The sequence below is a fragment of the Lepisosteus platostomus genome, chromosome 6 (genome assembly GCF_059453375.1).
Source record: "Lepisosteus platostomus isolate fLepPlt1 chromosome 6, fLepPlt1.hap1, whole genome shotgun sequence".
In the NCBI taxonomy this organism is placed as follows: Eukaryota; Metazoa; Chordata; class Actinopteri; order Semionotiformes; family Lepisosteidae; genus Lepisosteus; species Lepisosteus platostomus.
Genome location: NC_142616.1, coordinates 47704882 through 47776970, shown reverse-complemented (window position 1 = coordinate 47776970; position 72089 = coordinate 47704882).

The following is a 72089-nucleotide window of genomic DNA, read 5'->3' as shown; positions in this document are numbered from 1 at the left end:
ATGGGGATTCAGTTGTCTGAAAAAACGTGTTTATTTCGGGATGAAAAACACATTTTGAAAAGTGTGCTGTTACTGCCCCATAACTTACATGGGGTTGACCAAACTTGCAGAAACATGTTTATTTCTGCTGAAAAACACGTTTTGACACTTTCTGCACACTGGGGTTAAGATCTGAGTGTGTCGGCTCTTCTGAGCCTTGCTGTTACATGGGGATTCAGTTGTCTGAAAAAACGCGTTTATTTCGGGCTGAAAAACACGTTTTGAAAAGTGTGCTGTTACTGCCCCATAACTTACATGGGGTTGACCAAACTTGCAGAAACATGTTTATTTCTGCTGAAAAACACGTTTTGACCCTTTCTGCACACTGGGGTTAAGAGCTGAGTGTGTGGGCTCTTCTGAGCCTTGCTGTTACATGGGGATTCAGTTGTCTGAAAAAACGTGTTTATTTCGGGCTGAAAAACACGTTTTGAAAAGTTTGCTGTTACTGCCCCATAACTTACATGGGGTTGACCAAACTTGCAGAAACATGTTTATTTCTGCTGAAAAACACGTTTTGACCCTTTCTGCACACTGGGGTTAAGAGCTGAGCGTGTGGGCTCTTCTGAGCCTTGCTGTTACATGGGGATTCAGTTGTCTGAAAAAACGCGTTTATTTCGGGCTGAAAAACACGTTTTGAAAAGTGTGCTGTTACTGCCCCATAACTTACATGGGGTTGACCAAACTTGCAGAAACATGTTTATTTCTGCTGAAAAACACGTTTTGACCCTTTCTGCACACTGGGGTTAAGAGCTGAGTGTGTGGGCTCTTCTGAGCCTTGCTGTTACATGGGGATTCAGTTGTCTGAAAAAACGTGTTTATTTCGGGCTGAAAAACACGTTTTGAAAAGTGTGCTGTTACTGCCCCATAACTTACATGGGGTTGACCAAACTTGCAGAAACATGTTTATTTCTGCTGAAAAACACGTTTTGACCCTTTCTGCACACTGGGGTTAAGAGCTGAGTGTGTGGGCTCTTCTGAGCCTTGCTGTTACATGGGGATTCAGTTGTCTGAAAAAACGCGTTTATTTCGGGCTGAAAAACACGTTTTGAAAAGTGTGCTGTTACTGCCCCATAACTTACATGGGGTTGACCAAACTTGCAGAAACATGTTTATTTCTGCTGAAAAACACGTTTTGACCCTTTCTGCACACTGGGGTTAAGAGCTGAGTGTGTGGGCTCTTCTGAGCCTTGCTGTTACATGGGGATTCAGTTGTCTGAAAAAACGCGTTTATTTCGGGCTGAAAAACACGTTTTGAAAAGTGTGCTGTTTCTGCCCCATAACTTACATGGGGTTGACCAAACTTGCAGAAACATGTTTATTTCTGCTGAAAAACACGTTTTGACACTTTCTGCACACTGGGGTTAAGAGCTGAGTGTTTGGGCTCTTCTGAGCCTTGCTGTTACATGGGGATTCAGTTGTCTGAAAAAACGCGTTTATTTCGGGCTGAAAAACACGTTTTGAAAAGTGTGCTGTTACTGCCCCATAACTTACATGGGGTTGACCAAACTTGCAGAAACATGTTTATTTCTGCTGAAAAACACGTTTTGACACTTTCTGCACGCTGGGGTTAAGAGCTGAGTGTGTGGGCTCTTCTGAGTCTTGCTGTTACATGGGGATTCAGTTGTCTGAAAAAACGCGTTTATTTCGGGCTGAAAAACAAGTTTTGAAAAGTGTGCTGTTACTGCCCCATAACTTACATGGGGTTGACCAAACTTGCAGAAACATGTTTATTTCTGCTGAAAAACACGTTTTGACACTTTCTGCACACTGGGGTTAAGAGCTGAGTGTGTGGGCTCTTCTGAGCCTTGCTGATACATGGGGATTCAGTTGTCTGAAAAAACGCGTTTATTTCGGGCTGAAAAACACGTTTTGAAAAGTGTGCTGTTACTGCCCCATAACTTACATGGGGTTGACCAAACTTGCAGAAACATGTTTATTTCTGCTGAAAAACACGTTTTGACCCTTTCTGCACACTGGGGTTAAGAGCTGAGTGTGTGGGCTCTTCTGAGCCTTGCTGTTACATGGGGATTCAGTTGTCTGAAAAAACGTGTTTATTTCGGACTGAAAAACACGTTTTGAAAAGTGTGCTGTTACTGCCCCATAACTCACATGGGGTTGACCAAACTTGCAGAAACATGTTTATTTCTGCTGAAAAATACGTTTTGACCCTTTCTGCACACTGGGGTTAAGAGCTGAGTGTGTGGGCTCTTCTGAGCCTTGCTGTTACATGGGGATTCAGTTGTCTGAAAAAACGCGTTTATTTCGTGCTGAAAAACACATTTTGAAAAGTGTGCTGTTACTGCCCCATAACTTACATGGGGTTGACCAAACTTGCAGAAACATGTTTATTTCTGCTGAAAAACACGTTTTGACACTTTCTGCACACTGGGGTTAAGAGCTGAGTGTGTGGGCTCTTCTGAGCCTTGCTGTTACATGGGGATTCAGTTGTCTGAAAAAACGTGTTTATTTCGGGTGAAAAACACGTTTTGAAAAGTGTGCTGTTACTGCCCCATAACTTACATGGGGTTGACCAAACTTGCAGAAACATGTTTATTTCTGCTGAAAAACACGTTTTGACACTTTCTGCACACTGGGGTTAAGAGCTGAGTGTGTGGGCTCTTCTGAGCCTTGCTGTTACATGGGGATTCAGTTGTCTGAAAAAACGTGTTTATTTCGGGATGAAAAACACGTTTTGAAAAGTGTGCTGTTACTGCCCCATAACTTACATGGGGTTGACCAAACTTGCAGAAACATGTTTATTTCTGCTGAAAAACACGTTTTGACACTTTCTGCACACTGGGGTTAAGATCTGAGTGTGTCGGCTCTTCTGAGCCTTGCTGTTACATGGGGATTCAGTTGTCTGAAAAAACGCGTTTATTTCGGGCTGAAAAACACGTTTTGAAAAGTGTGCTGTTACTGCCCCATAACTTACATGGGGTTGACCAAACTTGCAGAAACATGTTTATTTCTGCTGAAAAACACGTTTTGACCCTTTCTGCACACTGGGGTTAAGAGCTGAGTGTGTGGGCTCTTCTGAGCCTTGCTGTTACATGGGGATTCAGTTGTCTGAAAAAACGTGTTTATTTCGGGCTGAAAAACACGTTTTGAAAAGTTTGCTGTTACTGCCCCATAACTTACATGGGGTTGACCAAACTTGCAGAAACATGTTTATTTCTGCTGAAAAACACGTTTTGACCCTTTCTGCACACTGGGGTTAAGAGCTGAGTGTGTGGGCTCTTCTGAGCCTTGCTGTTACATGGGGATTCAGTTGTCTGAAAAAACGCGTTTATTTCGGGCTGAAAAACACGTTTTGAAAAGTGTGCTGTTACTGCCCCATAACTTACATGGGGTTGACCAAACTTGCAGAAACATGTTTATTTCTGCTGAAAAACACGTTTTGACACTTTATGCACGCTGGGGTTAAGAGCTGAGTGTGTGGGCTCTTCTGAGTCTTGCTGTTACATGGGGATTCAGTTGTCTGAAAAAACGCGTTTATTTCGGGCTGAAAAACAAGTTTTGAAAAGTGTGCTGTTACTGCCCCATAACTTACATGGGGTTGACCAAACTTGCAGAAACATGTTTATTTCTGCTGAAAAACACGTTTTGACCCTTTCTGCACACTGGGGTTAAGAGCTGAGTGTGTGGGCTCTTCTGAGCCTTGCTGTTACATGGGGATTCAGTTGTCTGAAAAAACGTGTTTATTTCGGACTGAAAAACACGTTTTGAAAAGTGTGCTGTTACTGCCCCATAACTTACATGGGGTTGACCAAACTTGCAGAAACATGTTTATTTCTGCTGAAAAATACGTTTTGACCCTTTCTGCACACTGGGGTTAAGAGCTGAGTGTGTGGGCTCTTCTGAGCCTTGCTGTTACATGGGGATTCAGTTGTCTGAAAAAACGCGTTTATTTCGTGCTGAAAAACACATTTTGAAAAGTGTGCTGTTACTGCCCCATAACTTACATGGGGTTGACCAAACTTGCAGAAACATGTTTATTTCTGCTGAAAAACACGTTTTGACACTTTCTGCACACTGGGGTTAAGAGCTGAGTGTGTGGGCTCTTCTGAGTCTTGCTGTTACATGGGGATTCAGTTGTCTGAAAAAACGTGTTTATTTCGGGTGAAAAACACGTTTTGAAAAGTGTGCTGTTACTGCCCCATAACTTACATGGGGTTGACCAAACTTGCAGAAACACGTTTATTTCTGCTGAAAAACACGTTTTGACACTTTCTGCACACTGGGGTTAAGAGCTGAGTGTGTGGGCTCTTCTGAGCCTTGCTGAAACATGGGGATTCAGTTGTCTGAAAAAACGTGTTTATTTCGGGTGAAAAACACGTTTTGAAAAGTGTGCTGTTACTGCCCCATAACTTACATGGGGTTGACCAAACTTGCAGAAACACGTTTATTTCTGCTGAAAAACACGTTTTGACACTTTCTGCACACTGGGGTTAAGAGCTGAGTGTGTGGGCTCTTCTGAGCCTTGCTGTTACATGGGGATTCAGTTGTCTGAAAAAACGCGTTTATTTCGGGCTGAAAAACACGTTTTGAAAAGTGTGCTGTTACTGCCCCATAACTTACATGGGGTTGACCAAACTTGCAGAAACATGTTTATTTCTGCTGAAAAACACGTTTTGACACTTTCTGCACACTGGGGTTAAGAGCTGAGTGTGTGGGCTCTTCTGAGCCTTGCTGTTACATGGGGATTCAGTTGTCTGAAAAAACGTGTTTATTTCGGGATGAAAAACACGTTTTGAAAAGTGTGCTGTTACTGCCCCATAACTTACATGGGGTTGACCAAACTTGCAGAAACATGTTTATTTCTGCTGAAAAACACGTTTTGACACTTTCTGCACACTGGGGTTAAGATCTGAGTGTGTCGGCTCTTCTGAGCCTTGCTGTTACATGGGGATTCAGTTGTCTGAAAAAACGCGTTTATTTCGGGCTGAAAAACACGTTTTGAAAAGTGTGCTGTTACTGCCCCATAACTTACATGGGGTTGACCAAACTTGCAGAAACATGTTTATTTCTGCTGAAAAACACGTTTTGACCCTTTCTGCACACTGGGGTTAAGAGCTGAGTGTGTGGGCTCTTCTGAGCCTTGCTGTTACATGGGGATTCAGTTGTCTGAAAAAACGTGTTTATTTCGGGCTGAAAAACACGTTTTGAAAAGTTTGCTGTTACTGCCCCATAACTTACATGGGATTGACCAAACTTGCAGAAACATGTTTATTTCTGCTGAAAAACACGTTTTGACCCTTTCTGCACACTGGGGTTAAGAGCTGAGTGTGTGGGCTCTTCTGAGCCTTGCTGTTACATGGGGATTCAGTTGTCTGAAAAAACGCGTTTATTTCGGGCTGAAAAACACGTTTTGAAAAGTGTGCTGTTACTGCCCCATAACTTACATGGGGTTGACCAAACTTGCAGAAACATGTTTATTTCTGCTGAAAAACACGTTTTGACACTTTATGCACGCTGGGGTTAAGAGCTGAGTGTGTGGGCTCTTCTGAGTCTTGCTGTTACATGGGGATTCAGTTGTCTGAAAAAACGCGTTTATTTCGGGCTGAAAAACAAGTTTTGAAAAGTGTGCTGTTACTGCCCCATAACTTACATGGGGTTGACCAAACTTGCAGAAACATGTTTATTTCTGCTGAAAAACACGTTTTGACACTTTCTGCACACTGGGGTTAAGAGCTGAGTGTGTGGGCTCTTCTGAGCCTTGCTGAAACATGGGGATTCAGTTGTCTGAAAAAACGCGTTTATTTCGGGCTGAAAAACACGTTTTGAAAAGTGTGCTGTTACTGCCCCATAACTTACATGGGGTTGACCAAACTTGCAGAAACATGTTTATTTCTGCTGAAAAACACGTTTTGACCCTTTCTGCACACTGGGGTTAAGAGCTGAGTGTGTGGGCTCTTCTGAGCCTTGCTGTTACATGGGGATTCAGTTGTCTGAAAAAACGAGTTTATTTCGGGCTGAAAAACACGTTTTGAAAAGTGTGCTGTTACTGCCCCATAACTTACATGGGGTTGACCAAACTTGCAGAAACATGTTTATTTCTGCTGAAAAACACGTTTTGACCCTTTCTGCACCCTGGGGTTAAGAGCTGAGTGTGTGGGCTCTTCTGAGCCTTTCTGTTACATGGGGATTCAGTTGTCTGAAAAAACGCGTTTATTTCGGGCTGAAAAACACGTTTTGAAAAGTGTGCTGTTACTGCCCCATAACTTACATGGGGTTGACCAAACTTGCAGAAACATGTTTATTTCTGCTGAAAAACACGTTTTGACACTTTCTGCACACTGGGGTTAAGAGCTGAGTGTGTGGGCTCTTCTGAGCCTTGCTGTTACATGGGGATTCAGTTGTCTGAAAAAACGTGTTTATTTCGGGCTGAAAAACACGTTTTGAAAAGTGTGCTGTTACTGCCCCATAACTTACATGGGGTTGACCAAACTTGCAGAAACATGTTTATTTCTGCTGAAAAACACGTTTTGACCCTTTCTGCACACTGGGGTTAAGAGCTGAGTGTGTGGGCTCTTCTGAGCCTTGCTGTTACATGGGGATTCAGTTGTCTGAAAAAACGCGTTTATTTCGGGCTGAAAAACACGTTTTGAAAAGTGTGCTGTTTCTGCCCCATAACTTACATGGGGTTGACCAAACTTGCAGAAACATGTTTATTTCTGCTGAAAAACACGTTTTGACACTTTCTGCACACTGGGGTTAAGAGCTGAGTGTTTGGGCTCTTCTGAGCCTTGCTGTTACATGGGGATTCAGTTGTCTGAAAAAACGCGTTTATTTCGGGCTGAAAAACACGTTTTGAAAAGTGTGCTGTTACTGCCCCATAACTTACATGGGGTTGACCAAACTTGCAGAAACATGTTTATTTCTGCTGAAAAACACGTTTTGACACTTTCTGCACACTGGGGTTAAGAGCTGAGTGTGTGGGCTCTTCTGAGCCTTGCTGATACATGGGGATTCAGTTGTCTGAAAAAACGCGTTTATTTCGGGCTGAAAAACACGTTTTGAAAAGTGTGCTGTTACTGCCCCATAACTTACATGGGGTTGACCAAACTTGCAGAAACATGTTTATTTCTGCTGAAAAATACGTTTTGACCCTTTCTGCACACTGGGGTTAAGAGCTGAGTGTGTGGGCTCTTCTGAGCCTTGCTGTTACATGGGGATTCAGTTGTCTGAAAAAACGTGTTTATTTCGGACTGAAAAACACGTTTTGAAAAGTGTGCTGTTACTGCCCCATAACTCACATGGGGTTGACCAAACTTGCAGAAACATGTTTATTTCTGCTGAAAAATACGTTTTGACCCTTTCTGCACACTGGGGTTAAGAGCTGAGTGTGTGGGCTCTTCTGAGCCTTGCTGTTACATGGGGATTCAGTTGTCTGAAAAAACGCGTTTATTTCGTGCTGAAAAACACATTTTGAAAAGTGTGCTGTTACTGCCCCATAACTTACATGGGGTTGACCAAACTTGCAGAAACATGTTTATTTCTGCTGAAAAACACGTTTTGACACTTTCTGCACACTGGGGTTAAGAGCTGAGTGTGTGGGCTCTTCTGAGCCTTGCTGTTACATGGGGATTCAGTTGTCTGAAAAAACGTGTTTATTTCGGGTGAAAAACACGTTTTGAAAAGTGTGCTGTTACTGCCCCATAACTTACATGGGGTTGACCAAACTTGCAGAAACACGTTTATTTCTGCTGAAAAACACGTTTTGACACTTTCTGCACACTGGGGTTAAGAGCTGAGTGTGTGGGCTCTTCTGAGCCTTGCTGTTACATGGGGATTCAGTTGTCTGAAAAAACGCGTTTATTTCGGGCTGAAAAACACGTTTTGAAAAGTGTGCTGTTACTGCCCCATAACTTACATGGGGTTGACCAAACTTGCAGAAACATGTTTATTTCTGCTGAAAAACACGTTTTGACACTTTCTGCACACTGGGGTTAAGAGCTGAGTGTGTGGGCTCTTCTGAGCCTTGCTGTTACATGGGGATTCAGTTGTCTGAAAAAACGTGTTTATTTCGGGATGAAAAACACGTTTTGAAAAGTGTGCTGTTACTGCCCCATAACTTACATGGGGTTGACCAAACTTGCAGAAACATGTTTATTTCTGCTGAAAAACACGTTTTGACACTTTCTGCACACTGGGGTTAAGATCTGAGTGTGTCGGCTCTTCTGAGCCTTGCTGTTACATGGGGATTCAGTTGTCTGAAAAAACGCGTTTATTTCGGGCTGAAAAACACGTTTTGAAAAGTGTGCTGTTACTGCCCCATAACTTACATGGGGTTGACCAAACTTGCAGAAACATGTTTATTTCTGCTGAAAAACACGTTTTGACCCTTTCTGCACACTGGGGTTAAGAGCTGAGTGTGTGGGCTCTTCTGAGCCTTGCTGTTACATGGGGATTCAGTTGTCTGAAAAAACGTGTTTATTTCGGGCTGAAAAACACGTTTTGAAAAGTTTGCTGTTACTGCCCCATAACTTACATGGGGTTGACCAAACTTGCAGAAACATGTTTATTTCTGCTGAAAAACACGTTTTGACCCTTTCTGCACACTGGGGTTAAGAGCTGAGTGTGTGGGCTCTTCTGAGCCTTGCTGTTACATGGGGATTCAGTTGTCTGAAAAAACGCGTTTATTTCGGGCTGAAAAACACGTTTTGAAAAGTGTGCTGTTACTGCCCCATAACTTACATGGGGTTGACCAAACTTGCAGAAACATGTTTATTTCTGCTGAAAAACACGTTTTGACCCTTTCTGCACACTGGGGTTAAGAGCTGAGTGTGTGGGCTCTTCTGAGCCTTGCTGTTACATGGGGATTCAGTTGTCTGAAAAAACGCGTTTATTTCGGGCTGAAAAACACGTTTTGAAAAGTGTGCTGTTTCTGCCCCATAACTTACATGGGGTTGACCAAACTTGCAGAAACATGTTTATTTCTGCTGAAAAACACGTTTTGACACTTTCTGCACACTGGGGTTAAGAGCTGAGTGTTTGGGCTCTTCTGAGCCTTGCTGTTACATGGGGATTCAGTTGTCTGAAAAAACGCGTTTATTTCGGGCTGAAAAACACGTTTTGAAAAGTGTGCTGTTACTGCCCCATAACTTACATGGGGTTGACCAAACTTGCAGAAACATGTTTATTTCTGCTGAAAAACACGTTTTGACACTTTCTGCACGCTGGGGTTAAGAGCTGAGTGTGTGGGCTCTTCTGAGTCTTGCTGTTACATGGGGATTCAGTTGTCTGAAAAAACGCGTTTATTTCGGGCTGAAAAACAAGTTTTGAAAAGTGTGCTGTTACTGCCCCATAACTTACATGGGGTTGACCAAACTTGCAGAAACATGTTTATTTCTGCTGAAAAACACGTTTTGACACTTTCTGCACACTGGGGTTAAGAGCTGAGTGTGTGGGCTCTTCTGAGCCTTGCTGATACATGGGGATTCAGTTGTCTGAAAAAACGCGTTTATTTCGGGCTGAAAAACACGTTTTGAAAAGTGTGCTGTTACTGCCCCATAACTTACATGGGGTTGACCAAACTTGCAGAAACATGTTTATTTCTGCTGAAAAACACGTTTTGACCCTTTCTGCACACTGGGGTTAAGAGCTGAGTGTGTGGGCTCTTCTGAGCCTTGCTGTTACATGGGGATTCAGTTGTCTGAAAAAACGTGTTTATTTCGGACTGAAAAACACGTTTTGAAAAGTGTGCTGTTACTGCCCCATAACTCACATGGGGTTGACCAAACTTGCAGAAACATGTTTATTTCTGCTGAAAAATACGTTTTGACCCTTTCTGCACACTGGGGTTAAGAGCTGAGTGTGTGGGCTCTTCTGAGCCTTGCTGTTACATGGGGATTCAGTTGTCTGAAAAAACGCGTTTATTTCGTGCTGAAAAACACATTTTGAAAAGTGTGCTGTTACTGCCCCATAACTTACATGGGGTTGACCAAACTTGCAGAAACATGTTTATTTCTGCTGAAAAACACGTTTTGACACTTTCTGCACACTGGGGTTAAGAGCTGAGTGTGTGGGCTCTTCTGAGCCTTGCTGTTACATGGGGATTCAGTTGTCTGAAAAAACGTGTTTATTTCGGGTGAAAAACACGTTTTGAAAAGTGTGCTGTTACTGCCCCATAACTTACATGGGGTTGACCAAACTTGCAGAAACATGTTTATTTCTGCTGAAAAACACGTTTTGACACTTTCTGCACACTGGGGTTAAGAGCTGAGTGTGTGGGCTCTTCTGAGCCTTGCTGTTACATGGGGATTCAGTTGTCTGAAAAAACGTGTTTATTTCGGGATGAAAAACACGTTTTGAAAAGTGTGCTGTTACTGCCCCATAACTTACATGGGGTTGACCAAACTTGCAGAAACATGTTTATTTCTGCTGAAAAACACGTTTTGACACTTTCTGCACACTGGGGTTAAGATCTGAGTGTGTCGGCTCTTCTGAGCCTTGCTGTTACATGGGGATTCAGTTGTCTGAAAAAACGCGTTTATTTCGGGCTGAAAAACACGTTTTGAAAAGTGTGCTGTTACTGCCCCATAACTTACATGGGGTTGACCAAACTTGCAGAAACATGTTTATTTCTGCTGAAAAACACGTTTTGACCCTTTCTGCACACTGGGGTTAAGAGCTGAGTGTGTGGGCTCTTCTGAGCCTTGCTGTTACATGGGGATTCAGTTGTCTGAAAAAACGTGTTTATTTCGGGCTGAAAAACACGTTTTGAAAAGTTTGCTGTTACTGCCCCATAACTTACATGGGGTTGACCAAACTTGCAGAAACATGTTTATTTCTGCTGAAAAACACGTTTTGACCCTTTCTGCACACTGGGGTTAAGAGCTGAGTGTGTGGGCTCTTCTGAGCCTTGCTGTTACATGGGGATTCAGTTGTCTGAAAAAACGCGTTTATTTCGGGCTGAAAAACACGTTTTGAAAAGTGTGCTGTTACTGCCCCATAACTTACATGGGGTTGACCAAACTTGCAGAAACATGTTTATTTCTGCTGAAAAACACGTTTTGACACTTTATGCACGCTGGGGTTAAGAGCTGAGTGTGTGGGCTCTTCTGAGTCTTGCTGTTACATGGGGATTCAGTTGTCTGAAAAAACGCGTTTATTTCGGGCTGAAAAACAAGTTTTGAAAAGTGTGCTGTTACTGCCCCATAACTTACATGGGGTTGACCAAACTTGCAGAAACATGTTTATTTCTGCTGAAAAACACGTTTTGACCCTTTCTGCACACTGGGGTTAAGAGCTGAGTGTGTGGGCTCTTCTGAGCCTTGCTGTTACATGGGGATTCAGTTGTCTGAAAAAACGTGTTTATTTCGGACTGAAAAACACGTTTTGAAAAGTGTGCTGTTACTGCCCCATAACTTACATGGGGTTGACCAAACTTGCAGAAACATGTTTATTTCTGCTGAAAAATACGTTTTGACCCTTTCTGCACACTGGGGTTAAGAGCTGAGTGTGTGGGCTCTTCTGAGCCTTGCTGTTACATGGGGATTCAGTTGTCTGAAAAAACGCGTTTATTTCGTGCTGAAAAACACATTTTGAAAAGTGTGCTGTTACTGCCCCATAACTTACATGGGGTTGACCAAACTTGCAGAAACATGTTTATTTCTGCTGAAAAACACGTTTTGACACTTTCTGCACACTGGGGTTAAGAGCTGAGTGTGTGGGCTCTTCTGAGTCTTGCTGTTACATGGGGATTCAGTTGTCTGAAAAAACGTGTTTATTTCGGGTGAAAAACACGTTTTGAAAAGTGTGCTGTTACTGCCCCATAACTTACATGGGGTTGACCAAACTTGCAGAAACACGTTTATTTCTGCTGAAAAACACGTTTTGACACTTTCTGCACACTGGGGTTAAGAGCTGAGTGTGTGGGCTCTTCTGAGCCTTGCTGAAACATGGGGATTCAGTTGTCTGAAAAAACGTGTTTATTTCGGGTGAAAAACACGTTTTGAAAAGTGTGCTGTTACTGCCCCATAACTTACATGGGGTTGACCAAACTTGCAGAAACACGTTTATTTCTGCTGAAAAACACGTTTTGACACTTTCTGCACACTGGGGTTAAGAGCTGAGTGTGTGGGCTCTTCTGAGCCTTGCTGTTACATGGGGATTCAGTTGTCTGAAAAAACGCGTTTATTTCGGGCTGAAAAACACGTTTTGAAAAGTGTGCTGTTACTGCCCCATAACTTACATGGGGTTGACCAAACTTGCAGAAACATGTTTATTTCTGCTGAAAAACACGTTTTGACACTTTCTGCACACTGGGGTTAAGAGCTGAGTGTGTGGGCTCTTCTGAGCCTTGCTGTTACATGGGGATTCAGTTGTCTGAAAAAACGTGTTTATTTCGGGATGAAAAACACGTTTTGAAAAGTGTGCTGTTACTGCCCCATAACTTACATGGGGTTGACCAAACTTGCAGAAACATGTTTATTTCTGCTGAAAAACACGTTTTGACACTTTCTGCACACTGGGGTTAAGATCTGAGTGTGTCGGCTCTTCTGAGCCTTGCTGTTACATGGGGATTCAGTTGTCTGAAAAAACGCGTTTATTTCGGGCTGAAAAACACGTTTTGAAAAGTGTGCTGTTACTGCCCCATAACTTACATGGGGTTGACCAAACTTGCAGAAACATGTTTATTTCTGCTGAAAAACACGTTTTGACCCTTTCTGCACACTGGGGTTAAGAGCTGAGTGTGTGGGCTCTTCTGAGCCTTGCTGTTACATGGGGATTCAGTTGTCTGAAAAAACGTGTTTATTTCGGGCTGAAAAACACGTTTTGAAAAGTTTGCTGTTACTGCCCCATAACTTACATGGGATTGACCAAACTTGCAGAAACATGTTTATTTCTGCTGAAAAACACGTTTTGACCCTTTCTGCACACTGGGGTTAAGAGCTGAGTGTGTGGGCTCTTCTGAGCCTTGCTGTTACATGGGGATTCAGTTGTCTGAAAAAACGCGTTTATTTCGGGCTGAAAAACAAGTTTTGAAAAGTGTGCTGTTACTGCCCCATAACTTACATGGGGTTGACCAAACTTGCAGAAACATGTTTATTTCTGCTGAAAAACACGTTTTGACACTTTCTGCACACTGGGGTTAAGAGCTGAGTGTGTGGGCTCTTCTGAGCCTTGCTGAAACATGGGGATTCAGTTGTCTGAAAAAACGCGTTTATTTCGGGCTGAAAAACACGTTTTGAAAAGTGTGCTGTTACTGCCCCATAACTTACATGGGGTTGACCAAACTTGCAGAAACATGTTTATTTCTGCTGAAAAACACGTTTTGACCCTTTCTGCACACTGGGGTTAAGAGCTGAGTGTGTGGGCTCTTCTGAGCCTTGCTGTTACATGGGGATTCAGTTGTCTGAAAAAACGAGTTTATTTCGGGCTGAAAAACACGTTTTGAAAAGTGTGCTGTTACTGCCCCATAACTTACATGGGGTTGACCAAACTTGCAGAAACATGTTTATTTCTGCTGAAAAACACGTTTTGACCCTTTCTGCACCCTGGGGTTAAGAGCTGAGTGTGTGGGCTCTTCTGAGCCTTTCTGTTACATGGGGATTCAGTTGTCTGAAAAAACGCGTTTATTTCGGGCTGAAAAACACGTTTTGAAAAGTGTGCTGTTACTGCCCCATAACTTACATGGGGTTGACCAAACTTGCAGAAACATGTTTATTTCTGCTGAAAAACACGTTTTGACACTTTCTGCACACTGGGGTTAAGAGCTGAGTGTGTGGGCTCTTCTGAGCCTTGCTGTTACATGGGGATTCAGTTGTCTGAAAAAACGTGTTTATTTCGGGCTGAAAAACACGTTTTGAAAAGTGTGCTGTTACTGCCCCATAACTTACATGGGGTTGACCAAACTTGCAGAAACATGTTTATTTCTGCTGAAAAACACGTTTTGACCCTTTCTGCACACTGGGGTTAAGAGCTGAGTGTGTGGGCTCTTCTGAGCCTTGCTGTTACATGGGGATTCAGTTGTCTGAAAAAACGCGTTTATTTCGGGCTGAAAAACACGTTTTGAAAAGTGTGCTGTTTCTGCCCCATAACTTACATGGGGTTGACCAAACTTGCAGAAACATGTTTATTTCTGCTGAAAAACACGTTTTGACACTTTCTGCACACTGGGGTTAAGAGCTGAGTGTTTGGGCTCTTCTGAGCCTTGCTGTTACATGGGGATTCAGTTGTCTGAAAAAAAGCGTTTATTTCGGGCTGAAAAACACGTTTTGAAAAGTGTGCTGTTACTGCCCCATAACTTACATGGGGTTGACCAAACTTGCAGAAACATGTTTATTTCTGCTGAAAAACACGTTTTGACACTTTCTGCACACTGGGGTTAAGAGCTGAGTGTGTGGGCTCTTCTGAGCCTTGCTGATACATGGGGATTCAGTTGTCTGAAAAAACGCGTTTATTTCGGGCTGAAAAACACGTTTTGAAAAGTGTGCTGTTACTGCCCCATAACTTACATGGGGTTGACCAAACTTGCAGAAACATGTTTATTTCTGCTGAAAAATACGTTTTGACCCTTTCTGCACACTGGGGTTAAGAGCTGAGTGTGTGGGCTCTTCTGAGCCTTGCTGTTACATGGGGATTCAGTTGTCTGAAAAAACGTGTTTATTTCGGACTGAAAAACACGTTTTGAAAAGTGTGCTGTTACTGCCCCATAACTCACATGGGGTTGACCAAACTTGCAGAAACATGTTTATTTCTGCTGAAAAATACGTTTTGACCCTTTCTGCACACTGGGGTTAAGAGCTGAGTGTGTGGGCTCTTCTGAGCCTTGCTGTTACATGGGGATTCAGTTGTCTGAAAAAACGCGTTTATTTCGTGCTGAAAAACACATTTTGAAAAGTGTGCTGTTACTGCCCCATAACTTACATGGGGTTGACCAAACTTGCAGAAACATGTTTATTTCTGCTGAAAAACACGTTTTGACACTTTCTGCACACTGGGGTTAAGAGCTGAGTGTGTGGGCTCTTCTGAGCCTTGCTGTTACATGGGGATTCAGTTGTCTGAAAAAACGTGTTTATTTCGGGTGAAAAACACGTTTTGAAAAGTGTGCTGTTACTGCCCCATAACTTACATGGGGTTGACCAAACTTGCAGAAACACGTTTATTTCTGCTGAAAAACACGTTTTGACACTTTCTGCACACTGGGGTTAAGAGCTGAGTGTGTGGGCTCTTCTGAGCCTTGCTGTTACATGGGGATTCAGTTGTCTGAAAAAACGCGTTTATTTCGGGCTGAAAAACACGTTTTGAAAAGTGTGCTGTTACTGCCCCATAACTTACATGGGGTTGACCAAACTTGCAGAAACATGTTTATTTCTGCTGAAAAACACGTTTTGACACTTTCTGCACACTGGGGTTAAGAGCTGAGTGTGTGGGCTCTTCTGAGCCTTGCTGTTACATGGGGATTCAGTTGTCTGAAAAAATGTGTTTATTTCGGGATGAAAAACACGTTTTGAAAAGTGTGCTGTTACTGCCCCATAACTTACATGGGGTTGACCAAACTTGCAGAAACATGTTTATTTCTGCTGAAAAACACGTTTTGACACTTTCTGCACACTGGGGTTAAGATCTGAGTGTGTCGGCTCTTCTGAGCCTTGCTGTTACATGGGGATTCAGTTGTCTGAAAAAACGCGTTTATTTCGGGCTGAAAAACACGTTTTGAAAAGTGTGCTGTTACTGCCCCATAACTTACATGGGGTTGACCAAACTTGCAGAAACATGTTTATTTCTGCTGAAAAACACGTTTTGACCCTTTCTGCACACTGGGGTTAAGAGCTGAGTGTGTGGGCTCTTCTGAGCCTTGCTGTTACATGGGGATTCAGTTGTCTGAAAAAACGTGTTTATTTCGGGCTGAAAAACACGTTTTGAAAAGTTTGCTGTTACTGCCCCATAACTTACATGGGGTTGACCAAACTTGCAGAAACATGTTTATTTCTGCTGAAAAACACGTTTTGACCCTTTCTGCACACTGGGGTTAAGAGCTGAGTGTGTGGGCTCTTCTGAGCCTTGCTGTTACATGGGGATTCAGTTGTCTGAAAAAACGCGTTTATTTCGGGCTGAAAAACACGTTTTGAAAAGTATGCTGTTACTGCCCCATAACTTACATGGGGTTGACCAAACTTGCAGAAACATGTTTATTTCTGCTGAAAAACACGTTTTGACACTTTATGCACGCTGGGGTTAAGAGCTGAGTGTGTGGGCTCTTCTGAGCCTTGCTGTTACATGGGGATTCAGTTGTATGAAAAAACGCGTTTATTTCGGGCTGAAAAACACATTTTGAAAAGTGTGCTGTTACTACTCCATAACTTACATGGGGTTGACCAAACTTGCAGAAACATGTTTATTTCTGCTGAAAAACACGTTTTGACCCTTTCTGCACACTGGGGTTAAGAGCTGAGTGTGTGGGCTCTTCTGAGCCTTGCTGTTACATGGGGATTCAGTTGTCTGAAAAAACGCGTTTATTTCGGGCTGAAAAACACGTTTTGAAAAGTGTGCTGGTACTTCCCCATAACTTACATGGGGTTGACCAAACTTGCAGAAACATGTTTATTTCTGCTGAAAAACACGTTTTGACACTTTCTGCACGCTGGGGCTAAGAGCTGAGTGTTTATGCTCTTCTGAGCCTTGCTGTTACATGGGGATTCAGTTGTCTGAAAAAACGGGTTTATTTCGGGCTGAAAAACACGTTTTGAAAAGTGTGCTGTTACTGCCCCATAACTTACATGGGGTTGACCAAACTTGCAGAAACATGTTTATTTCTGCTGAAAAACACGTTTTGACACTTTCTGCACGCTGGGGTTAAGAGCAGAGTGTGTGGGCTCTTCTGAGTCTTGCTGTTACATGGGGATTCAGTTGTCTGAAAAAACGCGTTTATTTCGGGCTGAAAAACACGTTTTGAAAAGTGTGCTGTTACTGCCCCATAACTTACATGGGGTTGACCAAACTTGCAGAAACATGTTTATTTCTGCTGAAAAACACGTTTTGACACTTTCTGCACGCTGGGGTTAAGAGCTGAGTGTGTGGGCTCTTCTGAGCCTTGCTGTTACATGGGGATTCAGTTGTCTGAAAAAACGTGTTTATTTCGGGCTGAAAAACACGTTTTAAAAAGTGTGCTGTTACTGCCCCATAACTTACATGGGGTTGACCAAACTTGCAGAAACATGTTTATTTCTGCTGAAAAACACGTTTTGACCCTTTCTGCACACTGGGGTTAAGAGCTGAGTGTGTGGGCTCTTCTGAGCCTTGCTGTTACATGGGGATTCAGTTGTCTGAAAAAACGCGTTTATTTCGGGCTGAAAAACACGTTTTGAAAAGTGTGCTGTTACTGCCCCATAACTTACATGGGGTTGACCAAACTTGCAGAAACATGTTTATTTCTGCTGAAAAACACGTTTTGACCCTTTCTGCACACTGGGGTTAAGAGCTGAGTGTGTGGGCTCTTCTGAGCCTTGCTGTTACATGGGGATTCAGTTGTCTGAAAAAACGCGTTTATTTCGGGCTGAAAAACACGTTTTGAAAAGTGTGCTGTTTCTGCCCCATAACTTACATGGGGTTGACCAAACTTGCAGAAACATGTTTATTTCTGCTGAAAAACACGTTTTGACACTTTCTGCACACTGGGGTTAAGAGCTGAGTGTTTGGGCTCTTCTGAGCCTTGCTGTTACATGGGGATTCAGTTGTCTGAAAAAACGCGTTTATTTCGGGCTGAAAAACACGTTTTGAAAAGTGTGCTGTTACTGCCCCATAACTTACATGGGGTTGACCAAACTTGCAGAAACATGTTTATTTCTGCTGAAAAACACGTTTTGACACTTTCTGCACGCTGGGGTTAAGAGCTGAGTGTGTGGGCTCTTCTGAGCCTTGCTGTTACATGGGGATTCAGTTGTCTGAAAAAACGCGTTTATTTCGGGCTGAAAAACACGTTTTGAAAAGTGTGCTGTTACTGCCCCATAACTTACATGGGGTTGACCAAACTTGCAGAAACATGTTTATTTCTGCTGAAAAACACGTTTTGACCCTTTCTGCACACTGGGGTTAAGAGCTGAGTGTGTGGGCTCTTCTGAGCCTTGCTGTTACATGGGGATTCAGTTGTCTGAAAAAACGTGTTTATTTCGGGCTGAAAAACACGTTTTGAAAAGTTTGCTGTTACTGCCCCATAACTTACATGGGGTTGACCAAACTTGCAGAAACATGTTTATTTCTGCTGAAAAACACGTTTTGACACTTTCTGCACACTGGGGTTAAGAGCTGAGTGTGTGGGCTCTTCTGAGCCTTGCTGATACATGGGGATTCAGTTGTCTGAAAAAACGCGTTTATTTCGGGCTGAAAAACACGTTTTGTAAAGTGTGCTGTTACTGCCCCATAACTTACATGGGGTTGACCAAACTTGCAGAAACATGTTTATTTCTGCTGAAAAACACGTTTTGACCCTTTCTGCACACTGGGGTTAAGAGCTGAGTGTGTGGGCTCTTCTGAGCCTTGCTGTTACATGGGGATTCAGTTGTCTGAAAAAACGCGTTTATTTCGGGCTGAAAAACACGTTTTGAAAAGTGTGCTGTTACTGCCCCATAACTTACATGGGGTTGACCAAACTTGCAGAAACATGTTTATTTCTGCTGAAAAACACGTTTTGACCCTTTCTGCACACTGGGGTTAAGAGCTGAGTGTGTGGGCTCTTCTGAGCCTTGCTGTTACATGGGGATTCAGTTGTCTGAAAAAACGTGTTTATTTCGGGATGAAAAACACGTTTTGAAAAGTGTGCTGTTACTGCCCCATAACTTACATGGGGTTGACCAAACTTGCAGAAACATGTTTATTTCTGCTGAAAAACACGTTTTGACCCTTTCTGCACACTGGGGTTAAGAGCTGAGTGTGTGGGCTCTTCTGAGCCTTGCTGTTACATGGGGATTCAGTTGTCTGAAAAAACGCGTTTATTTCGGGCTGAAAAACACGTTTTGAAAAGTGTGCTGTTACTGCCCCATAACTTACATGGGGTTGACCAAACTTGCAGAAACATGTTTATTTCTGCTGAAAAACACGTTTTGACCCTTTCTGCACACTGGGGTTAAGAGCTGAGTGTGTGGGCTCTTCTGAGCCTTGCTGTTACATGGGGATTCAGTTGTCTGAAAAAACGCGTTTATTTCGGGCTGAAAAACACGTTTTGAAAAGTGTGCTGTTTCTGCCCCATAACTTACATGGGGTTGACCAAACTTGCAGAAACATGTTTATTTCTGCTGAAAAACACGTTTTGACACTTTCTGCACACTGGGGTTAAGAGCTGAGTGTTTGGGCTCTTCTGAGCCTTGCTGTTACATGGGGATTCAGTTGTCTGAAAAAACGCGTTTATTTCGGGCTGAAAAACACGTTTTGAAAAGTGTGCTGTTACTGCCCCATAACTTACATGGGGTTGACCAAACTTGCAGAAACATGTTTATTTCTGCTGAAAAACACGTTTTGACACTTTCTGCACGCTGGGGTTAAGAGCTGAGTGTGTGGGCTCTTCTGAGCCTTGCTGTTACATGGGGATTCAGTTGTCTGAAAAAACGTGTTTATTTCGGGCTGAAAAACACGTTTTAAAAAGTGTGCTGTTACTGCCCCATAACTTACATGGGGTTGACCAAACTTGCAGAAACATGTTTATTTCTGCTGAAAAACACGTTTTGACCCTTTCTGCACACTGGGGTTAAGAGCTGAGTGTGTGGGCTCTTCTGAGCCTTGCTGTTACATGGGGATTCAGTTGTCTGAAAAAACGCGTTTATTTCGGGCTGAAAAACACGTTTTGAAAAGTGTGCTGTTACTGCCCCATAACTTACATGGGGTTGACCAAACTTGCAGAAACATGTTTATTTCTGCTGAAAAACACGTTTTGACCCTTTCTGCACACTGGGGTTAAGAGCTGAGTGTGTGGGCTCTTCTGAGCCTTGCTGTTACATGGGGATTCAGTTGTCTGAAAAAACGCGTTTATTTCGGGCTGAAAAACACGTTTTGAAAAGTGTGCTGTTTCTGCCCCATAACTTACATGGGGTTGACCAAACTTGCAGAAACATGTTTATTTCTGCTGAAAAACACGTTTTGACACTTTCTGCACACTGGGGTTAAGAGCTGAGTGTTTGGGCTCTTCTGAGCCTTGCTGTTACATGGGGATTCAGTTGTCTGAAAAAACGCGTTTATTTCGGGCTGAAAAACACGTTTTGAAAAGTGTGCTGTTACTGCCCCATAACTTACATGGGGTTGACCAAACTTGCAGAAACATGTTTATTTCTGCTGAAAAACACGTTTTGACACTTTCTGCACGCTGGGGTTAAGAGCTGAGTGTGTGGGCTCTTCTGAGCCTTGCTGTTACATGGGGATTCAGTTGTCTGAAAAAACGCGTTTATTTCGGGCTGAAAAACACGTTTTGAAAAGTGTGCTGTTACTGCCCCATAACTTACATGGGGTTGACCAAACTTGCAGAAACATGTTTATTTCTGCTGAAAAACACGTTTTGACACTTTCTGCACACTGGGGTTAAGATCTGAGTGTGTCGGCTCTTCTGAGCCTTGCTGTTACATGGGGATTCAGTTGTCTGAAAAAACGCGTTTATTTCGGGCTGAAAAACACGTTTTGAAAAGTGTGCTGTTACTGCCCCATAACTTACATGGGGTTGACCAAACTTGCAGAAACATGTTTATTTCTGCTGAAAAACACGTTTTGACCCTTTCTGCACACTGGGGTTAAGAGCTGAGTGTGTGGGCTCTTCTGAGCCTTGCTGTTACATGGGGATTCAGTTGTCTGAAAAAACGTGTTTATTTCGGGCTGAAAAACACGTTTTGAAAAGTTTGCTGTTACTGCCCCATAACTTACATGGGGTTGACCAAACTTGCAGAAACATGTTTATTTCTGCTGAAAAACACGTTTTGACCCTTTCTGCACACTGGGGTTAAGAGCTGAGTGTGTGGGCTCTTCTGAGCCTTGCTGTTACATGGGGATTCAGTTGTCTGAAAAAACGCGTTTATTTCGGGCTGAAAAACACGTTTTGAAAAGTATGCTGTTACTGCCCCATAACTTACATGGGGTTGACCAAACTTGCAGAAACATGTTTATTTCTGCTGAAAAACACGTTTTGACACTTTATGCACGCTGGGGTTAAGAGCTGAGTGTGTGGGCTCTTCTGAGCCTTGCTGTTACATGGGGATTCAGTTGTATGAAAAAACGCGTTTATTTCGGGCTGAAAAACACGTTTTGAAAAGTGTGCTGTTACTACCCCATAACTTACATGGGGTTGACCAAACTTGCAGAAACATGTTTATTTCTGCTGAAAAACACGTTTTGACCCTTTCTGCACACTGGGGTTAAGAGCTGAGTGTGTGGGCTCTTCTGAGCCTTGCTGTTACATGGGGATTCAGTTGTCTGAAAAAACGCGTTTATTTCGGGCTGAAAAACACGTTTTGAAAAGTGTGCTGTTTCTGCCCCATAACTTACATGGGGTTGACCAAACTTGCAGAAACATGTTTATTTCTGCTGAAAAACACGTTTTGACACTTTCTGCACACTGGGGTTAAGATCTGAGTGTGTCGGCTCTTCTGAGCCTTGCTGTTACATGGGGATTCAGTTGTCTGAAAAAACGCGTTTATTTCGGGCTGAAAAACACGTTTTGAAAAGTGTGCTGTTACTGCCCCATAACTTACATGGGGTTGACCAAACTTGCAGAAACATGTTTATTTCTGCTGAAAAACACGTTTTGACCCTTTCTGCACACTGGGGTTAAGAGCTGAGTGTGTGGGCTCTTCTGAGCCTTGCTGTTACATGGGGATTCAGTTGTCTGAAAAAACGTGTTTATTTCGGGCTGAAAAACACGTTTTGAAAAGTGTGCTGTTACTGCCCCATAACTTACATGGGGTTGACCAAACTTGCAGAAACATGTTTATTTCTGCTGAAAAACACGTTTTGACACTTTCTGCACACTGGGGTTAAGAGCTGAGTGTGTGGGCTCTTCTGAGCCTTGCTGATACATGGGGATTCAGTTGTCTGAAAAAACGCGTTTATTTCGGGCTGAAAAACACGTTTTGAAAAGTGTGCTGTTACTGCCCCATAACTTACATGGGGTTGACCAAACTTGCAGAAACATGTTTATTTCTGCTGAAAAATACGTTTTGACCCTTTCTGCACACTGGGGTTAAGAGCTGAGTGTGTGGGCTCTTCTGAGCCTTGCTGTTACATGGGGATTCAGTTGTCTGAAAAAACGTGTTTATTTCGGACTGAAAAACACGTTTTGAAAAGTGTGCTGTTACTGCCCCATAACTCACATGGGGTTGACCAAACTTGCAGAAACATGTTTATTTCTGCTGAAAAATACGTTTTGACCCTTTCTGCACACTGGGGTTAAGAGCTGAGTGTGTGGGCTCTTCTGAGCCTTGCTGTTACATGGGGATTCAGTTGTCTGAAAAAACGCGTTTATTTCGGGCTGAAAAACACATTTTGAAAAGTGTGCTGTTACTGCCCCATAACTTACATGGGGTTGACCAAACTTGCAGAAACATGTTTATTTCTGCTGAAAAACACGTTTTGACCCTTTCTGCACACTGGGGTTAAGAGCTGAGTGTGTGGGCTCTTCTGAGCCTTGCTGTTACATGGGGATTCAGTTGTCTGAAAAAACGCGTTTATTTCGGGCTGAAAAACACGTTTTGAAAAGTGTGCTGGTACTGCCCCATAACTTACATGGGGTTGACCAAACTTGCAGAAACATGTTTATTTCTGCTGAAAAACACGTTTTGACACTTTCTGCACACTGGGGTTAAGAGCTGAGTGTTTGGGCTCTTCTGAGCCTTGCTGTTACATGGGGATTCAGTTGTCTGAAAAAACGGGTTTATTTCGGGCTGAAAAACACGTTTTGAAAAGTGTGCTGTTACTGCCCCATAACTTACATGGGGTTGACCAAACTTGCAGAAACATGTTTATTTCTGCTGAAAAACACGTTTTGACACTTTCTGCACACTGGGGTTAAGAGCTGAGTGTGTGGGCTCTTCTGAGCCTTGCTGATACATGGGGATTCAGTTGTCTGAAAAAACGCGTTTATTTCGGGCTGAAAAACACGTTTTGTAAAGTGTGCTGTTACTGCCCCATAACTTACATGGGGTTGACCAAACTTGCAGAAACATGTTTATTTCTGCTGAAAAACACGTTTTGACCCTTTCTGCACACTGGGGTTAAGAGCTGAGTGTGTGGGCTCTTCTGAGCCTTGCTGTTACATGGGGATTCAGTTGTCTGAAAAAACGCGTTTATTTCGGGCTGAAAAACACGTTTTGAAAAGTGTGCTGTTACTGCCCCATAACTTACATGGGGTTGACCAAACTTGCAGAAACATGTTTATTTCTGCTGAAAAACACGTTTTGACCCTTTCTGCACACTGGGGTTAAGAGCTGAGTGTGTGGGCTCTTCTGAGCCTTGCTGTTACATGGGGATTCAGTTGTCTGAAAAAACGTGTTTATTTCGGGCTGAAAAACACGTTTTGAAAAGTGTGCTGTTACTGCCCCATAACTTACATGGGGTTGACCAAACTTGCAGAAACATGTTTATTTCTGCTGAAAAACACGTTTTGACACTTTCTGCACACTGGGGTTAAGAGCTGAGTGTGTGGGCTCTTCTGAGCCTTGCTGATACATGGGGATTCAGTTGTCTGAAAAAACGCGTTTATTTCGGGCTGAAAAACACGTTTTGTAAAGTGTGCTGTTACTGCCCCATAACTTACATGGGGTTGACCAAACTTGCAGAAACATGTTTATTTCTGCTGAAAAACACGTTTTGACCCTTTCTGCACACTGGGGTTAAGAGCTGAGTGTGTGGGCTCTTCTGAGCCTTGCTGTTACATGGGGATTCAGTTGTCTGAAAAAACGCGTTTATTTCGGGCTGAAAAACACGTTTTGAAAAGTGTGCTGTTACTGCCCCATAACTTACATGGGGTTGACCAAACATGCAGAAACATGTTTATTTCTGCTGAAAAACACGTTTTGACCCTTTCTGCACACTGGGGTTAAGAGCTGAGTGTGTGGGCTCTTCTGAGCCTTGCTGTTACATGGGGATTCAGTTGTCTGAAAAAACGTGTTTATTTCGGGCTGAAAAACACGTTTTGAAAAGTGTGCTGTTACTGCCCCATAACTTACATGGGGTTGACCAAACTTGCAGAAACATGTTTATTTCTGCTGAAAAACACGTTTTGACCCTTTCTGCACACTGGGGTTAAGAGCTGAGTGTGTGGGCTCTTCTGAGCCTTGCTGTTACATGGGGATTCAGTTGTCTGAAAAAACGTGTTTATTTCGGGCTGAAAAACACGTTTTGAAAAGTTTGCTGTTACTGCCCCATAACTTACATGGGGTTGACCAAACTTGCAGAAACATGTTTATTTCTGCTGAAAAACACGTTTTGACCCTTTCTGCACACTGGGGTTAAGAGCTGAGTGTGTGGGCTCTTCTGAGCCTTGCTGTTACATGGGGATTCAGTTGTCTGAAAAAACGCGTTTATTTCGGGCTGAAAAACACGTTTTGAAAAGTATGCTGTTACTGCCCCATAACTTACATGGGGTTGACCAAACTTGCAGAAACATGTTTATTTCTGCTGAAAAACACGTTTTGACACTTTATGCACGCTGGGGTTAAGAGCTGAGTGTGTGGGCTCTTCTGAGCCTTGCTGTTACATGGGGATTCAGTTGTATGAAAAAACGCGTTTATTTCGGGCTGAAAAACACGTTTTGAAAAGTGTGCTGTTACTACTCCATAACTTACATGGGGTTGACCAAACTTGCAGAAACATGTTTATTTCTGCTGAAAAACACGTTTTGACCCTTTCTGCACACTGGGGTTAAGAGCTGAGTGTGTGGGCTCTTCTGAGCCTTGCTGTTACATGGGGATTCAGTTGTCTGAAAAAACGCGTTTATTTCGGGCTGAAAAACACGTTTTGAAAAGTGTGCTGTTTCTGCCCCATAACTTACATGGGGTTGACCAAACTTGCAGAAACATGTTTATTTCTGCTGAAAAACACGTTTTGACACTTTCTGCACACTGGGGTTAAGAGCTGAGTGTGTGGGCTCTTCTGAGCCTTGCTGTTACATGGGGATTCAGTTGTCTGAAAAAACGCGTTTATTTCGGGCTGAAAAACACGTTTTGAAAAGTGTGCTGGTACTGCCCCATAACTTACATGGGGTTGACCAAACTTGCAGAAACATGTTTATTTCTGCTGAAAAACACGTTTTGACACTTTCTGCACGCTGGGGCTAAGAGCTGAGTGTTTGGGCTCTTCTGAGCCTTGCTGTTACATGGGGATTCAGTTGTCTGAAAAAACGGGTTTATTTCGGGCTGAAAAACACGTTTTGAAAAGTGTGCTGTTACTGCCCCATAACTTACATGGGGTTGACCAAACTTGCAGAAACATTTTTATTTCTGCTGAAAAACACGTTTTGACACTTTCTGCACGCTGGGGTTAAGAGCAGAGTGTGTGGGCTCTTCTGAGTCTTGCTGTTACATGGGGATTCAGTTGTCTGAAAAAACGCGTTTATTTCGGGCTGAAAAACAAGTTTTGAAAAGTGTGCTGTTACTGCCCCATAACTTACATGGGGTTGACCAAACTTGCAGAAACATGTTTATTTCTGCTGAAAAACACGTTTTGACACTTTCTGCACACTGGGGTTAAGAGCTGAGTGTGTGGGCTCTTCTGAGCCTTGCTGATACATGGGGATTCAGTTGTCTGAAAAAACGCGTTTATTTCGGGCTGAAAAACACGTTTTATAAAGTGTGCTGTTACTGCCCCATAACTTACATGGGGTTGACCAAACTTGCAGAAACATGTTTATTTCTGCTGAAAAACACGTTTTGACCCTTTCTGCACACTGGGGTTAAGAGCTGAGTGTGTGGGCTCTTCTGAGCCTTGCTGTTACATGGGGATTCAGTTGTCTGAAAAAACGCGTTTATTTCGGGCTGAAAAACACGTTTTGAAAAGTGTGCTGTTACTGCCCCATAACTTACATGGGGTTGACCAAACTTGCAGAAACATGTTTATTTCTGCTGAAAAACACGTTTTGACCCTTTCTGCACACTGGGGTTAAGAGCTGAGTGTGTGGGCTCTTCTGAGCCTTGCTGTTACATGGGGATTCAGTTGTCTGAAAAAACGTGTTTATTTCGGGATGAAAAACACGTTTTGAAAAGTGTGCTGTTACTGCCCCATAACTTACATGGGGTTGACCAAACTTGCAGAAACATGTTTATTTCTGCTGAAAAACACGTTTTGACCCTTTCTGCACACTGGGGTTAAGAGCTGAGTGTGTGGGCTCTTCTGAGCCTTGCTGTTACATGGGGATTCAGTTGTCTGAAAAAACGTGTTTATTTCGGGCTGAAAAACACGTTTTGAAAAGTGTGCTGTTACTGCCCCATAACTTACATGGGGTTGACCAAACTTGCAGAAACATGTTTATTTCTGCTGAAAAACACGTTTTGACCCTTTCTGCACACTGGGGTTAAGAGCTGAGTGTGTGGGCTCTTCTGAGCCTTGCTGTTACATGGGGATTCAGTTGTCTGAAAAAACGCGTTTATTTCGGGCTGAAAAACACGTTTTGAAAAGTGTGCTGTTACTGCCCCATAACTTACATGGGGTTGACCAAACTTGCAGAAACATGTTTATTTCTGCTGAAAAACACGTTTTGACCCTTTCTGCACACTAGGGTTAAGAGCTGAGTGTGTGGGCTCTTCTGAGCCTTGCTGTTACATGGGGATTCAGTTGTCTGAAAAAACGCGTTTATTTCGGGCTGAAAAACACGTTTTGAAAAGTGTGCTGGTACTGCCCCATAACTTACATGGGGTTGACCAAACTTGCAGAAACATGTTTATTTCTGCTGAAAAACACGTTTTGACACTTTCTGCACACTGGGGTTAAGAGCTGAGTGTTTGGGCTCTTCTGAGCCTTGCTGTTACATGGGGATTCAGTTGTCTGAAAAAACGCGTTTATTTCGGGCTGAAAAACACGTTTTGAAAAGTGTGCTGTTACTGCCCCATAACTTACATGGGGTTGACCAAACTTGCAGAAACATGTTTATTTCTGCTGAAAAACACGTTTTGACACTTTCTGCACGCTGGGGTTAAGAGCTGAGTGTGTGGGCTCTTCTGAGTCTTGCTGTTACATGGGGATTCAGTTGTCTGAAAAAACGCGTTTATTTCGGGCTGAAAAACAAGTTTTGAAAAGTGTGCTGTTACTGCCCCATAACTTACATGGGGTTGACCAAACTTGCAGAAACATGTTTATTTCTGCTGAAAAACACGTTTTGACACTTTCTGCACACTGGGGTTAAGAGCTGAGTGTGTGGGCTCTTCTGAGCCTTGCTGATACATGGGGATTCAGTTGTCTGAAAAAACGCGTTTATTTCGGGCTGAAAAACACGTTTTGAAAAGTGTGCTGTTACTGCCCCATAACTTACATGGGGTTGACCAAACTTGCAGAAACATGTTTATTTCTGCTGAAAAACACGTTTTGACCCTTTCTGCACACTGGGGTTAAGAGCTGAGTGTGTGGGCTCTTCTGAGCCTTGCTGTTACATGGGGATTCAGTTGTCTGAAAAAACGTGTTTATTTCGGACTGAAAAACACGTTTTGAAAAGTGTGCTGTTACTGCCCCATAACTCACATGGGGTTGACCAAACTTGCAGAAACATGTTTATTTCTGCTGAAAAATACGTTTTGACCCTTTCTGCACACTGGGGTTAAGAGCTGAGTGTGTGGGCTCTTCTGAGCCTTGCTGTTACATGGGGATTCAGTTGTCTGAAAAAACGCGTTTATTTCGTGCTGAAAAACACATTTTGAAAAGTGTGCTGTTACTGCCCCATAACTTACATGGGGTTGACCAAACTTGCAGAAACATGTTTATTTCTGCTGAAAAACACGTTTTGACACTTTCTGCACACTGGGGTTAAGAGCTGAGTGTGTGGGCTCTTCTGAGCCTTGCTGTTACATGGGGATTCAGTTGTCTGAAAAAACGTGTTTATTTCGGGTGAAAAACACGTTTTGAAAAGTGTGCTGTTACTGCCCCATAACTTACATGGGGTTGACGAAACTTGCAGAAACACGTTTATTTCTGCTGAAAAACACGTTTTGACACTTTCTGCACACTGGGGTTAAGAGCTGAGTGTGTGGGCTCTTCTGAGCCTTGCTGTTACATGGGGATTCAGTTGTCTGAAAAAACGCGTTTATTTCGGGCTGAAAAACACGTTTTGAAAAGTGTGCTGTTACTGCCCCATAACTTACATGGGGTTGACCAAACTTGCAGAAACATGTTTATTTCTGCTGAAAAACACGTTTTGACACTTTCTGCACACTGGGGTTAAGAGCTGAGTGTGTGGGCTCTTCTGAGCCTTGCTGTTACATGGGGATTCAGTTGTCTGAAAAAACGTGTTTATTTCGGGATGAAAAACACGTTTTGAAAAGTGTGCTGTTACTGCCCCATAACTTACATGGGGTTGACCAAACTTGCAGAAACATGTTTATTTCTGCTGAAAAACACGTTTTGACACTTTCTGCACACTGGGGTTAAGATCTGAGTGTGTCGGCTCTTCTGAGCCTTGCTGTTACATGGGGATTCAGTTGTCTGAAAAAACGCGTTTATTTCGGGCTGAAAAACACGTTTTGAAAAGTGTGCTGTTACTGCCCCATAACTTACATGGGGTTGACCAAACTTGCAGAAACATGTTTATTTCTGCTGAAAAACACGTTTTGACCCTTTCTGCACACTGGGGTTAAGAGCTGAGTGTGTGGGCTCTTCTGAGCCTTGCTGTTACATGGGGATTCAGTTGTCTGAAAAAACGCGTTTATTTCGGGCTGAAAAACACGTTTTGAAAAGTATGCTGTTACTGCCCCATAACTTACATGGGGTTGACCAAACTTGCAGAAACATGTTTATTTCTGCTGAAAAACACGTTTTGACACTTTATGCACGCTGGGGTTAAGAGCTGAGTGTGTGGGCTCTTCTGAGCCTTGCTGTTACATGGGGATTCAGTTGTATGAAAAAACGCGTTTATTTCGGGCTGAAAAACACGTTTTGAAAAGTGTGCTGTTACTACCCCATAACTTACATGGGGTTGACCAAACTTGCAGAAACATGTTTATTTCTGCTGAAAAACACGTTTTGACCCTTTCTGCACACTGGGGTTAAGAGCTGAGTGTGTGGGCTCTTCTGAGCCTTGCTGTTACATGGGGATTCAGTTGTCTGAAAAAACGCGTTTATTTCGGGCTGAAAAACACGTTTTGAAAAGTGTGCTGTTTCTGCCCCATAACTTACATGGGGTTGACCAAACTTGCAGAAACATGTTTATTTCTGCTGAAAAACACGTTTTGACACTTTCTGCACACTGGGGTTAAGAGCTGAGTGTGTGGGCTCTTCTGAGCCTTGCTGTTACATGGGGATTCAGTTGTCTGAAAAAACGCGTTTATTTCGGGATGAAAAACACGTTTTGAAAAGTGTGCTGTTACTGCCCCATAACTTACATGGGGTTGACCAAACTTGCAGAAACATGTTTATTTCTGCTGAAAAACACGTTTTGACACTTTATGCACGCTGGGGTTAAGAGCTGAGTGTGTGGGCTCTTCTGAGCCTTGCTGTTACATGGGGATTCAGTTGTATGAAAAAACGCGTTTATTTCGGGCTGAAAAACACGTTTTGAAAAGTGTGCTGTTACTACCCCATAACTTACATGGGGTTGACCAAACTTGCAGAAACATGTTTATTTCTGCTGAAAAACACGTTTTGACCCTTTCTGCACACTGGGGTTAAGAGCTGAGTGTGTGGGCTCTTCTGAGCCTTGCTGTTACATGGGGATTCAGTTGTCTGAAAAAACGCGTTTATTTCGGGCTGAAAAACACGTTTTGAAAAGTGTGCTGTTTCTGCCCCATAACTTACATGGGGTTGACCAAACTTGCAGAAACATGTTTATTTCTGCTGAAAAACACGTTTTGACACTTTCTGCACACTGGGGTTAAGAGCTGAGTGTGTGGGCTCTTCTGAGCCTTGCTGTTACATGGGGATTCAGTTGTCTGAAAAAACGCGTTTATTTCGGGATGAAAAACACGTTTTGAAAAGTGTGCTGTTACTGCCCCATAACTTACATGGGGTTGACCAAACTTGCAGAAACATGTTTATTTCTGCTGAAAAACACGTTTTGACACTTTCTGCACACTGGGGTTAAGATCTGAGTGTGTCGGCTCTTCTGAGCCTTGCTGTTACATGGGGATTCAGTTGTCTGAAAAAACGCGTTTATTTCGGGCTGAAAAACACGTTTTGAAAAGTGTGCTGTTACTGCCCCATAACTTACATGGGGTTGACCAAACTTGCAGAAACATGTTTATTTCTGCTGAAAAACACGTTTTGACCCTTTCTGCACACTGGGGTTAAGAGCTGAGTGTGTGGGCTCTTCTGAGCCTTGCTGTTACATGGGGATTCAGTTGTCTGAAAAAACGTGTTTATTTCGGGCTGAAAAACACGTTTTGAAAAGTGTGCTGTTACTGCCCCATAACTTACATGGGGTTGACCAAACTTGCAGAAACATGTTTATTTCTGCTGAAAAACACGTTTTGACCCTTTCTGCACACTGGGGTTAAGAGCTGAGTGTGTGGGCTCTTCTGAGCCTTGCTGTTACATGGGGATTCAGTTGTCTGAAAAAACGCGTTTATTTCGGGCTGAAAAACACGTTTTGAAAAGTGTGCTGTTACTGCCCCATAACTTACATGGGGTTGACCAAACTTGCAGAAACATGTTTATTTCTGCTGAAAAACACGTTTTGACCCTTTCTGCACACTGGGGTTAAGAGCTGAGTGTGTGGGCTCTTCTGAGCCTTGCTGTTACATGGGGATTCAGTTATCTGAAAAAACGCGTTTATTTCGGGCTGAAAAACACGTTTTGAAAAGTGTGCTGTTTCTGCCCCATAACTTACATGGGGTTGACCAAACTTGCAGAAACATGTTTATTTCTGCTGAAAAACACGTTTTGACACTTTCTGCACACTGGGGTTAAGAGCTGAGTGTTTGGGCTCTTCTGAGCCTTGCTGTTACATGGGGATTCAGTTGTCTGAAAAAACGCGTTTATTTCGGGCTGAAAAACACGTTTTGAAAAGTGCAAAGGAACAAGTAATAGGTTTATTCCATGCTAAAAAAAAGAAGAAAGAGAACACAACGTTTCGGCCGTGGAGCCTTCTTCAGGTGTGAGAGAGACAGGGCAGTAGGCAAAGGTAAAGTAGCTGGAGAACAAAGGTTGGGAGGGAGGAGGAGTGAGAGGCGGGAGCAGGGGACAGAAAGAGAGGCCAATCAAGAGGTGTGAAGTCAGAATGGGTGCAGAGAGGTGTGAAATGAAACTTCCAATGAATGGAGAAAATTTAAAAGAACAGTAATCTGTCGTTAAGGGAAGGGAGAATGTGTGATCCTAACTGCAGAATAATTTTAGTTTCGGTGGTCTTTCTGATGTATGAGTTCGGAAAACCGTCTTTGAGAACACAGACGGAGAGATTAGTGTGGTCGAAAGTGTGTAGTGTGTAGTGTGTAGTGTGTAGTGTAGTCACCGAAACTAAAATTATTCTGCAGTTAGGATCACACATTCTCCCTTCCCTTAACGACAGATTACTGTTCTTTTAAATTTTCTCCATTCATTGGAAGTTTCATTTCACACCTCTCTGCACCCATTCTGACTTCACACCTCTTGATTGGCCTCTCTTTCTGTCCCCTGCTCCCGCCTCTCACTCCTCCTCCCTCCCAACCTTTGTTCTCCAGCTACTTTACCTTTGCCTACTGCCCTGTCTCTCTCACACCTGAAGAAGGCTCCACGGCCGAAACGTTGTGTTCTCTTTCTTCTTTTTTTCAGCATGGAATAAACCTATTACTTGTTCCTTTGCAGCCTACGCATGCTGACGCAGCTACCCACCTGAACTACTACCGTTTTGAAAAGTGTGCTGTTACTGCCCCATAACTTACATGGGGTTGACCAAACTTGCAGAAACATGTTTATTTCTGCTGAAAAACACGTTTTGACACTTTCTGCACGCTGGGGTTAAGAGCTGAGTGTGTGGGCTCTTCTGAGTCTTGCTGTTACATGGGGATTCAGTTGTCTGAAAAAACGCGTTTATTTCGGGCTGAAAAACAAGTTTTGAAAAGTGTGCTGTTACTGCCCCATAACTTACATGGGGTTGACCAAACTTGCAGAAACATGTTTATTTCTGCTGAAAAACACGTTTTGAATCTTTCTGCACACTGGGGTTAAGAGCTGAGTGTGTGGGCTCTTCTGAGCCTTGCTGATACATGGGGATTCAGTTGTCTGAAAAAACGCGTTTATTTCGGGCTGAAAAACACGTTTTGAAAAGTGTGCTGTTACTGCCCCATAACTTACATGGGGTTGACCAAACTTGCAGAAACATGTTTATTTCTGCTGAAAAACACGTTTTGACCCTTTCTGCACACTGGGGTTAAGAGCTGAGTGTGTGGGCTCTTCTGAGCCTTGCTGTTACATGGGGATTCAGTTGTCTGAAAAAACGTGTTTATTTCGGACTGAAAAACACGTTTTGAAAAGTGTGCTGTTACTACCCCATGACTCACATGGGGTTGACCAAACTTGCAGAAACATGTTTATTTCTGCTGAAAAACAAGTTTTGACCCTTTCTGCACACTGGGGTTAAGAGCTGAGTGTGTGGGCTCTTCTGAGCCTTGCTGTTACATGGGGATTCAGTTGTCTGAAAAAACGCGTTTATTTCGGGCTGAAAAACAAGTTTTGAAAAGTGTGCTGTTACTGCCCCATAACTTACATGGGGTTGACCAAACTTGCAGAAACATGTTTATTTCTGCTGAAAAACACGTTTTGACACTTTCTGCACACTGGGGTTAAGAGCTGAGTGTGTGGGCTCTTCTGAGCCTTGCTGTTACATGGGGATTCAGTTGTCTGAAAAAACGTGTTTATTTCGGGTGAAAAACACGTTTTGAAAAGTGTGCTGTTACTGCCCCATAACTTACATGGGGTTGACCAAACTTGCAGAAACACGTTTATTTCTGCTGAAAAACACGTTTTGACACTTTCTGCACACTGGGGTTAAGAGCTGAGTGTGTGGGCTCTTCTGAGCCTTGCTGTTACATGGGGATTCAGTTGTCTGAAAAAACGCGTTTATTTCGGGCTGAAAAACACGTTTTGAAAAGTGTGCTGTTACTGCCCCATAACTTACATAGGGTTGACCAAACTTGCAGAAACATGTTTATTTCTGCTGAAAAACACGTTTTGACACTTTCTGCACACTGGGGTTAAGAGCTGAGTGTGTGGGCTCTTCTGAGCCTTGCTGTTACATGGGGATTCAGTTGTCTGAAAAAACGTGTTTATTTCGGGATGAAAAACACGTTTTGAAAAGTGTGCTGTTACTGCCCCATAACTTACATGGGGTTGACCAAACTTGCAGAAACATGTTTATTTCTGCTGAAAAACACGTTTTGACACTTTCTGCACACTGGGGTTAAGATCTGAGTGTGTCGGCTCTTCTGAGCCTTGCTGTTACATGGGGATTCAGTTGTCTGAAAAAACGCGTTTATTTCGGGCTGAAAAACACGTTTTGAAAAGTGTGCTGTTACTGCCCCATAACTTACATGGGGTTGACCAAACTTGCAGAAACATGTTTATTTCTGCTGAAAAACACGTTTTGACCCTTTCTGCACACTGGGGTTAAGAGCTGAGTGTGTGGGCTCTTCTGAGCCTTGCTGTTACATGGGGATTCAGTTGTCTGAAAAAACGTGTTTATTTCGGGCTGAAAAACACGTTTTGAAAAGTTTGCTGTTACTGCCCCATAACTTACATGGGGTTGACCAAACTTGCAGAAACATGTTTATTTCTGCTGAAAAACACGTTTTGACCCTTTCTGCACACTGGGGTTAAGAGCTGAGTGTGTGGGCTCTTCTGAGCCTTGCTGTTACATGGGGATTCAGTTGTCTGAAAAAACGCGTTTATTTCGGGCTGAAAAACACGTTTTGAAAAGTGTGCTGGTACTGCCCCATAACTTACATGGGGTTGACCAAACTTGCAGAAACATGTTTATTTCTGCTGAAAAACACGTTTTGACACTTTCTGCACGCTGGGGCTAAGAGCTGAGTGTTTGGGCTCTTCTGAGCCTTGCTGTTACATGGGGATTCAGTTGTCTGAAAAAACGGGTTTATTTCGGGCTGAAAAACACGTTTTGAAAAGTGTGCTGTTACTGCCCCATAACTTACATGGGGTTGACCAAACTTGCAGAAACATGTTTATTTCTGCTGAAAAACACGTTTTGACACTTTCTGCACTCTGGGGTTAAGAGCTGAGTGTGTGGGCTCTTCTGAGTCTTGCTGTTACATGGGGATTCAGTTGTCTGAAAAAACGCGTTTATTTCGGGCTGAAAAACAAGTTTTGAAAAGTGTGCTGTTACTGCCCCATAACTTACATGGGGTTGACCAAACTTGCAGAAACATGTTTATTTCTGCTGAAAAACACGTTTTGACACTTTCTGCACACTGGGGTTAAGAGCTGAGTGTGTGGGCTCTTCTGAGCCTTGCTGATACATGGGGATTCAGTTGTCTGAAAAAACGCGTTTATTTCGGGCTGAAAAACACGTTTTGTAAAGTGTGCTGTTACTGCCCCATAACTTACATGGGGTTGACCAAACTTGCAGAAACATGTTTATTTCTGCTGAAAAACACGTTTTGACCCTTTCTGCACACTGGGGTTAAGAGCTGAGTGTGTGGGCTCTTCTGAGCCTTGCTGTTACATGGGGATTCAGTTGTCTGAAAAAACGCGTTTATTTCGGGCTGAAAAACACGTTTTGAAAAGTGTGCTGTTACTGCCCCATAACTTACATGGGGTTGACCAAACTTGCAGAAACATGTTTATTTCTGCTGAAAAACACGTTTTGACCCTTTCTGCACACTGGGGTTAAGAGCTGAGTGTGTGGGCTCTTCTGAGCCTTGCTGTTACATGGGGATTCAGTTGTCTGAAAAAACGCGTTTATTTCGGACTGAAAAACACGTTTTGAAAAGTGTGCTGTTACTGCCCCATAACTTACATGGGGTTGACCAAACTTGCAGAAACATGTTTATTTCTGCTGAAAAATACGTTTTGACCCTTTCTGCACACTGGGGTTAAGAGCTGAGTGTGTGGGCTCTTCTGAGCCTTGTTGTTACATGGGGATTCAGTTGTCTGAAAAAACGCGTTTATTTCGGGCTGAAAAACACATTTTGAAAAGTGTGCTGTTACTGCCCCATAATTTACATGGGGTTGACAAAACTTGCAGAAACATGTTTATTTCTGCTGAAAAACACGTTTTGACACTTTCTGCACACTGGGGTTAAGAGCTGAGTGTGTGGGCTCTTCTGAGCCTTGCTGTTACATGGGGATTCAGTTGTCTGAAAAAACGTGTTTATTTCGGGATGAAAAACACGTTTTGAAAAGTGTGCTGTTACTGCCCCATAACTTACATGGGGTTGACCAAACTTGCAGAAACATGTTTATTTCTGCTGAAAAACACGTTTTTACACTTTCTGCACACTGGGGTTAAGATCTGAGTGTGTCGGCTCTTCTGAGCCTTGCTGTTACATGGGGATTCAGTTGTCTGAAAAAACGCGTTTATTTCGGGCTGAAAAACACGTTTTGAAAAGTGTGCTGTTACTGCCCCATAACTTACATGGGGTTGACCAAACTTGCAGAAACATGTTTATTTCTGCTGAAAAACACGTTTTGACCCTTTCTGCACACTGGGGTTAAGAGCTGAGTGTGTGGGCTCTTCTGAGCCTTGCTGTTACATGGGGATTCAGTTGTCTGAAAAAACGCGTTTATTTCGGGCTGAAAAACACGTTTTGAAAAGTGTGCTGGTACTGCCCCATAACTTACATGGGGTTGACCAAACTTGCAGAAACATGTTTATTTCTGCTGAAAAACACGTTTTGACACTTTCTGCACACTGGGGTTAAGAGCTGAGTGTGTGGGCTCTTCTGAGCCTTGCTGTTACATGGGGATTCAGTTGTCTGAAAAAACGCGTTTATTTCGGGCTGAAAAACACGTTTTGAAAAGTGTGCTGTTACTGCCCCATAACTTACATGGGGTTGACCAAACTTGCAGAAACATGTTTATTTCTGCTGAAAAACACGTTTTGACCCTTTCTGCACACTGGGGTTAAGAGCTGAGCGTGTGGGCTCTTCTGAGCCTTGCTGTTACATGGGGATTCAGTTGTCTGAAAAAACGCGTTTATTTCGGGCTGAAAAACACGTTTTGAAAAGTGTGCTGTTACTGCCCCATAACTTACATGGGGTTGACCAAACTTGCAGAAACATGTTTATTTCTGCTGAAAAACACGTTTTGACCCTTTCTGCACACTGGGGTTAAGAGCTGAGCGTGTGGGCTCTTCTGAGCCTTGCTGTTACATGGAGATTCAGTTGTCTAAAAAAACGTGTTTATTTCGGACTGAAAAACACGTTTTGAAAAGTGTGCTGTTACTGCCCCATAACTTACATGGGGTTGACCAAACTTGCAGAAACATGTTTATTTCTGCTGAAAAACACATTTTGACACTTTCTGCACACTGGGGTTAAGAGCTGAGTGTGTGGGCTCTTCTGAGCCTTGCTGTTACATGGGGATTCAGTTGTCTGAAAAAACGCGTTTATTTCGGGCTGAAAAACACGTTTTGAAAAGTGTGCTGTTACTGCCCCATAACTTACATGGGGTTGACCAAACTTGCAGAAACATGTTTATTTCTGCTGAAAAACACGTTTTGACCCTTTCTGCACACTGGGGTTAAGAGCTGAGCGTGTGGGCTCTTCTGAGCCTTGCTGTTACATGGGGATTCAGTTGTCTGAAAAAACGCGTTTATTTCGGGCTGAAAAACACGTTTTGAAAAGTGTGCTGTTACTGCCCCATAACTTACATGGGGTTGACCAAACTTGCAGAAACATGTTTATTTCTGCTGAAAAACACGTTTTGACCCTTTCTGCACACTGGGGTTAAGAGCTGAGCGTGTGGGCTCTTCTGAGCCTTGCTGTTACATGGAGATTCAGTTGTCTAAAAAAACGTGTTTATTTCGGACTGAAAAACACGTTTTGAAAAGTGTGCTGTTACTGCCCCATAACTTACATGGGGTTGACCAAACTTGCAGAAACATGTTTATTTCTGCTGAAAAACACATTTTGACACTTTCTGCACACTGGGGTTAAGAGCTGAGTGTGTGGGCTCTTCTGAGCCTTGCTGTTACATGGGGATTCAGTTGTCTGAAAAAACGTGTTTATTTCGGACTGAAAAACACGTTTTGAAAAGTGTGCTGTTACTGCCCCATAACTTACATGGGGTTGACCAAACTTGCAGAAACATGTTTATTTCTGCTGAAAAACACGTTTTTACACTTTCTGCACACTGGGGTTAAGATCTGAGTGTGTCGGCTCTTCTGAGCCTTGCTGTTACATGGGGATTCAGTTGTCTGAAAAAACGCGTTTATTTCGGGCTGAAAAACACGTTTTGAAAAGTGTGCTGTTACTGCCCCATAACTTACATGGGGTTGACCAAACTTGCAGAAACATGTTTATTTCTGCTGAAAAACACGTTTTGACCCTTTCTGCACACTGGGGTTAAGAGCTGAGTGTGTGGGCTCTTCTGAGCCTTGCTGTTACATGGGGATTCAGTTGTCTGAAAAAACGCGTTTATTTCGGGCTGAAAAACACATTTTGAAAAGTGTGCTGTTACTGCCCCATAACTTACATGGGGTTGACCAAACTTGCAGAAACATGTTTATTTCTGCTGAAAAACACGTTTTGACACTTTCTGCACACTGGGGTTAAGAGCTGAGTGTGTGGGCTCTTCTGAGCCTTGCTGTTACATGGGGATTCAGTTGTCTGAAAAAACGCGTTTATTTCGGGCTGAAAAACACGTTTTGAAAAGTGTGCTGTTACTGCCCCATAACTTACATGGGGTTGACCAAACTTGCAGAAACATGTTTATTTCTGCTGAAAAACACGTTTTGACACTTTCTGCACACTGGGGTTAAGAGCTGAGTGTGTGGGCTCTTCTGAGCCTTGCTGTTACATGGGGATTCAGTTGTCTGAAAAAACGCGTTTATTTCGGGCTGAAAAACACGTTTTGAAAAGTGTGCTGGTACTGCCCCATAACTTACATGGGGTTGACCAAACTTGCAGAAACATGTTTATTTCTGCTGAAAAACACGTTTTGACACTTTCTGCACACTGGGGTTAAGAGCTGAGTGTGTGGGCTCTTCTGAGCCTTGCTGTTACATGGAGATTCAGTTGTCTAAAAAAACGCGTTTATTTCGGGCTGAAAAACACGTTTTGAAAAGTGTGCATTTACTGCCCCATAACTTACATGGGGTTGACCAAACTTGCAGAAACATGTTTATTTCTGCTGAAAAACACATTTTGACACTTTCTGCACACTGGGGTTAAGAGCTGAGTGTGTGGGCTCTTCTGAGCCTTGATGTTACATGGGGATTCAGTTGTCTGAAAAAACGCGTTTATTTCGGGCTGAAAAACACGTTTTGAAAAGTGTGCATTTACTGCCCCATAACTTACATGGGGTTGACCAAACTTGCAGAAACATGTTTATTTCTGCTGAAAAACACGTTTTGACACTTTCTGCACACTGGGGTTAAGATCTGAGTGTCTGGGCTCTTCTGAGCCTTGATGTTACATGGGAATTCAGTTGTCTGAAAAAACGCGTTTATTTCGGGCTGAAAAACACGTTTTGAAAAGTGTGCATTTACTGCCCCATAACTTACATGGGGTTGACCAAACTTGCAGAAACATGTTTATTTCTGCTGAAAAACACGTTCTGACACTTTCTGCACACTGGGGTTAAGATCTGAGTGTGTGGGCTCTTCTGAGCTTTGCTGTTACATGGGGATTCAGTTGTCTGAAAAAACGCGTTTATTTCGGGCTGAAAAACACGTTTTGAAAAGTGTGCATTTACTGCCCCATAACTTACATGGGGTTGACCAAACTTGCAGAAACATGTTTATTTCTGCTGAAAAACACGTTCTGACACTTTCTGCACAATGGGGTTAAGATCTGAGTGTGTGGGCTCTTCTGAGCCTTGCTGTTACATGGGGATTCAGTTGTCTGAAAAAACGCGTTTATTTCGGGCTGAAAAACACGTTTTGAAAAGTGTGCATTTACTGCCCCATAACTTACATGGGGTTGACCAAACTTGCAGAAACATGTTTATTTCTGCTGAAAAACACATTTTGACACTTTCTGCACACTGGGGTTAAGAGCTGAGTGTGTGGGCTCTTCTGAGCCTTGATGTTACATGGGGATTCAGTTGTCTGAAAAAACGCGTTTATTTCGGGCTGAAAAACACGTTTTGAAAAGTGTGCATTTACTGCCCCATAACTTACATGGGGTTGACCAAACTTGCAGAAACATGTTTATTTCTGCTGAAAAACACGTTTTGACACTTTCTGCACACTGGGGTTAAGATCTGAGTGTCTGGGCTCTTCTGAGCCTTGATGTTACATGGGAATTCAGTTGTCTGAAAAAACGCGTTTATTTCGGGCTGAAAAACACGTTTTGAAAAGTGTGCATTTACTGCCCCATAACTTACATGGGGTTGACCAAACTTGCAGAAACATGTTTATTTCTGCTGAAAAACACGTTCTGACACTTTCTGCACACTGGGGTTAAGATCTGAGTGTGTGGGCTCTTCTGAGCTTTGCTGTTACATGGGGATTCAGTTGTCTGAAAAAACGCGTTTATTTCGGGCTGAAAAACACGTTTTGAAAAGTGTGCTGTTTCTGCCCCATAACTTACATGGGGTTGACCAAACTTGCAGAAACATGTTTATTTCTGCTGAAAAACACGTTTTGACACTTTCTGCACACTGGGGTTAAGAGCTGAGTGTTTGGGCTCTTCTGAGCCTTGCTGTTACATGGGGATTCAGTTGTCTGAAAAAACGCGTTTATTTCGGGCTGAAAAACACGTTTTGAAAAGTTTGCTGTTACTGCCCCATAACTTACATGGGGTTGACCAAACTTGCAGAAACATGTTTATTTCTGCTGAAAAACACGTTTTGACCCTTTCTGCACACTGGGGTTAAGAGCTGAGTGTGTGGGCTCTTCTGAGCCTTGCTGTTACATGGGGATTCAGTTGTCTGAAAAAACGGGTTTATTTCGGGCTGAAAAACACGTTTTGAAAAGTGTGCTGTTACTGCCCCATAACTTACATGGGGTTGACCAAACTTGCAGAAACATGTTTATTTCTGCTGAAAAACACGTTTTGACACTTTCTGCACTCTGGGGTTAAGAGCTGAGTGTGTGGGCTCTTCTGAGTCTTGCTGTTACATGGGGATTCAGTTGTCTGAAAAAACGCGTTTATTTCGGGCTGAAAAACAAGTTTTGAAAAGTGTGCTGTTACTGCCCCATAACTTACATGGGGTTGACCAAACTTGCAGAAACATGTTTATTTCTGCTGAAAAACACGTTTTGACACTTTCTGCACACTGGGGTTAAGAGCTGAGTGTGTGGGCTCTTCTGAGCCTTGCTGATACATGGGGATTCAGTTGTCTGAAAAAACGCGTTTATTTCGGGCTGAAAAACACGTTTTGTAAAGTGTGCTGTTACTGCCCCATAACTTACATGGGGTTGACCAAACTTGCAGAAACATGTTTATTTCTGCTGAAAAACACGTTTTGACCCTTTCTGCACACTGGGGTTAAGAGCTGAGTGTGTGGGCTCTTCTGAGCCTTGCTGTTACATGGGGATTCAGTTGTCTGAAAAAACGCGTTTATTTCGGGCTGAAAAACACGTTTTGAAAAGTGTGCTGTTACTGCCCCATAACTTACATGGGGTTGACCAAACTTGCAGAAACATGTTTATTTCTGCTGAAAAACACGTTTTGACCCTTTCTGCACACTGGGGTTAAGAGCTGAGTGTGTGGGCTCTTCTGAGCCTTGCTGTTACATGGGGATTCAGTTGTCTGAAAAAACGTGTTTATTTCGGACTGAAAAACACGTTTTGAAAAGTGTGCTGTTACTGCCCCATAACTTACATGGGGTTGACCAAACTTGCAGAAACATGTTTATTTCTGCTGAAAAATACGTTTTGACCCTTTCTGCACACTGGGGTTAAGAGCTGAGTGTGTGGGCTCTTCTGAGCCTTGTTGTTACATGGGGATTCAGTTGTCTGAAAAAACGCGTTTATTTCGGGCTGAAAAACACATTTTGAAAAGTGTGCTGTTACTGCCCCATAATTTACATGGGGTTGACCAAACTTGCAGAAACATGTTTATTTCTGCTGAAAAACACGTTTTGACACTTTCTGCACACTGGGGTTAAGAGCTGAGTGTGTGGGCTCTTCTGAGCCTTGCTGTTACATGGGGATTCAGTTGTCTGAAAAAACGTGTTTATTTCGGGATGAAAAACACGTTTTGAAAAGTGTGCTGTTACTGCCCCATAACTTACATGGGGTTGACCAAACTTGCAGAAACATGTTTATTTCTGCTGAAAAACACGTTTTGACACTTTCTGCACACTGGGGTTAAGATCTGAGTGTGTCGGCTCTTCTGAGCCTTGCTGTTACATGGGGATTCAGTTGTCTGAAAAAACGCGTTTATTTCGGGCTGAAAAACACGTTTTGAAAAGTGTGCTGTTACTGCCCCATAACTTACATGGGGTTGACCAAACTTGCAGAAACATGTTTATTTCTGCTGAAAAACACGTTTTGACCCTTTCTGCACACTGGGGTTAAGAGCTGAGTGTGTGGGCTCTTCTGAGCCTTGCTGTTACATGGGGATTCAGTTGTCTGAAAAAACGCGTTTATTTCGGGCTGAAAAACACATTTTGAAAAGTGTGCTGTTACTGCCCCATAACTTACATGGGGTTGACCAAACTTGCAGAAACATGTTTATTTCTGCTGAAAAACACGTTTTGACACTTTCTGCACACTGGGGTTAAGAGCTGAGTGTGTGGGCTCTTCTGAGCCTTGCTGTTACATGGGGATTCAGTTGTCTGAAAAAACGCGTTTATTTCGGGCTGAAAAACACGTTTTGAAAAGTGTGCTGGTACTGCCCCATAACTTACATGGGGTTGACCAAACTTGCAGAAACATGTTTATTTCTGCTGAAAAACACGTTTTGACACTTTCTGCACACTGGGGTTAAGAGCTGAGTGTGTGGGCTCTTCTGAGCCTTGCTGTTACATGGGGATTCAGTTGTCTGAAAAAACGCGTTTATTTCGGGCTGAAAAACACGTTTTGAAAAGTGTGCTGTTACTGCCCCATAACTTACATGGGGTTGACCAAACTTGCAGAAACATGTTTATTTCTGCTGAAAAACACGTTTTGACCCTTTCTGCACACTGGGGTTAAGAGCTGAGCGTGTGGGCTCTTCTGAGCCTTGCTGTTACATGGGGATTCAGTTGTCTGAAAAAACGCGTTTATTTCGGGCTGAAAAACACGTTTTGAAAAGTGTGCTGTTACTGCCCCATAACTTACATGGGGTTGACCAAACTTGCAGAAACATGTTTATTTCTGCTGAAAAACACGTTTTGACCCTTTCTGCACACTGGGGTTAAGAGCTGAGTGTGTGGGCTCTTCTGAGCCTTGCTGTTACATGGGGATTCAGTTGTCTGAAAAAACGTGTTTATTTCGGACTGAAAAACACGTTTTGAAAAGTGTGCTGTTACTGCCCCATAACTTACATGGGGTTGACCAAACTTGCAGAAACATGTTTATTTCTGCTGAAAAACACGTTTTTACACTTTCTGCACACTGGGGTTAAGATCTGAGTGTGTCGGCTCTTCTGAGCCTTGCTGTTACATGGGGATTCAGTTGTCTGAAAAAACGCGTTTATTTCGGGCTGAAAAACACGTTTTGAAAAGTGTGCTGTTACTGCCCCATAACTTACATGGGGTTGACCAAACTTGCAGAAACATGTTTATTTCTGCTGAAAAACACGTTTTGACCCTTTCTGCACACTGGGGTTAAGAGCTGAGTGTGTGGGCTCTTCTGAGCCTTGCTGTTACATGGGGATTCAGTTGTCTGAAAAAACGCGTTTATTTCGGGCTGAAAAACACATTTTGAAAAGTGTGCTGTTACTGCCCCATAACTTACATGGGGTTGACCAAACTTGCAGAAACATGTTTATTTCTGCTGAAAAACACGTTTTGACACTTTCTGCACACTGGGGTTAAGAGCTGAGTGTGTGGGCTCTTCTGAGCCTTGCTGTTACATGGGGATTCAGTTGTCTGAAAAAACGCGTTTATTTCGGGCTGAAAAACACGTTTTGAAAAGTGTGCTGTTACTGCCCCATAACTTACATGGGGTTGACCAAACTTGCAGAAACATGTTTATTTCTGCTGAAAAACACGTTTTGACACTTTCTGCACACTGGGGTTAAGAGCTGAGTGTGTGGGCTCTTCTGAGCCTTGCTGTTACATGGGGATTCAGTTGTCTGAAAAAACGCGTTTATTTCGGGCTGAAAAACACGTTTTGAAAAGTGTGCTGTTACTGCCCCATAACTTACATGGGGTTGACCAAACTTGCAGAAACATGTTTATTTCTGCTGAAAAACACGTTTTGACCCTTTCTGCACACTGGGGTTAAGAGCTGAGTGTGTGGGCTCTTCTGAGCCTTGCTGTTACATGGGGATTCAGTTGTCTGAAAAAACGTGTTTATTTCGGACTGAAAAACACGTTTTGAAAAGTGTGCTGTTACTGCCCCATAACTTACATGGGGTTGACCAAACTTGCAGAAACATGTTTATTTCTGCTGAAAAATACGTTTTGACCCTTTCTGCACACTGGGGTTAAGAGCTGAGTGTGTGGGCTCTTCTGAGCCTTGTTGTTACATGGGGATTCAGTTGTCTGAAAAAACGCGTTTATTTCGGGCTGAAAAACACATTTTGAAAAGTGTGCTGTTACTGCCCCATAATTTACATGGGGTTGACCAAACTTGCAGAAACATGTTTATTTCTGCTGAAAAACACGTTTTGACACTTTCTGCACACTGGGGTTAAGAGCTGAGTGTGTGGGCTCTTCTGAGCCTTGCTGTTACATGGGGATTCAGTTGTCTGAAAAAACGTGTTTATTTCGGGATGAAAAACACGTTTTGAAAAGTGTGCTGTTACTGCCCCATAACTTACATGGGGTTGACCAAACTTGCAGAAACATGTTTATTTCTGCTGAAAAACACGTTTTTACACTTTCTGCACACTGGGGTTAAGATCTGAGTGTGTCGGCTCTTCTGAGCCTTGCTGTTACATGGGGATTCAGTTGTCTGAAAAAACGCGTTTATTTCGGGCTGAAAAACACGTTTTGAAAAGTGTGCTGTTACTGCCCCATAACTTACATGGGGTTGACCAAACTTGCAGAAACATGTTTATTTCTGCTGAAAAACACGTTTTGACCCTTTCTGCACACTGGGGTTAAGAGCTGAGTGTGTGGGCTCTTCTGAGCCTTGCTGTTACATGGGGATTCAGTTGTCTGAAAAAACGCGTTTATTTCGGGCTGAAAAACACATTTTGAAAAGTGTGCTGTTACTGCCCCATAACTTACATGGGGTTGACCAAACTTGCAGAAACATGTTTATTTCTGCTGAAAAACACGTTTTGACACTTTCTGCACACTGGGGTTAAGAGCTGAGTGTGTGGGCTCTTCTGAGCCTTGCTGTTACATGGGGATTCAGTTGTCTGAAAAAACGCGTTTATTTCGGGCTGAAAAACACGTTTTGAAAAGTGTGCTGGTACTGCCCCATAACTTACATGGGGTTGACCAAACTTGCAGAAACATGTTTATTTCTGCTGAAAAACACGTTTTGACACTTTCTGCACACTGGGGTTAAGAGCTGAGTGTGTGGGCTCTTCTGAGCCTTGCTGTTACATGGGGATTCAGTTGTCTGAAAAAACGCGTTTATTTCGGGCTGAAAAACACGTTTTGAAAAGTGTGCTGTTACTGCCCCATAACTTACATGGGGTTGACCAAACTTGCAGAAACATGTTTATTTCTGCTGAAAAACACGTTTTGACCCTTTCTGCACACTGGGGTTAAGAGCTGAGCGTGTGGGCTCTTCTGAGCCTTGCTGTTACATGGGGATTCAGTTGTCTGAAAAAACGCGTTTATTTCGGGCTGAAAAACACGTTTTGAAAAGTGTGCTGTTACTGCCCCATAACTTACATGGGGTTGACCAAACTTGCAGAAACATGTTTATTTCTGCTGAAAAACACGTTTTGACCCTTTCTGCACACTGGGGTTAAGAGCTGAGTGTGTGGGCTCTTCTGAGCCTTGCTGTTACATGGGGATTCAGTTGTCTGAAAAAACGTGTTTATTTCGGACTGAAAAACACGTTTTGAAAAGTGTGCTGTTACTGCCCCATAACTTACATGGGGTTGACCAAACTTGCAGAAACATGTTTATTTCTGCTGAAAAACACGTTTTTACACTTTCTGCACACTGGGGTTAAGATCTGAGTGTGTCGGCTCTTCTGAGCCTTGCTGTTACATGGGGATTCAGTTGTCTGAAAAAACGCGTTTATTTCGGGCTGAAAAACACGTTTTGAAAAGTGTGCTGTTACTGCCCCATAACTTACATGGGGTTGACCAAACTTGCAGAAACATGTTTATTTCTGCTGAAAAACACGTTTTGACCCTTTCTGCACACTGGGGTTAAGAGCTGAGTGTGTGGGCTCTTCTGAGCCTTGCTGTTACATGGGGATTCAGTTGTCTGAAAAAACGCGTTTATTTCGGGCTGAAAAACACATTTTGAAAAGTGTGCTGTTACTGCCCCATAACTTACATGGGGTTGACCAAACTTGCAGAAACATGTTTATTTCTGCTGAAAAACACGTTTTGACACTTTCTGCACACTGGGGTTAAGAGCTGAGTGTGTGGGCTCTTCTGAGCCTTGCTGTTACATGGGGATTCAGTTGTCTGAAAAAACGCGTTTATTTCGGGCTGAAAAACACGTTTTGAAAAGTGTGCTGGTACTGCCCCATAACTTACATGGGGTTGACCAAACTTGCAGAAACATGTTTATTTCTGCTGAAAAACACGTTTTGACACTTTCTGCACACTGGGGTTAAGAGCTGAGTGTGTGGGCTCTTCTGAGCCTTGCTGTTACATGGAGATTCAGTTGTCTAAAAAAACGCGTTTATTTCGGGCTGAAAAACACGTTTTGAAAAGTGTGCATTTACTGCCCCATAACTTACATGGGGTTGACCAAACTTGCAGAAACATGTTTATTTCTGCTGAAAAACACATTTTGACACTTTCTGCACACTGGGGTTAAGAGCTGAGTGTGTGGGCTCTTCTGAGCCTTGCTGTTACATGGGGATTCAGTTGTCTGAAAAAACGTGTTTATTTCGGACTGAAAAACACGTTTTGAAAAGTGTGCTGTTACTGCCCCATAACTTACATGGGGTTGACCAAACTTGCAGAAACATGTTTATTTCTGCTGAAAAACACGTTTTTACACTTTCTGCACACTGGGGTTAAGATCTGAGTGTGTCGGCTCTTCTGAGCCTTGCTGTTACATGGGGATTCAGTTGTCTGAAAAAACGCGTTTATTTCGGGCTGAAAAACACGTTTTGAAAAGTGTGCTGTTACTGCCCCATAACTTACATGGGGTTGACCAAACTTGCAGAAACATGTTTATTTCTGCTGAAAAACACGTTTTGACCCTTTCTGCACACTGGGGTTAAGAGCTGAGTGTGTGGGCTCTTCTGAGCCTTGCTGTTACATGGGGATTCAGTTGTCTGAAAAAACGCGTTTATTTCGGGCTGAAAAACACATTTTGAAAAGTGTGCTGTTACTGCCCCATAACTTACATGGGGTTGACCAAACTTGCAGAAACATGTTTATTTCTGCTGAAAAACACGTTTTGACACTTTCTGCACACTGGGGTTAAGAGCTGAGTGTGTGGGCTCTTCTGAGCCTTGCTGTTACATGGGGATTCAGTTGTCTGAAAAAACGCGTTTATTTCGGGCTGAAAAACACGTTTTGAAAAGTGTGCTGTTACTGCCCCATAACTTACATGGGGTTGACCAAACTTGCAGAAACATGTTTATTTCTGCTGAAAAACACGTTTTGACACTTTCTGCACACTGGGGTTAAGAGCTGAGTGTGTGGGCTCTTCTGAGCCTTGCTGTTACATGGGGATTCAGTTGTCTGAAAAAACGCGTTTATTTCGGGCTGAAAAACACGTTTTGAAAAGTGTGCTGGTACTGCCCCATAACTTACATGGGGTTGACCAAACTTGCAGAAACATGTTTATTTCTGCTGAAAAACATGTTTTGACACTTTCTGCACACTGGGGTTAAGAGCTGAGTGTGTGGGCTCTTCTGAGCCTTGCTGTTACATGGGGATTCAGTTGTCTAAAAAAACGCGTTTATTTCGGGCTGAAAAACACGTTTTGAAAAGTGTGCATTTACTGCCCCATAACTTACATGGGGTTGACCAAACTTGCAGAAACATGTTTATTTCTGCTGAAAAACACATTTTGACACTTTCTGCACACTGGGGTTAAGAGCTGAGTGTGTGGGCTCTTCTGAGCCTTGATGTTACATGGGGATTCAGTTGTCTGAAAAAACGCGTTTATTTCGGGCTGAAAAACACGTTTTGAAAAGTGTGCATTTACTGCCCCATAACTTACATGGGGTTGACCAAACTTGCAGAAACATGTTTATTTCTGCTGAAAAACACGTTTTGACACTTTCTGCACACTGGGGTTAAGATCTGAGTGTCTGGGCTCTTCTGAGCCTTGATGTTACATGGGAATTCAGTTGTCTGAAAAAACGCGTTTATTTCGGGCTGAAAAACACGTTTTGAAAAGTGTGCATTTACTGCCCCATAACTTACATGGGGTTGACCAAACTTGCAGAAACATGTTTATTTCTGCTGAAAAACACGTTCTGACACTTTCTGCACACTGGGGTTAAGATCTGAGTGTGTGGGCTCTTCTGAGCTTTGCTGTTACATGGGGATTCAGTTGTCTGAAAAAACGCGTTTATTTCGGGCTGAAAAACACGTTTTGAAAAGTGTGCATTTACTGCCCCATAACTTACATGGGGTTGACCAAACTTGCAGAAACATGTTTATTTCTGCTGAAAAACACGTTCTGACACTTTCTGCACAATGGGGTTAAGATCTGAGTGTGTGGGCTCTTCTGAGCCTTGCTGTTACATGGGGATTCAGTTGTCTGAAAAAACGCGTTTATTTCGAACTGAAAAACACGTTTTGAAAAGTGTGCATTTACTGCCCCATAACTTACATGGGGTTGACCAAACTTGCAGAAACATGTTTATTTCTGCTGAAAAACACATTTTGACACTTTCTGCACACTGGGGTTAAGAGCTGAGTGTGTGGGCTCTTCTGAGCCTTGATGTTACATGGGGATTCAGTTGTCTGAAAAAACGCGTTTATTTCGGGCTGAAAAACACGTTTTGAAAAGTGTGCATTTACTGCCCCATAACTTACATGGGGTTGACCAAACTTGCAGAAACATGTTTATTTCTGCTGAAAAACACGTTTTGACACTTTCTGCACACTGGGGTTAAGATCTGAGTGTCTGGGCTCTTCTGAGCCTTGATGTTACATGGGAATTCAGTTGTCTGAAAAAACGCGTTTATTTCGGGCTGAAAAACACGTTTTGAAAAGTGTGCATTTACTGCCCCATAACTTACATGGGGTTGACCAAACTTGCAGAAACATGTTTATTTCTGCTGAAAAACACGTTCTGACACTTTCTGCACACTGGGGTTAAGATCTGAGTGTGTGGGCTCTTCTGAGCTTTGCTGTTACATGGGGATTCAGTTGTCTGAAAAAACGCGTTTATTTCGGGCTGAAAAACACGTTTTGAAAAGTGTGCTGTTTCTGCCCCATAACTTACATGGGGTTGACCAAACTTGCAGAAACATGTTTATTTCTGCTGAAAAACACGTTTTGACACTTTCTGCACACTGGGGTTAAGAGCTGAGTGTTTGGGCTCTTCTGAGCCTTGCTGTTACATGGGGATTCAGTTGTCTGAAAAAACGCGTTTATTTCGGGCTGAAAAACACGTTTTGAAAAGTGCAAAGGAACAAGTAATAGGTTTATTCCATGCTGAAAAAAAGAAGAAAGAGAACACAACGTTTCGGCCGTGGAGCCTTCTTCAGGTGTGAGAGAGACAGGGCAGTAGGCAAAGGTAAAGTAGCTGGAGAACAAAGGTTGGGAGGGAGGAGGAGTGAGAGGCGGGAGCAGGGGACAGAAAGAGAGGCCAATCAAGAGGTGTGAAGTCAGAATGGGTGCAGAGAGGTGTGAAATGAAACTTCCAATGAATGGAGAAAATTTAAAAGAACAGTAATCTGTCGTTAAGGGAAGGGAGAATGTGTGATCCTAACTGCAGAATAATTTTAGTTTCGGTGGTCTTTCTGATGTATGAGTTCGGAAAACCGTCTTTGAGAACACAGACGGAGAGATTAGTGTGGTCGAAAGTGTGTAGTGTGTAGTGTGTAGTGTGTAGTGTAGTCACCGAAACTAAAATTATTCTGCAGTTAGGATCACACATTCTCCCTTCCCTTAACGACAGATTACTGTTCTTTTAAATTTTCTCCATTCATTGGAAGTTTCATTTCACACCTCTCTGCACCCATTCTGACTTCACACCTCTTGATTGGCCTCTCTTTCTGTCCCCTGCTCCCGCCTCTCACTCCTCCTCCCTCCCAACCTTTGTTCTCCAGCTACTTTACCTTTGCCTACTGCCCTGTCTCTCTCACACCTGAAGAAGGCTCCACGGCCGAAACGTTGTGTTCTCTTTCTTCTTTTTTTCAGCATGGAATAAACCTATTACTTGTTCCTTTGCAGCCTACGCATGCTGACGCAGCTACCCACCTGAACTACTACCGTTTTGAAAAGTGTGCTGTTACTGCCCCATAACTTACATGGGGTTGACCAAACTTGCAGAAACATGTTTATTTCTGCTGAAAAACACGTTTTGACACTTTCTGCACACTGGGGTTAAGAGCTGAGTGTGTGGGCTCTTCTGAGCCTTGCTGTTACATGGGGATTCAGTTGTCTAAAAAAACGCGTTTATTTCGGGCTGAAAAACACGTTTTGAAAAGTGTGCATTTACTGCCCCATAACTTACATGGGGTTGACCAAACTTGCAGAAACATGTTTATTTCTGCTGAAAAACACATTTTGACACTTTCTGCACACTGGGGTTAAGAGCTGAGTGTGTGGGCTCTTCTGAGCCTTGATGTTACATGGGGATTCAGTTGTCTGAAAAAACGCGTTTATTTCGGGCTGAAAAACACGTTTTGAAAAGTGTGCATTTACTGCCCCATAACTTACATGGGGTTGACCAAACTTGCAGAAACATGTTTATTTCTGCTGAAAAACACGTTTTGACACTTTCTGCACACTGGGGTTAAGATCTGAGTGTCTGGGCTCTTCTGAGCCTTGATGTTACATGGGAATTCAGTTGTCTGAAAAAACGCGTTTATTTCGGGCTGAAAAACACGTTTTGAAAAGTGTGCATTTACTGCCCCATAACTTACATGGGGTTGACCAAACTTGCAGAAACATGTTTATTTCTGCTGAAAAACACGTTCTGACACTTTCTGCACACTGGGGTTAAGATCTGAGTGTGTGGGCTCTTCTGAGCTTTGCTGTTACATGGGGATTCAGTTGTCTGAAAAAACGCGTTTATTTCGGGCTGAAAAACACGTTTTGAAAAGTGTGCATTTACTGCCCCATAACTTACATGGGGTTGACCAAACTTGCAGAAACATGTTTATTTCTGCTGAAAAACACGTTCTGACACTTTCTGCACAATGGGGTTAAGATCTGAGTGTGTGGGCTCTTCTGAGCCTTGCTGTTACATGGGGATTCAGTTGTCTGAAAAAACGCGTTTATTTCGGGCTGAAAAACACGTTTTGAAAAGTGTGCATTTACTGCCCCATAACTTATATGGGGTTGACCAAACTTGCAGAAACATGTTTATTTCTGCTGAAAAACACATTTTGACACTTTCTGCACACTGGGGTTAAGAGCTGAGTGTGTGGGCTCTTCTGAGCCTTGATGTTACATGGGGATTCAGTTGTCTGAAAAAACGCGTTTATTTCGGGCTGAAAAACACGTTTTGAAAAGTGTGCATTTACTGCCCCATAACTTACATGGGGTTGACCAAACTTGCAGAAACATGTTTATTTCTGCTGAAAAACACGTTTTGACACTTTCTGCACACTGGGGTTAAGATCTGAGTGTCTGGGCTCTTCTGAGCCTTGATGTTACATGGGAATTCAGTTGTCTGAAAAAACGCGTTTATTTCGGGCTGAAAAACACGTTTTGAAAAGTGTGCATTTACTGCCCCATAACTTACATGGGGTTGACCAAACTTGCAGAAACATGTTTATTTCTGCTGAAAAACACGTTCTGACACTTTCTGCACACTGGGGTTAAGATCTGAGTGTGTGGGCTCTTCTGAGCTTTGCTGTTACATGGGGATTCAGTTGTCTGAAAAAACGCGTTTATTTCGGGCTGAAAAACACGTTTTGAAAAGTGTGCTGTTTCTGCCCCATAACTTACATGGGGTTGACCAAACTTGCAGAAACATGTTTATTTCTGCTGAAAAACACGTTTTGACACTTTCTGCACACTGGGGTTAAGAGCTGAGTGTTTGGGCTCTTCTGAGCCTTGCTGTTACATGGGGATTCAGTTGTCTGAAAAAACGCGTTTATTTCGGGCTGAAAAACACGTTTTGAAAAGTGCAAAGGAACAAGTAATAGGTTTATTCCATGCTGAAAAAAAGAAGAAAGAGAACACAACGTTTCGGCCGTGGAGCCTTCTTCAGGTGTGAGAGAGACAGGGCAGTAGGCAAAGGTAAAGTAGCTGGAGAACAAAGGTTGGGAGGGAGGAGGAGTGAGAGGCGGGAGCAGGGGACAGAAAGAGAGGCCAATCAAGAGGTGTGAAGTCAGAATGGGTGCAGAGAGGTGTGAAATGAAACTTCCAATGAATGGAGAAAATTTAAAAGAACAGTAATCTGTCGTTAAGGGAAGGGAGAATGTGTGATCCTAACTGCAGAATAATTTTAGTTTCGGTGGTCTTTCTGATGTATGAGTTCGGAAAACCGTCTTTGAGAACACAGACGGAGAGATTAGTGTGGTCGAAAGTGTGTAGTGTGTAGTGTGTAGTGTGTAGTGTAGTCACCGAAACTAAAATTATTCTGCAGTTAGGATCACACATTCTCCCTTCCCTTAACGACAGATTACTGTTCTTTTAAATTTTCTCCATTCATTGGAAGTTTCATTTCACACCTCTCTGCACCCATTCTGACTTCACACCTCTTGATTGGCCTCTCTTTCTGTCCCCTGCTCCCGCCTCTCACTCCTCCTCCCTCCCAACCTTTGTTCTCCAGCTACTTTACCTTTGCCTACTGCCCTGTCTCTCTCACACCTGAAGAAGGCTCCACGGCCGAAACGTTGTGTTCTCTTTCTTCTTTTTTTCAGCATGGAATAAACCTATTACTTGTTCCTTTGCAGCCTACGCATGCTGACGCAGCTACCCACCTGAACTACTACCGTTTTGAAAAGTGTGCTGTTACTGCCCCATAACTTACATGGGGTTGACCAAACTTGCAGAAACATGTTTATTTCTGCTGAAAAACACGTTTTGACACTTTCTGCACGCTGGGGTTAAGAGCTGAGTGTGTGGGCTCTTCTGAGTCTTGCTGTTACATGGGGATTCAGTTGTCTGAAAAAACGCGTTTATTTCGGGCTGAAAAACAAGTTTTGAAAAGTGTGCTGTTACTGCCCCATAACTTACATGGGGTTGACCAAACTTGCAGAAACATGTTTATTTCTGCTGAAAAACACGTTTTGACACTTTCTGCACACTGGGGTTAAGAGCTGAGTGTGTGGGCTCTTCTGAGCCTTGCTGATACATGGGGATTCAGTTGTCTGAAAAAACGCGTTTATTTCGGGCTGAAAAACACGTTTTGAAAAGTGTGCTGTTACTGCCCCATAACTTACATGGGGTTGACCAAACTTGCAGAAACATGTTTATTTCTGCTGAAAAACACGTTTTGACCCTTTCTGCACACTGGGGTTAAGAGCTGAGTGTGTGGGCTCTTCTGAGCCTTGCTGTTACATGGGGATTCAGTTGTCTGAAAAAACGCGTTTATTTCGGGCTGAAAAACACATTTTGAAAAGTGTGCTGTTACTGCCCCATAACTTACATGGGGTTGACCAAACTTGCAGAAACATGTTTATTTCTGCTGAAAAACACGTTTTGACACTTTCTGCACACTGGGGTTAAGAGCTGAGTGTGTGGGCTCTTCTGAGCCTTGCTGTTACATGGGGATTCAGTTGTCTGAAAAAACGCGTTTATTTCGGGCTGAAAAACACGTTTTGAAAAGTGTGCTGTTACTGCCCCATAACTTACATGGGGTTGACCAAACTTGCAGAAACATGTTTATTTCTGCTGAAAAACACGTTTTGACACTTTCTGCACACTGGGGTTAAGAGCTGAGTGTGTGGGCTCTTCTGAGCCTTGCTGTTACATGGGGATTCAGTTGTCTGAAAAAACGCGTTTATTTCGGGCTGAAAAACACGTTTTGAAAAGTGTGCTGGTACTGCCCCATAACTTACATGGGGTTGACCAAACTTGCAGAAACATGTTTATTTCTGCTGAAAAACACGTTTTGACACTTTCTGCACACTGGGGTTAAGAGCTGAGTGTGTGGGCTCTTCTGAGCCTTGCTGTTACATGGAGATTCAGTTGTCTAAAAAAACGCGTTTATTTCGGGCTGAAAAACACGTTTTGAAAAGTGTGCATTTACTGCCCCATAACTTACATGGGGTTGACCAAACTTGCAGAAACATGTTTATTTCTGCTGAAAAACACATTTTGACACTTTCTGCACACTGGGGTTAAGAGCTGAGTGTGTGGGCTCTTCTGAGCCTTGCTGTTACATGGGGATTCAGTTGTCTGAAAAAACGTGTTTATTTCGGACTGAAAAACACGTTTTGAAAAGTGTGCTGTTACTGCCCCATAACTTACATGGGGTTGACCAAACTTGCAGAAACATGTTTATTTCTGCTGAAAAACACGTTTTTACACTTTCTGCACACTGGGGTTAAGATCTGAGTGTGTCGGCTCTTCTGAGCCTTGCTGTTACATGGGGATTCAGTTGTCTGAAAAAACGCGTTTATTTCGGGCTGAAAAACACGTTTTGAAAAGTGTGCTGTTACTGCCCCATAACTTACATGGGGTTGACCAAACTTGCAGAAACATGTTTATTTCTGCTGAAAAACACGTTTTGACCCTTTCTGCACACTGGGGTTAAGAGCTGAGTGTGTGGGCTCTTCTGAGCCTTGCTGTTACATGGGGATTCAGTTGTCTGAAAAAACGCGTTTATTTCGGGCTGAAAAACACATTTTGAAAAGTGTGCTGTTACTGCCCCATAACTTACATGGGGTTGACCAAACTTGCAGAAACATGTTTATTTCTGCTGAAAAACACGTTTTGACACTTTCTGCACACTGGGGTTAAGAGCTGAGTGTGTGGGCTCTTCTGAGCCTTGCTGTTACATGGGGATTCAGTTGTCTGAAAAAACGCGTTTATTTCGGGCTGAAAAACACGTTTTGAAAAGTGTGCTGTTACTGCCCCATAACTTACATGGGGTTGACCAAACTTGCAGAAACATGTTTATTTCTGCTGAAAAACACGTTTTGACACTTTCTGCACACTGGGGTTAAGAGCTGAGTGTGTGGGCTCTTCTGAGCCTTGCTGTTACATGGGGATTCAGTTGTCTGAAAAAACGCGTTTATTTCGGGCTGAAAAACACGTTTTGAAAAGTGTGCTGGTACTGCCCCATAACTTACATGGGGTTGACCAAACTTGCAGAAACATGTTTATTTCTGCTGAAAAACACGTTTTGACACTTTCTGCACACTGGGGTTAAGAGCTGAGTGTGTGGGCTCTTCTGAGCCTTGCTGTTACATGGAGATTCAGTTGTCTAAAAAAACGCGTTTATTTCGGGCTGAAAAACACGTTTTGAAAAGTGTGCATTTACTGCCCCATAACTTACATGGGGTTGACCAAACTTGCAGAAACATGTTTATTTCTGCTGAAAAACACATTTTGACACTTTCTGCACACTGGGGTTAAGAGCTGAGTGTGTGGGCTCTTCTGAGCCTTGCTGTTACATGGGGATTCAGTTGTCTGAAAAAACGTGTTTATTTCGGACTGAAAAACACGTTTTGAAAAGTGTGCTGTTACTGCCCCATAACTTACATGGGGTTGACCAAACTTGCAGAAACATGTTTATTTCTGCTGAAAAACACGTTTTTACACTTTCTGCACACTGGGGTTAAGATCTGAGTGTGTCGGCTCTTCTGAGCCTTGCTGTTACATGGGGATTCAGTTGTCTGAAAAAACGCGTTTATTTCGGGCTGAAAAACACGTTTTGAAAAGTGTGCTGTTACTGCCCCATAACTTACATGGGGTTGACCAAACTTGCAGAAACATGTTTATTTCTGCTGAAAAACACGTTTTGACCCTTTCTGCACACTGGGGTTAAGAGCTGAGTGTGTGGGCTCTTCTGAGCCTTGCTGTTACATGGGGATTCAGTTGTCTGAAAAAACGCGTTTATTTCGGGCTGAAAAACACATTTTGAAAAGTGTGCTGTTACTGCCCCATAACTTACATGGGGTTGACCAAACTTGCAGAAACATGTTTATTTCTGCTGAAAAACACGTTTTGACACTTTCTGCACACTGGGGTTAAGAGCTGAGTGTGTGGGCTCTTCTGAGCCTTGCTGTTACATGGGGATTCAGTTGTCTGAAAAAACGCGTTTATTTCGGGCTGAAAAACACGTTTTGAAAAGTGTGCTGGTACTGCCCCATAACTTACATGGGGTTGACCAAACTTGCAGAAACATGTTTATTTCTGCTGAAAAACACGTTTTGACACTTTCTGCACACTGGGGTTAAGAGCTGAGTGTGTGGGCTCTTCTGAGCCTTGCTGTTACATGGGGATTCAGTTGTCTGAAAAAACGCGTTTATTTCGGGCTGAAAAACACGTTTTGAAAAGTGTGCTGTTACTGCCCCATAACTTACATGGGGTTGACCAAACTTGCAGAAACATGTTTATTTCTGCTGAAAAACACGTTTTGACCCTTTCTGCACACTGGGGTTAAGAGCTGAGCGTGTGGGCTCTTCTGAGCCTTGCTGTTACATGGGGATTCAGTTGTCTGAAAAAACGCGTTTATTTCGGGCTGAAAAACACGTTTTGAAAAGTGTGCTGTTACTGCCCCATAACTTACATGGGGTTGACCAAACTTGCAGAAACATGTTTATTTCTGCTGAAAAACACGTTTTGACCCTTTCTGCACACTGGGGTTAAGAGCTGAGTGTGTGGGCTCTTCTGAGCCTTGCTGTTACATGGGGATTCAGTTGTCTGAAAAAACGTGTTTATTTCGGACTGAAAAACACGTTTTGAAAAGTGTGCTGTTACTGCCCCATAACTTACATGGGGTTGACCAAACTTGCAGAAACATGTTTATTTCTGCTGAAAAACACGTTTTTACACTTTCTGCACACTGGGGTTAAGATCTGAGTGTGTCGGCTCTTCTGAGCCTTGCTGTTACATGGGGATTCAGTTGTCTGAAAAAACGCGTTTATTTCGGGCTGAAAAACACGTTTTGAAAAGTGTGCTGTTACTGCCCCATAACTTACATGGGGTTGACCAAACTTGCAGAAACATGTTTATTTCTGCTGAAAAACACGTTTTGACCCTTTCTGCACACTGGGGTTAAGAGCTGAGTGTGTGGGCTCTTCTGAGCCTTGCTGTTACATGGGGATTCAGTTGTCTGAAAAAACGCGTTTATTTCGGGCTGAAAAACACATTTTGAAAAGTGTGCTGTTACTGCCCCATAACTTACATGGGGTTGACCAAACTTGCAGAAACATGTTTATTTCTGCTGAAAAACACGTTTTGACACTTTCTGCACACTGGGGTTAAGAGCTGAGTGTGTGGGCTCTTCTGAGCCTTGCTGTTACATGGGGATTCAGTTGTCTGAAAAAACGCGTTTATTTCGGGCTGAAAAACACGTTTTGAAAAGTGTGCTGGTACTGCCCCATAACTTACATGGGGTTGACCAAACTTGCAGAAACATGTTTATTTCTGCTGAAAAACACGTTTTGACACTTTCTGCACACTGGGGTTAAGAGCTGAGTGTGTGGGCTCTTCTGAGCCTTGCTGTTACATGGAGATTCAGTTGTCTAAAAAAACGCGTTTATTTCGGGCTGAAAAACACGTTTTGAAAAGTGTGCATTTACTGCCCCATAACTTACATGGGGTTGACCAAACTTGCAGAAACATGTTTATTTCTGCTGAAAAACACATTTTGACACTTTCTGCACACTGGGGTTAAGAGCTGAGTGTGTGGGCTCTTCTGAGCCTTGCTGTTACATGGGGATTCAGTTGTCTGAAAAAACGTGTTTATTTCGGACTGAAAAACACGTTTTGAAAAGTGTGCTGTTACTGCCCCATAACTTACATGGGGTTGACCAAACTTGCAGAAACATGTTTATTTCTGCTGAAAAACACGTTTTTACACTTTCTGCACACTGGGGTTAAGATCTGAGTGTGTCGGCTCTTCTGAGCCTTGCTGTTACATGGGGATTCAGTTGTCTGAAAAAACGCGTTTATTTCGGGCTGAAAAACACGTTTTGAAAAGTGTGCTGTTACTGCCCCATAACTTACATGGGGTTGACCAAACTTGCAGAAACATGTTTATTTCTGCTGAAAAACACGTTTTGACCCTTTCTGCACACTGGGGTTAAGAGCTGAGTGTGTGGGCTCTTCTGAGCCTTGCTGTTACATGGGGATTCAGTTGTCTGAAAAAACGCGTTTATTTCGGGCTGAAAAACACATTTTGAAAAGTGTGCTGTTACTGCCCCATAACTTACATGGGGTTGACCAAACTTGCAGAAACATGTTTATTTCTGCTGAAAAACACGTTTTGACACTTTCTGCACACTGGGGTTAAGAGCTGAGTGTGTGGGCTCTTCTGAGCCTTGCTGTTACATGGGGATTCAGTTGTCTGAAAAAACGCGTTTATTTCGGGCTGAAAAACACGTTTTGAAAAGTGTGCTGTTACTGCCCCATAACTTACATGGGGTTGACCAAACTTGCAGAAACATGTTTATTTCTGCTGAAAAACACGTTTTGACACTTTCTGCACACTGGGGTTAAGAGCTGAGTGTGTGGGCTCTTCTGAGCCTTGCTGTTACATGGGGATTCAGTTGTCTGAAAAAACGCGTTTATTTCGGGCTGAAAAACACGTTTTGAAAAGTGTGCTGGTACTGCCCCATAACTTACATGGGGTTGACCAAACTTGCAGAAACATGTTTATTTCTGCTGAAAAACACGTTTTGACACTTTCTGCACACTGGGGTTAAGAGCTGAGTGTGTGGGCTCTTCTGAGCCTTGCTGTTACATGGGGATTCAGTTGTCTAAAAAAACGCGTTTATTTCGGGCTGAAAAACACGTTTTGAAAAGTGTGCATTTACTGCCCCATAACTTACATGGGGTTGACCAAACTTGCAGAAACATGTTTATTTCTGCTGAAAAACACATTTTGACACTTTCTGCACACTGGGGTTAAGAGCTGAGTGTGTGGGCTCTTCTGAGCCTTGATGTTACATGGGGATTCAGTTGTCTGAAAAAACGCGTTTATTTCGGGCTGAAAAACACGTTTTGAAAAGTGTGCATTTACTGCCCCATAACTTACATGGGGTTGACCAAACTTGCAGAAACATGTTTATTTCTGCTGAAAAACACGTTTTGACACTTTCTGCACACTGGGGTTAAGATCTGAGTGTCTGGGCTCTTCTGAGCCTTGATGTTACATGGGAATTCAGTTGTCTGAAAAAACGCGTTTATTTCGGGCTGAAAAACACGTTTTGAAAAGTGTGCATTTACTGCCCCATAACTTACATGGGGTTGACCAAACTTGCAGAAACATGTTTATTTCTGCTGAAAAACACGTTCTGACACTTTCTGCACACTGGGGTTAAGATCTGAGTGTGTGGGCTCTTCTGAGCTTTGCTGTTACATGGGGATTCAGTTGTCTGAAAAAACGCGTTTATTTCGGGCTGAAAAACACGTTTTGAAAAGTGTGCATTTACTGCCCCATAACTTACATGGGGTTGACCAAACTTGCAGAAACATGTTTATTTCTGCTGAAAAACACGTTCTGACACTTTCTGCACAATGGGGTTAAGATCTGAGTGTGTGGGCTCTTCTGAGCCTTGCTGTTACATGGGGATTCAGTTGTCTGAAAAAACGCGTTTATTTCGAACTGAAAAACACGTTTTGAAAAGTGTGCATTTACTGCCCCATAACTTACATGGGGTTGACCAAACTTGCAGAAACATGTTTATTTCTGCTGAAAAACACATTTTGACACTTTCTGCACACTGGGGTTAAGAGCTGAGTGTGTGGGCTCTTCTGAGCCTTGATGTTACATGGGGATTCAGTTGTCTGAAAAAACGCGTTTATTTCGGGCTGAAAAACACGTTTTGAAAAGTGTGCATTTACTGCCCCATAACTTACATGGGGTTGACCAAACTTGCAGAAACATGTTTATTTCTGCTGAAAAACACGTTTTGACACTTTCTGCACACTGGGGTTAAGATCTGAGTGTCTGGGCTCTTCTGAGCCTTGATGTTACATGGGAATTCAGTTGTCTGAAAAAACGCGTTTATTTCGGGCTGAAAAACACGTTTTGAAAAGTGTGCATTTACTGCCCCATAACTTACATGGGGTTGACCAAACTTGCAGAAACATGTTTATTTCTGCTGAAAAACACGTTCTGACACTTTCTGCACACTGGGGTTAAGATCTGAGTGTGTGGGCTCTTCTGAGCTTTGCTGTTACATGGGGATTCAGTTGTCTGAAAAAACGCGTTTATTTCGGGCTGAAAAACACGTTTTGAAAAGTGTGCTGTTTCTGCCCCATAACTTACATGGGGTTGACCAAACTTGCAGAAACATGTTTATTTCTGCTGAAAAACACGTTTTGACACTTTCTGCACACTGGGGTTAAGAGCTGAGTGTTTGGGCTCTTCTGAGCCTTGCTGTTACATGGGGATTCAGTTGTCTGAAAAAACGCGTTTATTTCGGGCTGAAAAACACGTTTTGAAAAGTGCAAAGGAACAAGTAATAGGTTTATTCCATGCTGAAAAAAAGAAGAAAGAGAACACAACGTTTCGGCCGTGGAGCCTTCTTCAGGTGTGAGAGAGACAGGGCAGTAGGCAAAGGTAAAGTAGCTGGAGAACAAAGGTTGGGAGGGAGGAGGAGTGAGAGGCGGGAGCAGGGGACAGAAAGAGAGGCCAATCAAGAGGTGTGAAGTCAGAATGGGTGCAGAGAGGTGTGAAATGAAACTTCCAATGAATGGAGAAAATTTAAAAGAACAGTAATCTGTCGTTAAGGGAAGGGAGAATGTGTGATCCTAACTGCAGAATAATTTTAGTTTCGGTGGTCTTTCTGATGTATGAGTTCGGAAAACCGTCTTTGAGAACACAGACGGAGAGATTAGTGTGGTCGAAAGTGTGTAGTGTGTAGTGTGTAGTGTGTAGTGTAGTCACCGAAACTAAAATTATTCTGCAGTTAGGATCACACATTCTCCCTTCCCTTAACGACAGATTACTGTTCTTTTAAATTTTCTCCATTCATTGGAAGTTTCATTTCACACCTCTCTGCACCCATTCTGACTTCACACCTCTTGATTGGCCTCTCTTTCTGTCCCCTGCTCCCGCCTCTCACTCCTCCTCCCTCCCAACCTTTGTTCTCCAGCTACTTTACCTTTGCCTACTGCCCTGTCTCTCTCACACCTGAAGAAGGCTCCACGGCCGAAACGTTGTGTTCTCTTTCTTCTTTTTTTCAGCATGGAATAAACCTATTACTTGTTCCTTTGCAGCCTACGCATGCTGACGCAGCTACCCACCTGAACTACTACCGTTTTGAAAAGTGTGCTGTTACTGCCCCATAACTTACATGGGGTTGACCAAACTTGCAGAAACATGTTTATTTCTGCTGAAAAACACGTTTTGACACTTTCTGCACACTGGGGTTAAGAGCTGAGTGTGTGGGCTCTTCTGAGCCTTGCTGTTACATGGGGATTCAGTTGTCTAAAAAAACGCGTTTATTTCGGGCTGAAAAACACGTTTTGAAAAGTGTGCATTTACTGCCCCATAACTTACATGGGGTTGACCAAACTTGCAGAAACATGTTTATTTCTGCTGAAAAACACATTTTGACACTTTCTGCACACTGGGGTTAAGAGCTGAGTGTGTGGGCTCTTCTGAGCCTTGATGTTACATGGGGATTCAGTTGTCTGAAAAAACGCGTTTATTTCGGGCTGAAAAACACGTTTTGAAAAGTGTGCATTTACTGCCCCATAACTTACATGGGGTTGACCAAACTTGCAGAAACATGTTTATTTCTGCTGAAAAACACGTTTTGACACTTTCTGCACACTGGGGTTAAGATCTGAGTGTCTGGGCTCTTCTGAGCCTTGATGTTACATGGGAATTCAGTTGTCTGAAAAAACGCGTTTATTTCGGGCTGAAAAACACGTTTTGAAAAGTGTGCATTTACTGCCCCATAACTTACATGGGGTTGACCAAACTTGCAGAAACATGTTTATTTCTGCTGAAAAACACGTTCTGACACTTTCTGCACACTGGGGTTAAGATCTGAGTGTGTGGGCTCTTCTGAGCTTTGCTGTTACATGGGGATTCAGTTGTCTGAAAAAACGCGTTTATTTCGGGCTGAAAAACACGTTTTGAAAAGTGTGCATTTACTGCCCCATAACTTACATGGGGTTGACCAAACTTGCAGAAACATGTTTATTTCTGCTGAAAAACACGTTCTGACACTTTCTGCACAATGGGGTTAAGATCTGAGTGTGTGGGCTCTTCTGAGCCTTGCTGTTACATGGGGATTCAGTTGTCTGAAAAAACGCGTTTATTTCGGGCTGAAAAACACGTTTTGAAAAGTGTGCATTTACTGCCCCATAACTTATATGGGGTTGACCAAACTTGCAGAAACATGTTTATTTCTGCTGAAAAACACATTTTGACACTTTCTGCACACTGGGGTTAAGAGCTGAGTGTGTGGGCTCTTCTGAGCCTTGATGTTACATGGGGATTCAGTTGTCTGAAAAAACGCGTTTATTTCGGGCTGAAAAACACGTTTTGAAAAGTGTGCATTTACTGCCCCATAACTTACATGGGGTTGACCAAACTTGCAGAAACATGTTTATTTCTGCTGAAAAACACGTTTTGACACTTTCTGCACACTGGGGTTAAGATCTGAGTGTCTGGGCTCTTCTGAGCCTTGATGTTACATGGGAATTCAGTTGTCTGAAAAAACGCGTTTATTTCGGGCTGAAAAACACGTTTTGAAAAGTGTGCATTTACTGCCCCATAACTTACATGGGGTTGACCAAACTTGCAGAAACATGTTTATTTCTGCTGAAAAACACGTTCTGACACTTTCTGCACACTGGGGTTAAGATCTGAGTGTGTGGGCTCTTCTGAGCTTTGCTGTTACATGGGGATTCAGTTGTCTGAAAAAACGCGTTTATTTCGGGCTGAAAAACACGTTTTGAAAAGTGTGCTGTTTCTGCCCCATAACTTACATGGGGTTGACCAAACTTGCAGAAACATGTTTATTTCTGCTGAAAAACACGTTTTGACACTTTCTGCACACTGGGGTTAAGAGCTGAGTGTTTGGGCTCTTCTGAGCCTTGCTGTTACATGGGGATTCAGTTGTCTGAAAAAACGCGTTTATTTCGGGCTGAAAAACACGTTTTGAAAAGTGCAAAGGAACAAGTAATAGGTTTATTCCATGCTGAAAAAAAGAAGAAAGAGAACACAACGTTTCGGCCGTGGAGCCTTCTTCAGGTGTGAGAGAGACAGGGCAGTAGGCAAAGGTAAAGTAGCTGGAGAACAAAGGTTGGGAGGGAGGAGGAGTGAGAGGCGGGAGCAGGGGACAGAAAGAGAGGCCAATCAAGAGGTGTGAAGTCAGAATGGGTGCAGAGAGGTGTGAAATGAAACTTCCAATGAATGGAGAAAATTTAAAAGAACAGTAATCTGTCGTTAAGGGAAGGGAGAATGTGTGATCCTAACTGCAGAATAATTTTAGTTTCGGTGGTCTTTCTGATGTATGAGTTCGGAAAACCGTCTTTGAGAACACAGACGGAGAGATTAGTGTGGTCGAAAGTGTGTAGTGTGTAGTGTGTAGTGTGTAGTGTAGTCACCGAAACTAAAATTATTCTGCAGTTAGGATCACACATTCTCCCTTCCCTTAACGACAGATTACTGTTCTTTTAAATTTTCTCCATTCATTGGAAGTTTCATTTCACACCTCTCTGCACCCATTCTGACTTCACACCTCTTGATTGGCCTCTCTTTCTGTCCCCTGCTCCCGCCTCTCACTCCTCCTCCCTCCCAACCTTTGTTCTCCAGCTACTTTACCTTTGCCTACTGCCCTGTCTCTCTCACACCTGAAGAAGGCTCCACGGCCGAAACGTTGTGTTCTCTTTCTTCTTTTTTTCAGCATGGAATAAACCTATTACTTGTTCCTTTGCAGCCTACGCATGCTGACGCAGCTACCCACCTGAACTACTACCGTTTTGAAAAGTGTGCTGTTACTGCCCCATAACTTACATGGGGTTGACCAAACTTGCAGAAACATGTTTATTTCTGCTGAAAAACACGTTTTGACACTTTCTGCACACTGGGGTTAAGAGCTGAGTGTGTGGGCTCTTCTGAGCCTTGCTGTTACATGGGGATTCAGTTGTCTAAAAAAACGCGTTTATTTCGGGCTGAAAAACACGTTTTGAAAAGTGTGCATTTACTGCCCCATAACTTACATGGGGTTGACCAAACTTGCAGAAACATGTTTATTTCTGCTGAAAAACACATTTTGACACTTTCTGCACACTGGGGTTAAGAGCTGAGTGTGTGGGCTCTTCTGAGCCTTGATGTTACATGGGGATTCAGTTGTCTGAAAAAACGCGTTTATTTCGGGCTGAAAAACACGTTTTGAAAAGTGTGCATTTACTGCCCCATAACTTACATGGGGTTGACCAAACTTGCAGAAACATGTTTATTTCTGCTGAAAAACACGTTCTGACACTTTCTGCACACTGGGGTTAAGATCTGAGTGTGTGGGCTCTTCTGAACTTTGCTGTTACATGGGGATTCAGTTGTCTGAAAAAACGCGTTTATTTCGGGCTGAAAAACACGTTTTGAAAAGTGTGCATTTACTGCCCCATAACTTACATGGGGTTGACCAAACTTGCAGAAACATGTTTATTTCTGCTGAAAAACACGTTCTGACACTTTCTGCACAATGGGGTTAAGATCTGAGTGTGTGGGCTCTTCTGAGCCTTGCTGTTACATGGGGATTCAGTTGTCTGAAAAAACGCGTTTATTTCGGGCTGAAAAACACGTTTTGAAAAGTGTGCATTTACTGCCCCATAACTTACATGGGGTTGACCAAACTTGCAGAAACATGTTTATTTCTGCTGAAAAACACATTTTGACACTTTCTGCACACTGGGGTTAAGAGCTGAGTGTGTGGGCTCTTCTGAGCCTTGATGTTACATGGGGATTCAGTTGTCTGAAAAAACGCGTTTATTTCGGGCTGAAAAACACGTTTTGAAAAGTGTGCATTTACTGCCCCATAACTTACATGGGGTTGACCAAACTTGCAGAAACATGTTTATTTCTGCTGAAAAACACGTTTTGACACTTTCTGCACACTGGGGTTAAGATCTGAGTGTCTGGGCTCTTCTGAGCCTTGATGTTACATGGGAATTCAGTTGTCTGAAAAAACGCGTTTATTTCGGGCTGAAAAACACGTTTTGAAAAGTGTGCATTTACTGCCCCATAACTTACATGGGGTTGACCAAACTTGCAGAAACATGTTTATTTCTGCTGAAAAACACGTTCTGACACTTTCTGCACACTGGGGTTAAGATCTGAGTGTGTGGGCTCTTCTGAGCTTTGCTGTTACATGGGGATTCAGTTGTCTGAAAAAACGCGTTTATTTCGGGCTGAAAAACACGTTTTGAAAAGTGTGCTGTTTCTGCCCCATAACTTACATGGGGTTGACCAAACTTGCAGAAACATGTTTATTTCTGCTGAAAAACACGTTTTGACACTTTCTGCACACTGGGGTTAAGAGCTGAGTGTTTGGGCTCTTCTGAGCCTTGCTGTTACATGGGGATTCAGTTGTCTGAAAAAACGCGTTTATTTCGGGCTGAAAAACACGTTTTGAAAAGTGTGCTGTTTCTGCCCCATAACTTACATGGGGTTGACCAAACTTGCAGAAACATGTTTATTTCTGCTGAAAAACACGTTTTGACACTTTCTGCACACTGGGGTTAAGAGCTGAGTGTTTGGGCTCTTCTGAGCCTTGCTGTTACATGGGGATTCAGTTGTCTGAAAAAACGCGTTTATTTCGGGCTGAAAAACACGTTTTGAAAAGTGCAAAGGAACAAGTAATAGGTTTATTCCATGCTGAAAAAAAGAAGAAAGAGAACACAACGTTTCGGCCGTGGAGCCTTCTTCAGGTGTGAGAGAGACAGGGCAGTAGGCAAAGGTAAAGTAGCTGGAGAACAAAGGTTGGGAGGGAGGAGGAGTGAGAGGCGGGAGCAGGGGACAGAAAGAGAGGCCAATCAAGAGGTGTGAAGTCAGAATGGGTGCAGAGAGGTGTGAAATGAAACTTCCAATGAATGGAGAAAATTTAAAAGAACAGTAATCTGTCGTTAAGGGAAGGGAGAATGTGTGATCCTAACTGCAGAATAATTTTAGTTTCGGTGGTCTTTCTGATGTATGAGTTCGGAAAACCGTCTTTGAGAACACAGACGGAGAGATTAGTGTGGTCGAAAGTGTGTAGTGTGTAGTGTGTAGTGTGTAGTGTAGTCACCGAAACTAAAATTATTCTGCAGTTAGGATCACACATTCTCCCTTCCCTTAACGACAGATTACTGTTCTTTTAAATTTTCTCCATTCATTGGAAGTTTCATTTCACACCTCTCTGCACCCATTCTGACTTCACACCTCTTGATTGGCCTCTCTTTCTGTCCCCTGCTCCCGCCTCTCACTCCTCCTCCCTCCCAACCTTTGTTCTCCAGCTACTTTACCTTTGCCTACTGCCCTGTCTCTCTCACACCTGAAGAAGGCTCCACGGCCGAAACGTTGTGTTCTCTTTCTTCTTTTTTTCAGCATGGAATAAACCTATTACTTGTTCCTTTGCAGCCTACGCATGCTGACGCAGCTACCCACCTGAACTACTACCGTTTTGAAAAGTGTGCTGTTACTGCCCCATAACTTACATGGGGTTGACCAAACTTGCAGAAACATGTTTATTTCTGCTGAAAAACACGTTTTGACACTTTCTGCACACTGGGGTTAAGAGCTGAGTGTGTGGGCTCTTCTGAGCCTTGCTGTTACATGGGGATTCAGTTGTCTAAAAAAACGCGTTTATTTCGGGCTGAAAAACACGTTTTGAAAAGTGTGCATTTACTGCCCCATAACTTACATGGGGTTGACCAAACTTGCAGAAACATGTTTATTTCTGCTGAAAAACACATTTTGACACTTTCTGCACACTGGGGTTAAGAGCTGAGTGTGTGGGCTCTTCTGAGCCTTGATGTTACATGGGGATTCAGTTGTCTGAAAAAACGCGTTTATTTCGGGCTGAAAAACACGTTTTGAAAAGTGTGCATTTACTGCCCCATAACTTACATGGGGTTGACCAAACTTGCAGAAACATGTTTATTTCTGCTGAAAAACACGTTTTGACACTTTCTGCACACTGGGGTTAAGATCTGAGTGTCTGGGCTCTTCTGAGCCTTGATGTTACATGGGAATTCAGTTGTCTGAAAAAACGCGTTTATTTCGGGCTGAAAAACACGTTTTGAAAAGTGTGCATTTACTGCCCCATAACTTACATGGGGTTGACCAAACTTGCAGAAACATGTTTATTTCTGCTGAAAAACACGTTCTGACACTTTCTGCACACTGGGGTTAAGATCTGAGTGTGTGGGCTCTTCTGAGCTTTGCTGTTACATGGGGATTCAGTTGTCTGAAAAAACGCGTTTATTTCGGGCTGAAAAACACGTTTTGAAAAGTGTGCATTTACTGCCCCATAACTTACATGGGGTTGACCAAACTTGCAGAAACATGTTTATTTCTGCTGAAAAACACGTTCTGACACTTTCTGCACAATGGGGTTAAGATCTGAGTGTGTGGGCTCTTCTGAGCCTTGCTGTTACATGGGGATTCAGTTGTCTGAAAAAACGCGTTTATTTCGGGCTGAAAAACACGTTTTGAAAAGTGTGCATTTACTGCCCTATAACTTATATGGGGTTGACCAAACTTGCAGAAACATGTTTATTTCTGCTGAAAAACACATTTTGACACTTTCTGCACACTGGGGTTAAGAGCTGAGTGTGTGGGCTCTTCTGAGCCTTGATGTTACATGGGGATTCAGTTGTCTGAAAAAACGCGTTTATTTCGGGCTGAAAAACACGTTTTGAAAAGTGTGCATTTACTGCCCCATAACTTACATGGGGTTGACCAAACTTGCAGAAACATGTTTATTTCTGCTGAAAAACACGTTTTGACACTTTCTGCACACTGGGGTTAAGATCTGAGTGTCTGGGCTCTTCTGAGCCTTGATGTTACATGGGAATTCAGTTGTCTGAAAAAACGCGTTTATTTCGGGCTGAAAAACACGTTTTGAAAAGTGTGCATTTACTGCCCCATAACTTACATGGGGTTGACCAAACTTGCAGAAACATGTTTATTTCTGCTGAAAAACACGTTCTGACACTTTCTGCACACTGGGGTTAAGATCTGAGTGTGTGGGCTCTTCTGAGCTTTGCTGTTACATGGGGATTCAGTTGTCTGAAAAAACGCGTTTATTTCGGGCTGAAAAACACGTTTTGAAAAGTGTGCTGTTTCTGCCCCATAACTTACATGGGGTTGACCAAACTTGCAGAAACATGTTTATTTCTGCTGAAAAACACGTTTTGACACTTTCTGCACACTGGGGTTAAGAGCTGAGTGTTTGGGCTCTTCTGAGCCTTGCTGTTACATGGGGATTCAGTTGTCTGAAAAAACGCGTTTATTTCGGGCTGAAAAACACGTTTTGAAAAGTGCAAAGGAACAAGTAATAGGTTTATTCCATGCTGAAAAAAAGAAGAAAGAGAACACAACGTTTCGGCCGTGGAGCCTTCTTCAGGTGTGAGAGAGACAGGGCAGTAGGCAAAGGTAAAGTAGCTGGAGAACAAAGGTTGGGAGGGAGGAGGAGTGAGAGGCGGGAGCAGGGGACAGAAAGAGAGGCCAATCAAGAGGTGTGAAGTCAGAATGGGTGCAGAGAGGTGTGAAATGAAACTTCCAATGAATGGAGAAAATTTAAAAGAACAGTAATCTGTCGTTAAGGGAAGGGAGAATGTGTGATCCTAACTGCAGAATAATTTTAGTTTCGGTGGTCTTTCTGATGTATGAGTTCGGAAAACCGTCTTTGAGAACACAGACGGAGAGATTAGTGTGGTCGAAAGTGTGTAGTGTGTAGTGTGTAGTGTGTAGTGTAGTCACCGAAACTAAAATTATTCTGCAGTTAGGATCACACATTCTCCCTTCCCTTAACGACAGATTACTGTTCTTTTAAATTTTCTCCATTCATTGGAAGTTTCATTTCACACCTCTCTGCACCCATTCTGACTTCACACCTCTTGATTGGCCTCTCTTTCTGTCCCCTGCTCCCGCCTCTCACTCCTCCTCCCTCCCAACCTTTGTTCTCCAGCTACTTTACCTTTGCCTACTGCCCTGTCTCTCTCACACCTGAAGAAGGCTCCACGGCCGAAACGTTGTGTTCTCTTTCTTCTTTTTTTCAGCATGGAATAAACCTATTACTTGTTCCTTTGCAGCCTACGCATGCTGACGCAGCTACCCACCTGAACTACTACCGTTTTGAAAAGTGTGCTGTTACTGCCCCATAACTTACATGGGGTTGACCAAACTTGCAGAAACATGTTTATTTCTGCTGAAAAACACGTTTTGACACTTTCTGCACGCTGGGGTTAAGAGCTGAGTGTGTGGGCTCTTCTGAGTCTTGCTGTTACATGGGGATTCAGTTGTCTGAAAAAACGCGTTTATTTCGGGCTGAAAAACAAGTTTTGAAAAGTGTGCTGTTACTGCCCCATAACTTACATGGGGTTGACCAAACTTGCAGAAACATGTTTATTTCTGCTGAAAAACACGTTTTGACACTTTCTGCACACTGGGGTTAAGAGCTGAGTGTGTGGGCTCTTCTGAGCCTTGCTGATACATGGGGATTCAGTTGTCTGAAAAAACGCGTTTATTTCGGGCTGAAAAACACGTTTTGAAAAGTGTGCTGTTACTGCCCCATAACTTACATGGGGTTGACCAAACTTGCAGAAACATGTTTATTTCTGCTGAAAAACACGTTTTGACCCTTTCTGCACACTGGGGTTAAGAGCTGAGTGTGTGGGCTCTTCTGAGCCTTGCTGTTACATGGGGATTCAGTTGTCTGAAAAAACGTGTTTATTTCGGACTGAAAAACACGTTTTGAAAAGTGTGCTGTTACTGCCCCATAACTCACATGGGGTTGACCAAACTTGCAGAAACATGTTTATTTCTGCTGAAAAATACGTTTTGACCCTTTCTGCACACTGGGGTTAAGAGCTGAGTGTGTGGGCTCTTCTGAGCCTTGCTGTTACATGGGGATTCAGTTGTCTGAAAAAACGCGTTTATTTCGTGCTGAAAAACACATTTTGAAAAGTGTGCTGTTACTGCCCCATAACTTACATGGGGTTGACCAAACTTGCAGAAACATGTTTATTTCTGCTGAAAAACACGTTTTGACACTTTCTGCACACTGGGGTTAAGAGCTGAGTGTGTGGGCTCTTCTGAGCCTTGCTGTTACATGGGGATTCAGTTGTCTGAAAAAACGTGTTTATTTCGGGTGAAAAACACGTTTTGAAAAGTGTGCTGTTACTGCCCCATAACTTACATGGGGTTGACCAAACTTGCAGAAACACGTTTATTTCTGCTGAAAAACACGTTTTGACACTTTCTGCACACTGGGGTTAAGAGCTGAGTGTGTGGGCTCTTCTGAGCCTTGCTGTTACATGGGGATTCAGTTGTCTGAAAAAACGCGTTTATTTCGGGCTGAAAAACACGTTTTGAAAAGTGTGCTGTTACTGCCCCATAACTTACATGGGGTTGACCAAACTTGCAGAAACATGTTTATTTCTGCTGAAAAACACGTTTTGACACTTTCTGCACACTGGGGTTAAGAGCTGAGTGTGTGGGCTCTTCTGAGCCTTGCTGTTACATGGGGATTCAGTTGTCTGAAAAAACGTGTTTATTTCGGGATGAAAAACACGTTTTGAAAAGTGTGCTGTTACTGCCCCATAACTTACATGGGGTTGACCAAACTTGCAGAAACATGTTTATTTCTGCTGAAAAACACGTTTTGACACTTTCTGCACACTGGGGTTAAGATCTGAGTGTGTCGGCTCTTCTGAGCCTTGCTGTTACATGGGGATTCAGTTGTCTGAAAAAACGCGTTTATTTCGGGCTGAAAAACACGTTTTGAAAAGTGTGCTGTTACTGCCCCATAACTTACATGGGGTTGACCAAACTTGCAGAAACATGTTTATTTCTGCTGAAAAACACGTTTTGACCCTTTCTGCACACTGGGGTTAAGAGCTGAGTGTGTGGGCTCTTCTGAGCCTTGCTGTTACATGGGGATTCAGTTGTCTGAAAAAACGTGTTTATTTCGGGCTGAAAAACACGTTTTGAAAAGTTTGCTGTTACTGCCCCATAACTTACATGGTGTTGACCAAACTTGCAGAAACATGTTTATTTCTGCTGAAAAACACGTTTTGACCCTTTCTGCACGCTGGGGTTAAGAGCTGAGTGTGTGGGCTCTTCTGAGCCTTGCTGTTACATGGGGATTCAGTTGTATGAAAAAACGCGTTTATTTCGGGCTGAAAAACACGTTTTGAAAAGTGTGCTGTTACTACCCCATAACTTACATGGGGTTGACCAAACTTGCAGAAACATGTTTATTTCTGCTGAAAAACACGTTTTGACCCTTTCTGCACACTGGGGTTAAGAGCTGAGTGTGTGGGCTCTTCTGAGCCTTGCTGTTACATGGGGATTCAGTTGTCTGAAAAAACGCGTTTATTTCGGGCTGAAAAACACGTTTTGAAAAGTGTGCTGTTTCTGCCCCATAACTTACATGGGGTTGACCAAACTTGCAGAAACATGTTTATTTCTGCTGAAAAACACGTTTTGACACTTTCTGCACACTGGGGTTAAGAGCTGAGTGTGTGGGGTCTTCTGAGCCTTGCTGTTACATGGGGATTCAGTTGTCTGAAAAAACGCGTTTATTTCGGGCTGAAAAACACGTTTTGAAAAGTGTGCTGGTACTGCCCCATAACTTACATGGGGTTGACCAAACTTGCAGAAACATGTTTATTTCTGCTGAAAAACACGTTTTGACACTTTCTGCACGCTGGGGCTAAGAGCTGAGTGTTTGGGCTCTTCTGAGCCTTGCTGTTACATGGGGATTCAGTTGTCTGAAAAAACGGGTTTATTTCGGGCTGAAAAACACGTTTTGAAAAGTGTGCTGTTACTGCCCCATAACTTACATGGGGTTGACCAAACTTGCAGAAACATGTTTATTTCTGCTGAAAAACACGTTTTGACACTTTCTGCACTCTGGGGTTAAGAGCTGAGTGTGTGGGCTCTTCTGAGTCTTGCTGTTACATGGGGATTCAGTTGTCTGAAAAAACGCGTTTATTTCGGGCTGAAAAACAAGTTTTGAAAAGTGTGCTGTTACTGCCCCATAACTTACATGGGGTTGACCAAACTTGCAGAAACATGTTTATTTCTGCTGAAAAACACGTTTTGACACTTTCTGCACACTGGGGTTAAGAGCTGAGTGTGTGGGCTCTTCTGAGCCTTGCTGATAC